The sequence below is a fragment of the Andrographis paniculata genome, unplaced genomic scaffold (assembly GCF_009805555.1).
Source record: "Andrographis paniculata isolate CXL003 unplaced genomic scaffold, ASM980555v1 Contig11END, whole genome shotgun sequence".
In the NCBI taxonomy this organism is placed as follows: Eukaryota; Viridiplantae; Streptophyta; class Magnoliopsida; order Lamiales; family Acanthaceae; genus Andrographis; species Andrographis paniculata.
The window spans coordinates 3196941-3269029 of record NW_026137391.1 but is presented as its reverse complement, the minus strand read 5'-3'; the positions used below and the strand labels follow the sequence as shown (position 1 = coordinate 3269029).

The following is a 72089-nucleotide window of genomic DNA, read 5'->3' as shown; positions in this document are numbered from 1 at the left end:
TGTAATTGTATTTTGTACTATAAATGCAAAATAAAATAAATTAATATATATATATATCGGAGATGTGTGTTTTTTTTTTTTTTATAAAAGAACATATCTTAACAACTTCCCACTTGTAGTTGTATTTGTACTATAAATGCAAAATAAAATAAATTAAAAGAAGTTTTTTATATTATCTATTTTTCAATTTGATGTTTTTTCAAAAAGTAATTTATTAAACATGATAGTATATTGTATGAAAATTGATATTTTAGAGAAGGAAAAAAAACATTAATCACTTAAAAAACAAAAAAGTTACTCATAATTTAACTTTAAAGTTTTTTTTTTTTTTCTTTTAAAACACATTCAATATATTTCTGTTTTCTATTAAAAATAGTATTGAATAGAATGTTTTTTTTTCTTACAAATATTATACTCCCTCCGTCCCTGTGCAAGGTTGCCGTTTACTTTTTTTGTACGTACATTTTTAAATATTAGTATTATAATAAATTGTAGCGAAAAAGACGAAAATACTCCTATTAGTATTGTATAATATAAAAGTAATGACATTTGTATAATATAGTGTAAATTGAAAGCGTAATTATTATATTAGATAGGTAGTACAATTACTAAATTAGAAAATGGTAACTTTATTTTGTAACGGACGAAAATAGAAAATAACAACCTTTCAATGGGACAGAAAAAGTATAAAATATATATTTTTTTAATTGAAAAATCACATTATTATTATTATTATTATTATTATTATTATTATTATTATTTGTTATAAAAACAATTCAAATTTGAATTAAATCAAAATATCCCAAAACAAAACAAAAGGGATGGGGTTGGGACATTATGTTTGAGAAAATGGTGTGTTGGAAATTCCAGCTACATCCCATATTCTTCCAACTTCCTCATAGATATATATATAATTTAATTCAATAGTATTTTTCTTGGATCATATCATATTTGAATATATGGATATCAAATAATTAATTAATTGGTGTTGGTGAATAAAAACATTGATATGACAACTATACAATTAAATAGGTAACTGTTCTTTTGTCTTCTCATCTCAAACCTAGGATTCCATTAGCCATTAGGCACTTTGATACACCACATTCTGGTGTGTTTGTCTGGGGTTTTGAATTTTGAGTTGGGATTTGAATAGTAAAAATTTTGAATTTGAATAGTTGTATGATGTGATACAAATAGGTGTTGATGTGATGTTTGAATGTAAAATTTATTTTTAGTATAATATAAAAAATGAAAAATAGGTGTTTGATTTGATATTTTTTGGGAAAAAAATAGAATGAATAGTAGATTTAAAATCCAATCCCCCAAACAAACACAATAATTATGGGTGTGTTTATTGTGACTGAGTTTGGAGATAAATGTTTTAATTTGAACGTGATTTGAAGTTTAAGAAGAATTTGAATTTTTGTGTTTTTTTAGGTTAGTAGGTTTGGTATGGATTTTAGGAATTTTTTTTTATATTTATTGATTTGATAAATAATAATTATATTTATATAAAAGTGTAATATATTATATATACTTCATGGAAACGTTGACATATTTCATTTTCGTCTGTCTCAAAATAAGGTTATTATTTTATAATTTAGTAATTGTAGTATTTACCTAACATAATAAATACTCTTCCAACTTACAATATATTACACAAATGTTATTATTTTTATATTACATAATACTAATAGGAGTATTTATGTCTTTTAACTACAACTAAATATAATACTAATATTAAAAAATCTACATGTAAAAAATAGACGACAACCATTAAATAGGATGGAGGAAGTATAATTTTTATAAATAAAATTAAATTTAATGAAATAAATAGTGGATTGTATTGTTTAAATAATTTTTAAATTAAAATAATAAAATTATGAAAAAAAATCTGAATTTTCTATTATCTACACAATTTACTAATTTACATAAAAATATATTTCTTCAAACTATTTTACAAAACAAACAAATAAACCATAATTTTATTTTTTGGAGAATTATATATGAATTAAATAAAAAATAAAAAATAAAACGAAAAATAACAAATAACAAATCAAATAGCCATTCACGCACGGGAAAAATCGGCAATGGAATAAAAAAAGAGTCGTAGATTATTGATTAAAAAAACTAAAAATTAAAATTAGAAAAAAAAATACTTTTTCTCACTCTACTATTCCGGGAAAATTGCAAAAAATATCTCACACGTATACCTCATTATCACTTTTGTCCTGTATTTATCTTGCTGACAAAATATATCTCACATGTTTGCAAAAGTCGCGATTTCTATTCTTTGACCGTGCGTGGCCGCGCGTGATTCCGCGTAAGGGCGCGTGATGTGAATTTCACGCGCGGAAAAAGGATATATATAGCGACTTTTTTAAACACGTTTGATATATTTTGCCACGGAGATAAATACAGGACAAAAGTGATAATATGATATAAATGTGAGATATTTTTTTGCAATTTACCCCTACTACCCCTAGGAGTCCAGGTAGGCGAGGTTTCGCACTCATTCACGCACATACAGTAGCACCACAATAAATTTTTTCAAAATTGTGCAAAAGAAAGATCTTCTATGGGTGTGTTTGTTTGGGGGTTTGGATTTTGGATTGGGATTTGAATAGTAAAAATTTTGAATTTGAATAGTTGTATGATGTGATATAAATAGGGTTTGATGTGATGTTTTGAATGTAAAATTGATTTTTAGTATAATATAAAAAATGAAAAATAGGTGTTTGATTTGATGTTTTTGGGGGGAAAAAATTGGATGAATAGTGGAAATCCTCCAAAATCCTTCAAACAAACACCTATATATATTTTTTAAGTCCGTTAGAATAACGTAATTATCATTACTATTATTTCTTTTGCGGTTTATGTATAATTTAGTTATAGTAAATAATTTTATCTGTTTACAAATTTATTATTTTCACTTTAACATATAATAATGAATTTACCACTGTTTTTTTTTATTTATTATATTATTTTTTTTATTAGTTTTTTTAATAAATCTTCTATAAGAACCTCATTTTATTTTATTATCTATTCTAATTTAATAGTAAAAAATTATTATTATTTAATCTTTGTACCCAAACAAATCTACAAAATTTTAGCAAGCAGATGAAATAATAATATATTTAAGCAGAGTAAGTTGCATTAATCTATCCTCATATTGGTAATGTATCCTGTGCATAAATAATTTACTTATGTGAGTTGTTCTAATCTATCTTGCAAGACAATAAGGGTTTTTTTTATTTTTTTTATTCGTTAAATTTATAAATATTTTATTTATAATAAATAATTTTATTTACTTATAATTTTATTATTTTAGTTTAATAAATAATAATCAATTTGTTTTTTTTTTCTTTTTGCTTACTATCAAAATAGGTTAAACCTGTCGGGTTGGCCAGCCTCACTCCACTTTTAAAGAATGTTGGATTTTAATTTTTAGACCCGTTAAAATGGGCATCAAATCATCTATTCCCAAAATTCTTTATTCCCTTTATTTGAACCGATGAGAATGTAACGTGTAAAAGAAAGAGACAATACAAATATCACTTAAGATTTTTGCATTTTATTTTTAATTTTTAGTTTTTAATTTTATTACTTATTAATTTTATTTATTTTGAAAATAAAAATAAAACTTATATGCAAAAATAGTTTGTATTAAACAATTTTTATATAATATTTAAATAGTATAATTTTAATATTTTAATATTCTTTGAAAAATAACAGTACTATAATTTTATAATTCATATAATATTTCAAGTGTTTATTTTACATATTTTTTTATTTTGAAAATAATAATTTATAGAAAATTATATAAATTTATAAAAAATATTTAAATTTAATTTTTATTTAAGTTATTTTTATTTTTATTGTGCTATTTTATATATATATATTTTAAAATTTATACTCCCTCCGTCCCATAACAAAGTATCCAATTTTTTCATTTTAGTCCGTCCCATAACAAAGTATTCATTTCTTTTTTTAGTAACTGTACTATCTGCCTAGCATTACAAATACCTTTACAACACAAATGTCATTACATTAATATCACACATACTAATAAGGTTATTCTAGTTATTTCCACTTTATTCATACTATATCACAATATAATACTAATATTTTTAAAATTACGTGCAAAAAGCAAATGGATATTTAATTTCGGGACGGACAGAGTATTATTCTTTCATAAAACATGGTATTATATTAAAAGATTATAAAATTTAGAATTAAATATTATATAAAATATTAAATTTATGTAATAGATATAATATTTCATGAAATTATATTTAAAATGTATCTCAGTGTGATATTTTTTTTAAAAAATATTATATTTTTATAGTAAATTAATATAATAAATATTTGAGAATTAAAATTAATTGAATGAAAATTAATTTTAAATATAAATTTTATTTATATATTAAAAATTATCTTTAATAAATAATAAAAATATAATGAAAAAAATTTAGGTATATTATAAAATATATAAACTTATATTGTTTCTCTTTTACCCCCTCTCTCTCTTATGTGTCACTTTCTTTGTTGGAATAGAGAGAATAAAGAAATTGAGGGGTCTAAAATGGACCAGCCCGCATGGGCTGCGGATTGGAAGCAGGTTAGCCCGCAGCGGGATAGGTTAGGCCAAATAATTATAATTATAATTATATTATATCTTTAATATTTCGAAAAAAATCTGCATATTTTGTCACTTTAGTTGGTTCAAAATTAACGTATTTATTTTATTTTTAGTAATTATATTTGCTACATAATTATAAAAATTTATTACAACTTAAATATTATTACAACAAAAATCGTCATTATTATTTAATACTAATATTCATAATTTTTAATAAAAAAGTAAACAAATATATACATATAGGATTGATAAAATATTATATTTTATGATAATTTTTAAAAATATTTTATATTAAATAAATCAAATAATTAATTCATTAAAAAATTCATATAATGATAAACTAATTAATCAATATATATTGTTATTATCTTTTACAATTATTTTGATGATGTCATTATTTTCTATATTTTAATTTTTTTTTCGTTTGTTTTATTTATTTTTCATGTCTTTTAATTTTTTTTTCTAAAATTTATTAAAAAATCTATAAGTATAATACCTATTTATTGTTTAAATATTTTTTATTAACAATTTTTTTATAAAAATAATGATCGATGGTATTTAAAATTATGAATTAATTTAGGTTACATATTTATTTAATATTTATTATTTAAACTCTAAAATATAATTATTTTTATATTAAATATATAAAAATTAATATTTTAAATATTTTTAAAAGCTCGTGGGTTGACCCGCTTGGCTCGCCACCCACTGGTGGGTTGGGTTGGACTACCTAAATTTTAACTCGCCCCGCCGCAGGTTGGCCTGCAAATAACCTGCTTATCTGCGGGTTATAGTAGGTTGTGGGTTCATCTGCCCTACCAACCCATTTTGACGGTTTTAATTATACTTCCTCCATCCCAATTAATTTGTCCACCTTAGTTGGGACAAGGTATTGTGTAATTAGTAAGTAATTAAGAAGTATATTAATAAAAATAGTTATAATATAATAAAAATAACTATAAGTTAAGATTTAAATTACTAAATAGTTTAATTAAAATAAAAAATTATAAATTATAAATTTTTAAAATATAATTAAAATGTATAATTATATTTTTTTAAAAAAAAGAGAAACACAAATTATGTGGGATAGAATGAAATAGAAAGTATGAACAAATTATGTCGGACATGGCGAATAGTTAAATAAGTATGTAAAAAATGTATTGTATAATATTTGTAAATTAATAGAGTTATATAATTGAAAAAAAAATATTGTATAAGCTAGATAATATGATTAAAAATAAATTATTGTAGCTAGTTCTCATTAACTAGAAAAAAAAAAAAAAAAAATTGATAATTGCATAAATTTATCTTAAAATTTTAATTCACAACATTTACAAGTCACGGATAGAGATGTCAACATAGCGGGTTTAGAATGGGTTCTGCAGGCTTCAGGACCTGCCCTATTTGAAAATATTAGGTCCCAGGACTCAGAGGGCTTGGGTTAACCTAGAAAATCCAATTTTTTTTTTTTAAAAAAATTATATATAAAATATAATTTCTTTTAATAATTTAATATTAAAATAAGTAAGTGTTAAAACACAAAAAAATAAAAAAATAAAAAAATGAATTAGTTCAAATAAATAAGAATAATCAAATGTTGATGATGATCCGCAGTGATGACAGTCGGGGGTAGGCGAAACAAAAGTTTAGTTAAAAAAACAAGAACAGTCAAATGTTGGCGGTGGTCTGCAGTGATGGCAGTCGGTGGCAAACAAGGGGACGACAGTAGTCCCAATTGTAAAGAAAATTAGGGAAGATACAAATGCGAAGATAAATTTTATTTAGAAATTTCGATTTTATTTTATATTTAAATTATTTTTAAATAAATATATAATATAATTTATATTATATAAATATATATTTATTAATTCTAATCAAAATTAAAATTTCGGGTTCGGGTGGAATAGACTTTTAGTAAAATTCGTAACCCGCCCTGAACCCGAAATCTGCAACCTGACCCGAAGCATATTTTTTTAGATCCGGACCCGCCCCATTAAGAACGAGTTTGCGGCGGGTCCGGGTCTAACTCGTCCCATTTGACATTCCTAGTCCCGGATAGCAATTTCATAATAAGTTTATATCACAACTTCTTGTTTCGGCTGTTCTGTGGGTAATATTTTTAGAAAAAATTATATGTAACTTTTCATGACTATTTAAAGTACCGGCTTATCTAACGAATATATCCAAGATATTTTTATTGTGTCTTTTGACTATTTCATCCCAAATATTGTCACAAAATTTAGTCACTAATTTAAGTTGCGGCACAAATAACAAAAATATTTACAATATTTTAAATTATTAAAGATATTGTGATAAGTATAATTTCTGTAACATTTTAAATTTACAACATACGTAACGAAAACAATCAAAACTTTTTATTACACTTCGTAGCTATTTAAAATAACATAATTGTTTTCAATATCTTTATTTTTTTACCTGTATTGTAATTTAGTATTGTTTGTAAATATTCATGACTATTTAAAAAAAAAAATTATGATATAAGTACCGATATATTATCAAAATCTTAATTCTAAATTTACATAATAAATAATTTTATTTTACTTTTAGGAAAAATAGCATAAAACCTCCTGTGGTTTGATGAATTTGCTGAAAATCTCCTGTGGTTTGAAAATTCCATAAAAACTGCTTGTGGTTTTTAAAATATTGCAAAAAATCCCCTTTTCGTTAGGACTTAACGGAAAGTACGTCTCACGCACTTAGACTGAGATTTTTATACAAAAATTAATATATAACTATATAAAATTATAAAAATACTCCTCTAGAGGCATCTCAAAATATATTAGTTAAGGAAAAGAACTATTTAGCCATTTTACCTACATTAAAATAACCTAATTAAATAATAATAATAATAATATGAATAATCTAATTTCCAATTCATCTTCTTCGATGGAACAGATTGAAAAACGCACCCCTCCTCTTCCACTGTCCGTAGCCGACGACCGCCACACATTACCGGTCACCAATCTTCTTCTTCTCCTTCTCCTTCTTCTTTTTCTTCTTCCTTTTTTTTTATTCAAACATATTATATATTATTGAGCAAAAATGGTTGGTTCAAACGGCAAATCATTTTTTGAACGAAATAAAAATCAAATTCAAAGACAATCGTATCAATTTCAGAACTTGACAACCTCAAATCCTTTCATATCACTGAGTCAGAGAATTTGTACTAATTTCACAGAAAAATCCAAGAAATCTTGATGGAATAAAAAATTTGGACGGAATTAATTAGTGAAATTGGGACAGGAGAAAGAGAGGCAGCCGAATGAACATTCAGTGGAGAAGGGCGGCGCTTGCGGTGGCGATGGTGGAGGAAGAAGCAGACGACGCCGGTGGGTGGTGTTTGGCGGTAGCTTTGTGCGTGGGGTGGATGGGCGTGGGTTGGCAGAAGAGAGAAAGGGCGAGAAGATGCGCCGGTGAAATAGGGGGTAAGGAAAGAGAAAGAAGAATAGGGTAGAGAGACAGAGACGTGGGTTTGGGTTTAGGAATTTAATTTGAAATTAAAGTTTAATTTTAAGATTTAATTTAGAGTTAAAACAGGGACATAATGGTCAATTTATGTAAAATTTAACACCGTCAGTACATATTAAAAAGAATGGATGAATGTACAATATTTTTAAAACCACAAGTAGGTTTTATGGAATTTTCAAACTACGGGAGGTTTTCAACAAATTAATCAAACCACAGAGAGAGTTTTATGCTTATTTTGCCTTATTTTTATCCTATTTAATTAATATATATTAATTCAATTTATTGCATATATTAATATAATTAAATATTTAACTATTTATAGTTACTATATCAATAATATATTTAAATGTATTGTTAACTTAAAATTTTTTGTATGATATATATATATATATATAATTGATTGAGTTTTAAAAATAAAAATTAAAATAATTGATGGACAATTGACGAAATTTAAGAAATCGTGTACAAAATTATAAAAATATTCTCTCCGTTCCGGATAAATTGTCTACGTTACTGTAGATACAAAAATTTAGGTAAAGTACAATTAGTAAGTAATTAAGAAGAATATTAGTAATAATAATTATGATGTAATAAAAATAATTATAGATTAAAATTAAAATAAATAAATTATATAATTAAGATTAAAAAATTATAAATTATGTGGACAATTTATGTGGGACGGGGAGAGTACATTTTAAATAAATTTAATAACTTTTTATATTCCCCGTCCCTAGTCAAAGGGGCTCTTTGAGGTTTTGTAGTAGATTAATAAATAATACTCCCTCCGTCCAAAAAATATAGTTTTATTGTGTTGGACACAAGATTTAAGAAATATTTATATTATATTGGTAGTTGGTAAAAAGTAAGGATAAATGACTTTTTTGCCCTTGTGGGTATATTTGTGTAAAAAGTAGTGGCAATTATGTAATAATAATGAAAAAGTAGGGATAGTTTTATGGTGATATGATTATTTATGGAAATGAAACTATTGTTTTGGGATGGACAAAAATGGTAAACAAGACTATTGTATTGGGACGGATGAAGTAGTATTTTATTAGTTAGTGGAAGTGTGTCATAGTTTTTGACTTTTGTGGCCTTTGACTTAATGTATAAAGTAATTATATGTGTAATGAAATATTTATAATTTAAGTAAAAATTAAGGGTAGTTTGGAGGGATACTTTGAAGTGGGACGGACGAAAATAGTAAAAAAAAACTATTTTGAATTAAGACGGAGGGAGTATTAAATAGATATGATCAATTTTTTGTTGAAAATTTATGGTGATATATTAAATAAATTTATAAGTAATAATATCTATAGTTAAAAATATAAAAACAAACAAAAATAAATACTTTAAAGTATATAGTGACGTGATATGTCTTTAGTAACTAAAAAAACCATTGGTTCCAATCCTAATCATAGTTTAAATTTAAATAATTATGTAGTGTTGTTGTTGTTGAAATTCGTCGATGACGGTTCAAAGATTTAGGCCAGTCGAAATTGACAAAAATTTGGCTTTCCCGGCCTACTAAAAATAGTATCCGGGCTAATTCTCATGATTAGATAAATCGATCTAAAAATTGCAGGAATTACATTAATAGACTATGAAGAAATAATTGCAGGAATATTAATGGAAGAAATCGAAATGACTTGACTAATTGATTGGATAAAATAAAATTGACATGAATTTAGTAACAAGAAAGGATAGGAATTAGGGATGAATAACAACATTAAGAAATAAATAAAATAATGAAAAAAAAATAGAATTTTTAAGTGAATGGTGCAGGACGTATGAGTTTATTATCCTTCTCCTATTTATATGTTTATGTTTCTTACTCTCGAAGTCTCTATCCGCCCACTTCTTCACTCAACCATTTTATTTATCCACTCTCTTTATTTTCTAAAGTTTCCACTATTTTAGGAACAACCCTCCCCTACTTTTCCCATTATTCCTTTTATTTGATTTGAATTTTTCTCATCCGAGGTGGGGTCTTCTAGGCCAGATGGGCTGCCTTGTCTATGGTGGACCTCCGGGCTGGATTTCTTTGTAGGTTGGATGAGCTTATCCTCCGGGTTGGGGCACCGCTTTTCATTGTACATAAAATTAGGGAGTAACAAATGCCCCCCGTAAAAATATTAGGGCAATAACTTTGAGGAATTTTGAAGCCCAGTATTTTTGTATGAGGTTTCGGCGGTACTTTGGCACTAGTTTCATATGGTCTCACCCAGCAGCTACAAGGGGCTGGTCCGGGTCATTTAAGATTTGTTTGGGGAGTGCAGTGGTTGTGATTAAAGCTCTCGATTTTCTTGGTAAAAATCCAACCGCCTCGACCTTGAAGTCACCTTCGTACTGTAGGGCTCGTTTCAAGTCTAGATCGTTGGCTATGATGTTGAGACAGACCTTTGAAATTCTATAATCTTTGAAAGCCGCACTCATAGGTGTATCCTTTGTATCTAGCGCTTTTGGATCCTCCGGAGGAAGTTGTTCATTCGGGAGAACTTTCTTGTCCGAAATCACTCGTTTTGGCCTCCACTCTTGTCGGATCTGGCGCGGACGTCGTAAACCACTCAGAGCTCACTTCCTTGTTGTCCCATCTCCTTTTGATTGGCTCGGAGTTCACTTCCTTGTTGTCCCATCTCCTTTTGATTGGAATTAGCTGTCCAGCACCGACGTTGTTTTATCTGTCTTTGCGCTATCGTCTTCTTCTTCCTCTGGTCACATGCCCAACGCTCATCCCTTGGGAGCTGCTCGTAATGCCGCTTCGGATTAAAGGTAACCCACACGGTCCACCCAAGCCACCGTCCATCTCTCTCTATTTTTTAAAAAATGGATTTCCACAAATGTGTCGCTACGGTTCCTCAAGTTTCTGTCGGCCCTTGCTATTGATGCACGAGATCTCATTGGGTGTACTCCAATGGTATTGATCGGCGCATGATATGGTTGGATGGTCATGGGGTTCCCATCAGATCCTTCAGCGACATCGAAATTGTTTTCCTTCGCATGCGGTGAATGATCTTTGCCACTGACGTCCTAGAGGAGTTGTTCCGTGTTGGCCGCCTTTGCGAAAAGTTGTAAAAAATCGTTATACTTATGAAGAGCCAATTTTTACGAAGTTGACACGTCATATTATTGACCGCTATGTCGACGACTTGATTTTTTCGGGTATCCGTACCTAACATCGACCTTTTGCCCTGTGAAATTCTTCCAAAAAACTTCCTATCGGCTCATCATGCTTTTTCCGTAGGTTAGTCAAGTTAGATACCGTCACTTCTGGAAGCAGGCTGTAAAATCGCTCGTAGAATGTCTTTTCTAAGCCTTCCCAAGTATGAAATGAATTAGGAGGGAAAGATGCATACCATGTGGAGGCCGGTCCGGTGAGCGATAATGGAAATAGTTGGAGCTTATACCACTCATTTTTCCTAAAGTCTCATCTGCATTGTGTCGTGAACCGATCGATATGCTTAATCGTTGAGCGCGAGTCCTCCCCAAAAAAAGTATGAACTCTGGGGTCTGAGCAATCCGGGGGAGAGGATGGTTTATGGTAATCTGATCCGAGAATGGCCGTTGATAGTACGGCCTTGCGGGTAGCCGGACGGGGTCGTCGTATACTCTTTGGATTACCTCTGCAATCGCTTGCAGATCAATAACCGGCTACGCTGGTGAGGGTATTTTTGTGTGTTCTCCGGGCTGCACGGGAGCTATTACTGGTCTGCCTGGATCTGGGGCTATTCTGTCTGGATATGACATAGTTGACCCTCTCGGAGCTGGCGAGTCTTTCCAGGTCCGTTCAGTCTCTGATGATGCTTCCAGAGATAGCGGAGGTGGCGGATCTACATTCCTTGCCACCCTCGGAGGTGGTGGCCTCTTTGAGGATGCCTTTCGGATAATTTCCGGACCTGGATGCGTTTCCAGAGGTGGTAGCGCTGTCCTCCAGGTAATGTTTGGAGCTGGAAGTGCTTCCGGAGGTGGTATGGCTGTCCTCCGGGTAATTTTCGGAACTGAAGTGTTTCCGGAGGTGGTGGGCTATCCTCCAGGTAGCGTATGGATTTGAAAGTGCTTTCGAAGCTGGCGGGGCTATCCTCCGGGTAGTATCTAGAGCTTGAAGTGCCCCTGGAGGTGGCGCGGCTGTCCTTTGGGCAGTGTCTGAAGCTGAAAGTATCACCGGATGCACCTCCCAGGTCGTCTGTGGCGCCGTTGGCTCTAAATGTGTTGTAGAGGTACCTCTCGAGTCATCCATGGAGCTGGTTGTGCTCTCGGAGGAGTCGGAGTTGCCCCCAAGTCATCTGTGGCGCCGCTGGAGCCGAAAACTTTCTGAATGGTACTGAAACCGCCTAAGAAAAATTCATCTCGTGGTATGCTCCTTGCCTCCCATGCGGAAGAGGCGCTGATGAAGTCGGTATATTTGATCCCCACGCCACTGCGATGGTGAATGGGCTAATCCGTAGGGTCCCGGAGGAGGTGGGGCTGCCCCCAAGGTATACTCAGAGGTGAAACGAATGTCCCCCAAGTGATCCCCAGAGTTAATGGGGTGACCAGAGATGTTGAAGCCGTGGTCGGTCATGCCCCCCCAAGGATCATTAGCTCCTCCACCAACATGAATGTTTCCTTGACTGTTCACCTCCGCGGGTGGTGTCGGCACACTTATGCCACCGAATAAAGAATTGTTGTGCCATTAAGACGCTGGTGGTGCATACCCATTGCCCCCTGGATGAGACAGTGGTTATGGAGGTCCGTACTTCTGCTGTGTGGTTGGTCCAGAGCTGGTGTACCTAAGCCCTAAGCCACTGCTATAGCCGACGGAGCTGAGCCCATAGACCCGGAGGAGCAGAAGCTACTCCCAGAGTAGGTTCGGAGGTGTGGCGAATGCCCCCCAAGTTATCCCCGGAGCCGGAGGAGTGTCCGGAGGTGATGAGACCATGTTCGGCCGTACCCCCCAAGGTCAGTAGTCCCCCCTCCGGCAGGGGCATTTCTTTGACCGTTCTCCTCCGCGGATGATGTGGGCGTGCTCATGCCACTGAACAAAGGATTGTTTTGCCATTGAGACGCCGGTGGTGCGTACCCATTGCTCCGCGGATGTCCTTAATGTGGCGGCGGCCTTACGGTGGCCTGCCCCGATGACCGCCAAGGTCCTTCAACTACTGTCTCATCCGGGGGGTTATTATTTTTGTTTCTTTTGCTCAGTATTGTTACGTTATCAACTGGAGCATCGTTGGGGGATGTCCAGACGTGCCCCTCTATGCTGCCTTTGCTGGAGGAGTATTTTCATCATCTCCGGGGATAGTCACTGGTGCTTTGCCCTAACGCAACTTCTTCTCTCTCGCCCACGTAATTTCATTTCGGATGGTGGGCTTTAAAATGTTGATAAAATACCGGAGAACGTCAATGCTGAGTCGTGTAGGGCAGATCGGATTTTCCCACGAATCTGATCTTGCAGAACTCTTGTATGGATCGTAATCATCTTGTCCACTCTTTCCGGAGCTGTAGAGAACTTTCCAGAGATGCGTGAGGCTGAATTTTCACCAACGATTTCTTGTTTCTTTGACATCGTAACTTTCTCCGGTGATGGTAATTTGCGACTCCTCAGTTGCATAGAAAGTACGAGACTCGTCGGAGTCCCACTGAGCGTGCTAATCTGTTGTCACTAAAATTCGATGATGACGGCCCAAAATATTTAGGCCAGTCGAAATCGACAAAAATTTGGGTTCCTCGGCCTACTCAAGAAAGTATCTGAGCTAAGTCTCGCGATTAGATAAATCGATCTAAAAATTGCAGGAATTAAATTACTGGACTATGAAGAAGAAATAATCATAGGAATATTAATGGAAGAAAATGTAATGACTTGACTAATTGATTGGATAAAAGGAAATGGACATGAATTTAATAACAACAAACGATAGGGATGAGTAACAACAACAAGAAATAAATAAAATAAAGAAAAAAACATAAAATGAAAGAATTTTCAAGTGAATGGTGCAGGACATATGAGTTGATTTTCCTCATATTTATATATTTATGTTTCTTACTCTTAAAGTCTCTAACTGCCCACTTCTCCACTCAACCATTTTATTTATCCACTCTCTCTACTTTTTCAAGTTTCCACCATTTTAAGAACAAACCTCCCTCATTTTTCCCGTTATTCATTTTATCCGATTTGAAATTTTCTCATTCGAGGTGGGGCCTTCTGGGCCATATGAGCTACCTTATCCATGGTGAACCTTCGGGCTGAATTTCTTTATAAGTTGGATAAGCTTATCCTCTGGATTAAGCCGCTGCTTTTCATCAGACGTGAAAATTAGAGAGTAACAAGTATGATACAAATACATATTGATTGTCATATTTTAAATATAAAATCAATTGAAGATATTTTTTGATAATTTTTTTTATTAAATAGTAAAATTTTGTTAAAATTATTGAATCAAACGTACCCTAGGCTCCTGTCATCATGACCTCAGGTCGCTTCTCCCTCTAGAGACGAAATTACATGATTATTAAGGGGCAATTGAACCTCCAACCTTAAAATATATTACCTCTGTGTGGCTTCAAGGGTCTTATTTACTTTTTTGTGTTGAAATTTAAATATTAATAATTATATCAAAATGTAGTACAAATTAAGAAAAAATTGTAAAAATAGTTCAATTAGTGTCTTATAATACTAATAAAAGGACATTTCTACAAAAATTTAAACAAATATAAGGATATTTTTAATGTTAAGTACAATGATGCAAAATGTAAATATGACCCTTAGAGGCGGACTGAGAGAGTATGTATATATTTTTTTAATTAGAAAAATATAATTATGTTTTTATTATTATTAATATTAATTTTCTTTTCTAATTTTTATTTTATATTGTAAAATATAATAAAATTATTGTAATTTTATTGATTTACATTTTTATTTTTATTAATTTTCTTTTAATAAACAATATTAAAATTTATATATAATTTTGTTGAATTTTTCTCTAAAATTTAGTATGTTCTTTTTGCCAAAAATAACATAAATATCTTTTTTCAAAAAATTAATATATTATACACATTAATTGTTCTTATGCTATCTATACAATTTTCTATACGAAGTAAAAATTTCTTCAAAACATCACAATACAAAAACACTTATTTTTTGCTAAAAAAACAAAAACATCATTGAATTAATAATAATGTACGATGTTTCGCCCTGCCTCCTTAAGTACTTGTCAAACCATATTCACTTTGATTCATAATATTCTCTTCATTCGCAAAATTATGCCATTATTATTATTTTTTTGGGTCGTTTGTTAAAATTGTGTTTAATTTATTTATAATAAATAATTTTATTTTATAAATTTATTATTCATACTTTAACAAATAATAACTAATTTATGATTATTTTTTATGCTTATCCCATTATTATTTTTTAATTCTTCTTCAATAAAGTTCTAATATTATCACAATTTATTTTTATCTACCTCATTTTTATATTTTAATTTTGATGCCTAATGATAAAATACGTAATTTTGTAGATGAATATAATTTTGTACTATGAAATCCAAGCAACTCTATTTGATCGAATAAATATGTACATCTTAGAAGTTAGAGCTAACAAATCAAATATTCCCGGACATTTCTTTCCAATTCACACACACAAAAATATTATTGGGTTTGTTCACTTTGTGATTTTATATGGATGTATTTTTAATATTGCGTATGAAATATTATGTTGCTAATATTTTAAGTATATATTACATTTGATGTGTGCTATATTAGATGAATATTTTAGGCAGTTTTTGGATTCGTAATTTTATATATATATATATATGCTTCTGATGGTGTTTGTTTGGTTATTTGTTAAGCTTTATGAAGTTGACAAAGTTTTGGGCATATTGTGGGCAAAATGAATCAAATTCAAAAACCTTTTAGGCGTGATCACGCCTAAGAGGACCGTAATGAAGGAAAAGGGGAAATTTATAAAAAGAACCCGAGTTAAATTGACAATTTAAAGATTATGGGTATTTAATTCTACGGGAATCTTGAGTTAGATACATTAAAAAGAGTGGTGTGCAATTAAAGAGAAGGGGAGAAATGCTCAACCACATTATCAATCACGTTCTATTGTTTCTTGAAGGAAGAATAGACGCAAGCGGGAAAAGTGCATAGACGCTAGAACGCAGTGCAGACGATCTTCGGGCATTCTTCTTTCATTCTCAATATGGTTCTTTTTTATCGATTGCCAAAGATTGAAAGCATGATGAATTTGTTTATTTGTTTTGTTTTTTGATTTCTATGGATTGTGAGTAATTTACTTTCTAACTTAGGTATGAAATGAAATTTCAGATACGAATTTGTGAGACGTTGATTTGGTTTTAGTTTGATGTTTATTGGTATTGAATATTTTTAATTTCTCTACTTTGCATGATTAAACATCTTAAATTGATATTTGTTGTCATGTATTAGTTTGAGATTTTATAGCTATATTGAAGATTGACACCCATATTTGTATAATCTTTCAATTGAAGTAGCAACCTAGAGGAAGAGTACTCTAGGGAGGAATTAAAACAAATTTTGAACAAATCCTCGTAGAAATTTTTTAAAATTGAATTGGATATTTCTAGTTCTCCATGCTGTCGAGTCATGTATACTACGGTCGTACCTAGAATTCTCACTCGATTGGAGAAACAACTAATAATCATACCTTAGTTATAAAAAAAAGTAAGAAAATGTTGGTTGTGAATGCGTGTAAATCAACTATAACCAATTTATCCAATAAACCAATAAACTTTATTATGGTTGATGAACAAATTTTCATATCCCGAACAGAAATTCATGCCTAGGTTAGAGTTTAGTCAATTTTGATATTTGGTTATCTTTTAGCTTAATATATTTTCCTTTTAGTTTGAATTATTTTCCTTCTAGCGTAGTAAATCAAATATAAAAATTCCCTTATTATATATATATATATTAGTATAATTATATTCAATCGAGTGTTCAAATCATTACTGTTTCCCTGCAGAGACGATCCTACTCACCAACATTACTGCATTTAAAATTTTCTATGACGTAGGAACTGATATTTTATTTTAGACAACATTTATTTTAAAATTAGTAATATTATTAATTATATGAAAATAATATTATAATTTACTATTATTAACTAATTAAACATCATTATTTTAAATATCGTATCACTATTGAAAAATGTCAATGGAGCCGAAACGGAGGGAATAGTATTTAATAATACATACTTTTTCAAAAAATTATAAAATAAGGTAATAAAAAATTACAACAAAAAATTAACTTAAATAGAAATTGAATTTCGACATAATTGTTTATGTAAAAATATTTACTATCAAGTTTTTTATAATACAGACATTCAAAATTAAAACAAAAATTATAAATAAAAAAGTAAAGTCCTTGAAATATTATATAGACTATTTTAATTTTTTTTTATATAATATTTTAAGAGTTTATTTGTATTTTAATTTTAAGTGATATATTTATTAAAAAATATTTTTACAAAAAAGTTAAATTAACGTAATAAAAATTGAAAAATATGAACAAACTGAAATTAATTTTCAATATAAATTTTTTTGAAGATAAAAAAATAATTAATAATAAAGATATGCTAAAAAATACCTAAATTATAAATCATATTTTTATTCACTTTTTTTTATATTAGCACATATGTCACAATTTTATTGGGGAAAATAGGGAGAATAACAAAAAAAAAAAAAAAATGAAAATAGAGAATTTGATTAAAAGAAGCAGCATGTGAAAGCATTTAGAAATGTTAGATTTGGAATTGCTTTACTTTTGAATATTTACGAGTACCCAAATAAATCTAATCTCAGGATTATTAACTTCTATGGTTTTGCATTTAATTTTATTATATAAATTATTAAAAAAAAATATTAGGTCAAATACTTTTTTTTTTATTTATTATATTACACTAAAATTTAATTTTATAATCAAAATATCACATTAATATATATATTTATATGACATCAAACAATTATTTCAATTAAACATTTTAGTATTCAAAACCAAAATTTTAGAAACACACCCTAGATTGTATAAATTAATCATTCAATTCACCATTCTACATTGGCTTTGTACATCCAATAACAAACTCCAACATTATTGTGAATGGTACTCCCTCCGTCCCACATAATTTTAATTAATCTAATTAATTATCTTAATTTTAATTTATAATTATTTATATTATAAAATAATTATTTTCACTAATACATTCTTAATTATCTACTAATTACACCCTCTTAAAATACCGTGTTTACAGTGTAGCAGACACGGTATATGAGACGGAGGAAGTAATATCAAAGAAGTATCAGTATACACAAATACACTCTATTAACTACACAAAATCACTTAGAAGCACTTACATTCGATACAACAAAATTAATCATAGAAGCAAGACAAGTGCTATCAATAAAATGATATAAAGAAGATTCATTATTGAGAAAGAAATTGAGTGAGTTAGGGAGGAGTTAACCTTTATATATTTTCGACTTTTGCTTTTTTATGAATTCCGAATATGGATATCTAATAGCAAAAATGAATGATGATAGTAAAGTTCATCAGAAATGGTTCGTAATAAAGTATCAAAGCTATTTTCTTCGTCTGATGCTGAATTAATCAAACAAGTACTAGAAATATAGCAAGAAACAATATTGATTAACAATGACAATATCATACCGCGGGAAGAACAACACCACCTCGGACAGAGGTCTCTGCATCCCCCAACACAAAAATAGCCTTCGATCAATCAAACTCCGATCATCCGCCACAATACTTTTACATAACATCACCAACCCACCCAACGCAGCTTCCTTAACTTAATAATCCATCTGTTATGCAAATATATGCTCATTTGATCGTGCACGAGTTTTAATAAAAATGAGTGATAATTGTTACTTTTGCTTTTTTATAGTAAAAAATAAGTACATAAGTGTAATAATTTTTTACTTACGAGAATATTTTTTTGATAACAACCCAAAAAAAGAAAATGAATATAGATTTGAATGACGAAGAGAGTATAATATGTGGATACCGATCTTTAGTTAATCCCAGCGCAACCTTAAGAAACAAACCATGGCCTCACACAATAATCACTCACATTTCTCAACAACCAATGAAGATTAGAGTGTGATTGTTTGGGAGTCTGGATTTTAAGTAGAAATTTGAATAGTGAAAAAATTGAATTGGAATAGTGGTATGAGGTGATATAAATAAGTATTGATGGGATATTTTGAATGTAAAATTGTTTTTTAATATAATATAGAAAATAAAAAATAAATGTTTAATTTAATATTTTTGAGGAAAAAAATTAGTATGACTAGTATAAATCCTTCCCGATCCTTCAAACAAACACATGAAAAGTAACTAACCGTGTCGGGGAGATTGAATATAATAAGCACAGAACTCATCACATCAGGGAGAAATCAAATCAAATCAAATTTCGTGTTCAAAATGTTTAACCTGGCTACTCAATTTAAAATTTATTAGTGTTACGATTTATGAAATAAACTCTATTTTTATTGAATCATAATTAGGGTACAATATTATATTTATACCAGAGATATATTAGGTAGGATATATATATAAATATATACAATATATATACAATATATATATCAACATCCCCCCTCAAACTCAAGGTGGAACGGTGGAACCCAACTTGAGTTTGCTAAAAAATGACTGAAAACGGCCGGGAAGGTGAGATTTGGTGAATCCGTCGGCCGTCTGATCAGCAGAGGAAATAGGAGACAAGGAGATGCTTCCATGAGCAACGTGATGACGTACAAGGTGACAGTCGATCTCAATGTGCTTTGTACACTCGTGGAAGACATCATTCGTCGAAATCTTTATGGCGCTCTGACTGTTGCAATGGATAATAGTGGCAGAGGGCTGAGGCACTCCGAGATCAGCCAGCAGCCAGCGAAGCCATAGAAGCTCGGCAGCGGTATCGGAAAGGGCTCTATATTCGGACTCTGCACTGGACCGGGAGACAACCGTCTGTTTCTTGCTGCGCCATGAAATAAGCGAGTCGCTAAGGAAGAAGCAAAACCCGGTGGTCGAGCGGCGATCAGAGGGATCTCCCGCCCAATCAGCGTCAGAATACCCGGTCAAAACTAAGGAGGAACTAGCGGAATAATGAAACCCATGAAGAAGGGTACCTTTGACGTACCGGAGAATCCGTAGGACAGCAGAATGATGAGTCGTCCGAGGAGCAGACATAAACTGACTGACGATATGGACGGCATAAGCAATATCCGGTCGAGTGACAGTAAGGTAGATCAAACTTCCCACCAGCTGACGATACAAAGTCGGATCATCAAGGGGAACGCCGTCCATCGGAGTAAGACGACAATCAGAATCAAGAGGTGTAGGAGCAGTCTTGGAGTCAGTGAGACCGGCACTAGATAGGAGGTCGGAGGCATACTTGGCTTGAGAGAGATAATATCCGTCGGAGGTGTCGGAGATCTCAAGTCCTAGGAAGTACCGAAGAGGCCCTAAACTCTTCATCTCGATGTGGCGGTGTAGATGAGCCTGCAACTCGGAGATACCTGATGCATCATCTCCCGTAATGATCATGTCATCCACATAAAACAATAAAACAGTAATTCCAGCTGACCCACGTCGAAGGAAGAGAGCCGAATCATGATCGCTAGAACTAAAGCCAAGCTGGAGTAAAGCAGAGCTAAATTTCGAAAACCAAGCTCGAGGTGCCTGTTTCAAACCATATAGGGCACGGAGAAGTTTGCATAACTTGGAAGAGGTAGGAAAACCAAGAGGAGGAGACATGTAGATGTCCTCGGATAAATCACCATGCAAGAACGCATTCTTGACATCGAGCTGATGCAGGGGCCACCGACGAGCGGCAGCGATGGCGATAAGACAGCGGACAGAGGTGAGACGAGCAACCGGGGCAAATGTCTCCTCATAGTCGATACCATACTGCTGGGTGTAGCATTTGGCTATCAAACGCGCCTTGTAGCGCTCGATGGATCCATCAGAGTGAGTTTTGATTCTGAATACCCACTTGCAGCCAATAGGTTTCTTGCCAGGGGGAAGATCAATCATATCCCACGTATGGGTTTTCTCCAAAGCCTGCAACTCCTCAGACATAGCCTGCCGCCACAACAGATCTGCATACGCCTCATGAAAGAACCTGGGCTCATGATGGGACAAGGTGGCAGAGAAGCAGTGATAATCAAGTAAGTGAGTAGGAAGGTGACTAACCCGAGTGGAACGACGAGGGTCAGGATCAGGGGCTGAGATCGAAGTCGTGTCAGGCTCTAGTGATGGTGATGTATCGGAGTCGAGAGTAGGAGTAGGCTCGGGGATCAGCGGCGGTTCAGCAGGCGCAACCGGGACAGGGTCAGGAGGGGGAGACGGAGACGGAGCCGTGTCACCGGAGGGGAATAGAGGTGGAGAGGACAAGGCAAAGAACGGAGACGAACGATCAAAGGGGACTCGGAAGTGGGACAAGGAAGAGAATTTGGTATCCTCCCAAAATGTGACATGACGAGAAATATGTAGCCTATTGGAAATGGGATCCCAACAACGATAACCCTTATGCTCTAACCTGTATCCCAGAAAGCAACACAGACGCGCGCGAGGTTCTAACTTAGTGCGCTCATGAGGAGGGAGGAGGACAAAACTGACACAACCGAAAGGGCGGAGAAGACTATAATCAGGGGTACGATTAAATAGTCTTTCAAAAGGACTGACATTACCCAGGACAGAGGAAGGGACACGATTTATAGTGTGGACAGCGGTGAGTGCGGCTTCCCCCCAAAAGCGATCCGGACAAGAGGCAGATAAGTGAAGGGTGCGGACTGTATCGAGGATATGTCGGTGTTTACGTTCGGCGCGACCATTTTGTGGAGAGGTGTATGGGCAGGAGCGTTGGACAGCAGTACCTTGATTAGATAAGAAACTAAGAAATGATGAATCAGTATACTCAAGAGCATTATCTGTGCGGAGAGTTTTTATGGTAGAGGAAAATTGGGTATGTATCATTTTAGCAAAGGTCATATAAATAGATGGAAGTTCAGAATGATGCCGCATAAAGTAAATCCATGTAAAACGAGAATAGTCATCAATAAAAATCACAAAATAACGAGAACCATTCATAGACACAGCGGGCGAAGGTCCCCAAATATCCGAGTGAACTAAGGAAAACGGTGTATCCGCAATGGAAGTACTATGAGGGAACGACAAGGCATGTTGTTTTCCCAACGAACAATCCACACAATGAAAAGACTCAAACTTAACAGAACCCAAACTACCCTGACTAATCAAAGACCTGACTTTATTGGAAGACGCATGACTGAGACGATGATGCCACTGAAGGCAGGATGGTGTAGAGGTGGTGGCAGCCGAGATAGAGGGACGAGGGACCTGGAGTGACGTAAGTTCAAATAAGCGGCCCGTCTTCCGGCCCTTCCCAAGAGTCCGTCCGGTTTGCGCGTCCTGAACCTGCACACCAGTAGAAGAAAATATCACTGTGAGACCTTGATCAACTAATTGACCAACGAAAATCAGATTTAAGGTTAATTGAGGGATACAGTATGTGTCGGGGAGGGATAAGGATGAGGTGGATGTATATCCGGTATGGGTGATGCGCATATGGGTACCATTGGCAGTAAGGATAGGAGGTAAGAATGGTGCGGTGGATGTGGAGGTCATAAGGCGTATATCAGAGGTCATATGATTACTGCAAGCAGAATCAAAATACCAAGGAGAGTTACCTGATGTGGTAGACATGGCGGTATTGGAAGATAGAACCTGTTTAAGAAGAGCTTCCAGGTCCTGAATCGTAGGAGGCGCAGGCGCAGGCGCAGGCGAGGCAGAGGCTGTGACAAAGGAGGTACGAGACTGAGGTCCACGAGAATGCCGAGGCTTGTAGTTACTACTGCCAGAGCGAGACGGCCTACTGGGGCAATACTGTATGGTATGACCTAAAACATGACAGTAGTGACACTCCACCTTTGGGCAATGACCGAAGTCATGATCAAAAGACTGACATCTTTTGCAACGATGAGAACGACTCTGAGTAGGAGTTCGGGTAGTGACCGCAAGAGTAGAATCAAGCTGAGGAGCCTTAACTAGGTGGAGACGAGTTTCCTCAAACAGAATCTCCTGAATAGCTGCATCCAAGGTAGAAAGTGGATGCCGATGTAACAAAGAGGCACGAACTGCCTCATACTCTGGACGCAAAGCCATCAAGACCTGAATGAGGCGAAGATGATCAGGACTGATCTCTGCTTGATCCAACCGATGCCAAAGGGGTTGCACTTGGGCAAGGAAGTTGTTGATAGATTGTCCTGGTTCCTGTTTTAGATCGTGGAGAGTGCTCCATAACTGATAATAGTGTGCCAAACCAGTAGCACGGAAGCGGACTGCCAAGAAATCCCACGCTGCCTTGGCAGTGTCAAATTGGGCAAGCTGAACATGGATCGCCAGAATGGAAGTATTGCGCAACCAAGTGAGAATTTGATGGTTCTTACTATCCCAATCCTCCAATTTTTCAATATAAGATTCAACAACTGTGGCGGTAGGCGTAACTTCTCCTATAGAAACCGGAGCAATGGGGGCAACTATATCTCCCGTAACAATTCGCCACAATTTCCGACCTATCAAAAAACTTTTCATCGATTGTGCCCACAAACTGTAATTATCTCCGGACAGAACAACATTGATCGGAATATGTACATCCATCTTTTCCGTAGAAACTCAAGAGAAAACAATATCTCAAACCTCAAGCCGAAAGCCGAAACGACAGAAACCGAATCAAACCCGAAACACAAAAAGTCAACCGGATACAAAAAACTGTTCAAACGGAAGAAGTGAAGATACCATCGCGGAGGAAATCAAATTTCGAACATGACGGTGCAAAGATCGCCGCCAACGGCCGCCGCACGGTCGGAAATATGCTATTTGGAATGCGTGGGTTGTTTCGATTTGGTCGGGAAAAAGCATGGCTCTGATACCATGTTACGATTTATGGAATAAACTCTATTTTCATTGAATCCCAATTAGGGTACAATATTATATTTATACCAGAGATATATTAGGTAGGATATATATATAAATATATACAATATATATATCAACAATTAGAAAAATAAATCATCGATCAAATAAACCTGTTATGATATAGAGATTTGACTTTGCAACACTACTTTTGAAGAAACCTTCAGTATCAAAATAAAAAGGACAATTAAGTTTTAACTCCACCAATATCCATTTATAAAAGATATGCCCAACGATTTCATGTAACTGGATGAAAATATCCCCAAACCAATGAAAATCCAATATGTATATGAAAGTATCTGATATTATAAAGTAAAGCTTAGATACCGAAATTGATGCGTACGTTTTCGGAACTGGATCTGCTACATGATTTGCCATTTTGTGACAGTGCTGGAAGACAAACGTGATAGCGTTGATGACGTAGACGAAGATGAAAGAGAAATAATATATACATAATACAAATTAAACTCACGAGACCTACAACAACAACAATGAATATGGAGAAGAAGAAAGGAAACATGAACAGCGACGACATCTCAATTGGCAGTACGGGGAAAGGAAGATCAAAAGGAAGAAAAGAAAGAGGAGAAAAGGGCGGGAAGAGGTTAGAATTGTGAGGGCAAATGTGTAAATTCACGTAGAGGTGAAAATGCTGCCATTTAAAATTCTAGCTTCCAAACGAGTTTTCAAAACTACTATATTTATATATTGTAGTAGTTTTCAACTCTATATACTCCATAAAATCCAATACATTTAATATCTCGAGGACCCTAGGATGACATAATGTAGAGATACTAGTCCAATATCTTTCCGGACAAAGAAGACTAAACTTATGATCAGTTAATTCACCATTCCAAATATGCTCAGAACGGTGTGTAGATTGAAGATGAAGTATACAATCGTTACTGGGGCCAGACAATCCCTCCCGATATGAAAACATCACAAAACACTGTCGACATTCCAAATTAAACATATATGTTAAAAATATATGTAGTTTTAATTTAGTACATATATAAATATAAATAATGCTTATATTGAAATCCATAGCCTATTATGTTAAAACAAATAAAGCCCTTGAACACATACATAAATTCCTACAACTTATATTAACTCAATCAAAACACTTTCAAACTATATTCAAACATAACACTTGAATCTTATTTTCTAGTTGTGTTGTTTAGTTTAAAGTCTATGATTCTCTTTTTTAAATGCTTCTGAACTACTGCAATAAACTTGAAATTTTCCTCCACTGTCATCTGTTTTGATCTTTCTTTCAAATCGAAATCTGTTTTCCCCTACTTGTATAATGCTCATTCAAAAGCAAGCAACTGCATGAGTTTTTCAACACATCCTATTCATACAAAAAACTAATGAAATCAAAGGCTTATGTATCCCTGTACCAACTTGTGCACTAACCTTTTGATATCTGTAGATGCCCAGTAGATGCCAATAGATATCCACTCTTGAGTATCTGTAAATCATCAAAAGATAATTACAAAAAACTAACTATAAATCATGAAGAAAAGAACTGCCATAAACTCAAGCAAATTTATTCACATAAAGATGGTATAAACATAAATATGAAAATAGAATATATAATATTACAAAAATTAGAAAAAATATATATACCATAAAAAAATTAAATATGATAAATAAAAATTCTAAAAATAATATGATTATACAATAAGAAATAGTAAAAAATAAAAAATAAATAAAAATAATAAGATAATACCTTATGAATCTGGATTGAAGCAACTTTCAAACTTTTTCAACAATCCGATAGGAAATCAGAGATATAAAAAGAGGTGCTGATTTTAAAGAAAAGAGAAGTGAGACTCGGACAAATTTATATGAAAACAAACAAAACACAGAAATTACAATATCCGCCAACCAATATTTTCCAAACCAACAATTAAAACAAAATAGAACGAAAGAGAACAAAATTTTGAAAATCAATTACCATGGATGAGCAGCACCAACGGCAATGGCAGAGTTTGGCAAAAGAAAATCACCGAAAACTCTACAGCGTCGCGCAAAAGAAAACGTTGAAGGAGAATGAGGTTTAGGGCTTAAATGATTTTTTTCTTATTTTTAATAAAAGTATTTGTAGTAGTTTTAAAAACTACTATATTTAATAATTTAGAACTTTTAATAATTTCTAAACTTAAAACTTTAAGAGTTTTGAAAACTACTACATTTTCAAAACTCCTTCGAAGACTAGAATTTTAGATCGTTGACTTAGGCCATTTTTTTAAAAAGCCCTGAAAATACTTATAGGTACTTTACCATCTTTATAAATACTCGTACGGCTGTTGTGATTTTGTTTGTATATTAATTGCATTTTAGCGTACAAAGCCCAATTCTACTTTTTAACCTTTCATTCTTATTGAGTCTATAATTTTTTTCTCCTGAGTTGAGCACTCGGATTTTATATAAAGTTAAATTTATTTATTTATTTATTATGATTCATTTACAGTTGGATTAAGTTGATTTTTTTTACTAGACAATACTAGGAATACATTGTTCTTCCTTTTAACTGTTTAGGTTGTCAGTCATAATTTTGGGTTGAAAGAAGCTATCCCCACGAGAACAACCTAATTTGTAATACTATCTCGTCCGGTTTTAAGGGTCTCATTTATTTTGTACATATTGATTTTTAAATACTCCCTCCGTCCCAAAAGAGACGTCTTATTGAGTGTTGGCACGATAATTAAGGAATAATAGTATTTAATTGAAAATAGTATAAAGTAAAATATAAAAGACTAAAATGCCCTTGCTTTTTGAAGTATTTTAAAAAATAGGTTAGAGTAATAATTAAGGGTAGTTTGGAAAAGTATGAATAATTTTGTTACAAAGTGAGACCACAGTTACTAAATAAGAAAACTAGACAATTGTTTTGAAACAGACGAAAATGGAAACACAAGACAACTCTTTTGGGACGGAGGGAGTATTAATTATTATATCAAAACATAATAGTACAAATTAAGAAAAAATTGCAAAAATACTTCTATTAGTGTATTATAATACCAATAGAATGATATTTGTACAGAAACTTATACAAATATAAAGATATTTTTAATGTTAAAACAATGACGCAAAAGGTATATGTGGCCGTTAGAGGGGGAGCGGATGGAATAAATTTTTTTTTGTTTTTTATTCATAATAATTTATGTATAGTTGATTCTAATGTTTTTTCTTCTTATTTCTGAACAATCGAAATGAACATAAGGCCCAATTTGAAGAACATGTTCAGTTATCCTACTCCTAATGAATTATATTCCTCCTATATCAATCACCTTCCGTCATATATATTTTTTAAATAAATAATTAATAAAACAATAATTTAAATACACATGACTGAGGGGAACTGAATCCTTTTACATCTAAAAAAAGAAAAAATTAATACAACATATTATTCCACAATGATTATTAAAATAATATATTATACTATTTATTATAATTAAAACATATTTTATATATTATTGCGCAATAATATGTATGCTTCATATAAACATTAATTCTATGATGATTATTATAATAATAGTTTTTCTTTTTTTATATTCACTACCATAAAATTAGCCTATAACAACGGTAAAAAAAATTACGATTTTAATAGAAATTAATGATTTTTTTCTAAAAGGTTACAAAAATATATATAAAACCAGTGGAATTTTACTAATGATATTTCTGTGACAATAAGTTATAGAATAATATAATGACAAATTCGTAAAAGAAATACAACAAAAATTTGTGAATATTTTATAATTATGACTTTATTGCACCATATTATATAATTGAATTCATAAATGTACTAACACAGTACGTAGTTTCCCACCATTAATTATCAATATTAAAATTTGAATTTAAAATTACAACATTATATACTAAATAACAAAATAGTTTTCTCACACAATAACATATAAAGTTTCCTTCATTCAAGTACGACTGCGTGGCCATGGCAATATTTAAGTGTCTCGTCATCAGCTTGTGGAAATCAAATATAGCGGCATCGATCGATATCGTCGACTATGCGTTATCAATCGTGGGGGTTTTGGCGTCGTCTACCAAGCAATCGACACTGAGACCGAGAAACAGTAGCGATGAAGCATGAATTGGGAGGGCTGTCAAAGAAATCTATCAGGGAAATTCACATTCTTGAGTTTCCTCGTGGTCATGCTTCTTTCGTCGAACTAAAGGGTCTCGCCAGAGACGGGAAGGATGGACTTTTTACGGTGATGGAGTTCGTAGAAAATAATCTTAGAACACACATGACTTTTATGGAAAGGTCGATATTTACTTGCGAAGTAAAAGATTTGATGCAGCAGTTGCCGGTAGGCATCAAGTTTCTTCATGACAATGGAATGATGCATCGGGACCTAAAGCCTTCGAACATTCTAGTTCCGAAAAAAAGCTTGCTGAAAATATGCGACTTTGGGCTTTCACAACTCTATGATTATAATAATGAAATGCACACATTGGGAGTCGGGGACTATGTACTCCTAGCACTAGAGATGCTTCTCGAACTGAAGAATTATACATGTGCAGTGGTCAATGGGATGCATAATGGCCGAGGTGTTTTTCAATCGAGTCATATTCAAAGGTGCATCTAAGGCTAAACAACTGAAACAAATCTTCAATATTCTCGAGACAGAAACTTTCAATGTACCAGATATTGACGTCAAATTTGACCAACCACGCAAAAGTATTCTCAAGTTAAAGATTGCTGCTGGGAGGCTTATTTTGGGGCCCAATTCTGACGAAGCTTGGATTTGATCTTTTATACAACTTTTTGAGTTACAATCTGACGGATAGAATAACAGCAGGAGATGCGCTGAATTATGAATAGTTTGTATATAGAGGAACTCAATTGGCCGGCGTTCGTCCATGGTGAGCATTGATATACTTCACCTCTAGCTAGCTGCAGATTGGGTAAATGTATATGCAGCTTTTTTGAGTTTGCTGTGTACGTAATGATTTTTCGATGATACATTATATTAATTAATATATGGTGTTGCATTGCATACTTCTGTTTTGTATATGGATGGATATATTCAATATTGTATGTTCAGTTTTGTAATTAGTTAAATAAAAAATACTACTATTATTAGTTTGTTAGTTTGGAACTTGCAGCATCGAATCTTTAACTGTGGAAGTTAGTTAGTTAGAAATGAAGGGCAAATTAATGAATAGATGATAGGCCAACTATATATACATGTCATCCAACAGAAAGGGACGAAGCAAAGGCCGAAAAAATAAAAAGAAAAAGAAAAAGAAAAAAAAAAACATAAAAAATTTAATGTAAAAGATAAAATTTTTATATCTAATAATGTGAATTCTCCTTCTCCCCCGTTCATGTGTATTACTTGATTTTACTCTTATTCTATTATTTTAAACTTACCATGTTGTAATAATTGAGATAAGAAAATAAAACTAATAAGATCTAACCTTATTCCTCAACATTGTCGGATTTAGATCTGCAAATTAACGAAGGGTATTGTGTTCTTCAAGCCTATAGCGCAACCCATCTTGACAAAAACCGCTAGGGTTTCTGTCGTTACTACCACGATGAGATATGAAAGTAATGGATGTTGCATCTAGACCTGGGATCACAATCCTATTTATATCCATTATTATTAATTGGTCTCATCACCCAATTAATAAGTTACCGGGTTTCTGCACATTGGAGGTCCGCACTTACTAAATACATTTAAGCCCAATAAATTAATAAATCATTTAATATAGGCTTAATTCAACTGATAGCCCAAATAGTTACATTTAACCCACAATTGGATTTTTAATCCAACAATCTCCCACTTGGGTAAATATACACTGAATAACCTTATGAGCTCATGAAATTTTGCTATCAGATTCTTTAATGTATATTACCAATCTTATCTATAAGTCACATTAGTGCGTATCAAAGCGGTGGTCACTGCATTTATCGCAATGAGACCGATCAATGGTCACAACACCAATATAACTTAAGATTCGATCAAGAGACAACATGGAAATATCATGTAATGTGATCTTAACATGCCTATTTCCAACTGATCCATCTTAACTTTAATTCAAAACAACTGAATATTGAATTAAAACTAAATACTGTACACTGAATATTGAACATTGAATAATGAATTGTGCAGTATAAACCAAAGTAACCTTAATAGTATTTGAACATTATTAATCAGCTCCCACTAAAATAAAATATCATATATGGTTCCACTCTCATACGAACAACATGTGCAGCAGTTCGATACTCGAAGTGCAGCCCCCGTCAGGCACTCAAAGAAACAAATAATCAAAGAATAAAAGATCTTCAGCAGCAGATGACCGAGTTGACATCCATCGTTCAACAGCTGGTTGTAGGGAAGACGCAACAGGTTCATGCTTTTGGACTTTTCTCGAGCTCTGATCATGCTATCTACACTTGTCCTACACTGCAGTATGAAAGAGGTTTGATGTAGGTCACGCAGCAGGTTACATAGTGCCGCATCAAAACTATAATTCATACTCGAGCACATACAATTCTGGTTGGCATGATCACCCTAATCTTAGCTACAGAAACAAAAAAACCCCTATGGCAACACCACAAGGATTTTGAGCACTTATATCTCCCTCCGCAATATAGACTGACACCGACACCGCCGCCGCCCAATCATGGTATGTCATTAGAGGATATAGTGAAAAACATGACATCTAACACTCATAAAATTTCGGTAAGATATCCGAAACGTTCAGCCAAAAACCGAGAGCAGCATTCAAAACTTGAAAAATCAAATCTTTCCGTTGGCGAATGAATTTTGTGAGATGAAGACAAAGGAGAAAGGAAAGTGGCCAGCGCAACCCAAGACTAATCCAAAAAATATAAGTGCCATGAAGTTGAGAAGTGGGAAAACTATAAAAGATCTAGATCCTACCATTCTAATGGAGAAAAATCAAGAAGAGATTAGGAAGGAAATATAAAATGAGGCGTCGATGTAGACAAAGAAAGTAAAAACAAATGAATTTGATTTTCATGATTTGAAATTCCTTAGTTTTGCACAGTTTGGAGAAGCTGAAGATGCAAGAGAAAGAAAAAGCAAATCATATTGCAGTGTTTTTTGAGATGTTTCGAAGAAATTAGTGTTGGGATAGTTTTTTAGATTGTTCCACTATTTATGCTGACTTGAGTCTTATATACTAGCATTATGTTCTTTAGGTATTTCTTTTCAAAAGTTTTGTGCCTATAATTATCATTTTCCTATCTTAGCCCTTAGCCCTGTTACAACCGTTAATAAAGACCTTTGGATTATTTGTATCATGTTTCATTTTAACTGGGGAGATGTGATCTAAAAACAAACATATAAAATTACTGTTTTTCATGCAATTTGAGGAATAAGCTATTATTTCTTTTTGAGAGACAAGTGCATACAATTATATATTCCTTAGATTTGGTGAGGAAGGTCTTGCTTGGCATACTCCTATTTTGGTAAAGTGGATTTTGTTGAAGATGTCTATGAAAGAATAGGATCCATGAGTTACGTAACTTTCTGATACATACTTCAGGAAAAACATTCCTTAAGTATGAGAGGATTTGATAGGCTATATTTTGCGTACACTTTTTATATGTATATATTGATACATTGATATATTTCTATTGATTTTTGTGCTATTTTAGGTTATATTCAAAGCGAGCATGCAATTGAAGGTAAAATAGAAAAATAGAACAAAATGTGCCCCTTACCCATGCTCGTGACTAAGAGCGGAAGGACTGCCCGGAATTTTGGTTGGACGCACTCACTAACATTCCATCCAAGATTTCTCTTAAAGATGATAACAAGATTAAACTTTAACGTCAGTGACAACAAGGAAATGAACTGGAATGAGAAGTCCATGGAGCCTCTAGATCCAAAAGGTTACAATCAACTAGAGTTCATGAAAAATTTTCTTGTCAAAGTCATTTAGAATGATCTCTGGGTAAGACTCTAGACATATTTTCATGATTTTGGTTTGGAAAACTCTGTAAGTTTGGAAGATTTTATGCACACAAATGAATATGAAATGTTCGTAAATAAGGAATTTTCTAGGAAGACAATGTTAACTAACGCAAAGCATTTCAACTTTCTTGGATCAGCCTTCTATAGATGTGGCTTATACTTTATTTACACCATCCAAAATAGATGGAGACTATAAAATAGATGGATCAGCCTTGCCATAAACAATGCCCTTGCAGCTATAAATTTTGCCCATTGTAAGGTTTTGAGACTATGAATCAATGTCCATACGGGGTATGGGATCCTTGGAATCCACGGAGGCAACATCCAGCTACTCCACCAACTTATCCATGGACTTCTTGGAGGTCATATTCATCGGCACCTTCAGTCTTTCCTTGGGTAGGGGGAAATACTATAATCACCAACACATCAACTCAAGAAGTGACTTTCAAATTCACACAACATATGGTGGACTTTGAGTCCATAAATGCACTTTTCCAAAGTGTTCCATCTTTACAAACTTTGCTACAGAAGGCTGATGGATCAAAGAAACTCCTATATACCCATAAGGATGACTATCCCCATTCATTGAATAGTTTTGACCTTCAATAAATCCACCCCTCCAAGCATCAAGAGGAGTACTTGAAGGCATTGACCATCCATTTCCGAAAGTAGGACACCATTTTGTATATAATTATTTTTTTTGGGTATATAATTACTTTATTTGTCATAATTAAGAAGTGTGGAGTATAAAGAGAACACAATAAAAAATAGGAAAAGAATTATGCAGAAAAGTAGATTTTCTCAATCTTATATTATATACACAGTAGCATAGTTGGAACATTAAATAACGAATTCAAGGTTTTGGTCCATGAGTCTTACTCAAGGCCCACAATAGTTGGCTTTATTCAAGGGCTCGACCCACAAAAGCCCAAACCTTGATCGTTAGGGTTTCATTCACAACCATTGTTGCTAATATAAATACCGCCCTTGCTACTTTGGACTTTACGCCGCTCAACCCTCTCTTCCTCTTCCCTCTGATTTTGTGCCATTCTCTCGATGTTTTTATTCATTGAGCAATGGTTGTGACTTATATGTTGTTCTACAACTGCAATATGTCTTCTCCGTGTTATTGAATGTTGTGAGGAGTTCTTATCATTAGATTTGAAGAAGCAAACTTTGTGTTTGCATTGGAAAACTTTGTGTTTAAGGTGAGATTGTGTTTGCAAACTTTTAGATAAGCAAAATTCAATTGCTTATTTGTTTATTTATGTAATCTTACTATTGAAATACTTAATAATTGCGATAACTAAAACATGTTTTAATGATGAACAATATTAGATACCTCATAGTTCTAGATCAATAATGAAGAAATATATATACTTTGGGCATGTTTATTAAATAATTGAATAATTTTCTTCGATGAAGTTTATTAAATACCCTTTATGTGAAGATTTTCATTTATTTGTAAACATAATGGTATTTTTTTTATGTTTTAGACACTGTTTCCACCTAAAAAAATCGATAATTAATATTTTTTCTTAATTAATATGTTCTAGAACAAACACTAGAGCACATGCCAAGTAATGGTTGTTTGAATTTTATGGGTGGCCTATTATTGATTTTGAGTATTTTTTTCTTACAATTGAAAATATGAGAAAACAAGAATATCATATATGGTAATTTGATTCGATCCAAAAAGGTATGTGTCCAAATAATTATTATCAACAAGAATATATCACTATTAATAATGTAAATCATCTATTAATTGATCACATACCCATAACATTCAGTTTACACATTTCTTGGCATATATTTCCAAAGACACCCTACACTAGGGTCTTTCTCTAACATAAAATTCTCATGAGTACAAACTATTATTTGTTTCGGTAGTATACTACATGCGTCTATCAATTTAAAACTAAAGAGATTCATAGTATACATAACATCTTTGCAGGAATATTCAAACATGAATGATGTGATTTCTCAATAATGTCATGACCTAAGGAGAAGAAAAGAGCAATATATTCAGGTATGTGATGGCTATCTCTCATACTTCACTGTCTATGTTTATATGTTGCACTGTCTATATGTTCTTCATGCATAACCTTCTACTTTTATTTTGGTTGCTTCATATTGTTGTTTTGGATTGAATCAAATCTACTGTGTTCCTATATTTTTGTTGGTTAGTATTTTTTTTTTTTTTTTATCTTCGTGTTGCTTGGTTTAATGATAAGAAAGAATGTAAAGGAAAATCCATCCAATCTATCTCTTTTATTCATTTATTTGTTTAAACAACCAAGTATAGACTTGTTTTTTTTAATGGATTTTATCCACTTGTCTACTAATCTTGTTTGTTCACTTGTAAATTCAACCAAGAATCAATTCCAAGACATGGAAAGCTTCAAATCTATATCAATCCAGAATCATCCTAATACATGACACCATAGTCAAAATGTAAAAGTAAATTGACAAGTCATAAATAAAATGCCTGAAAAAATAGCACCGACAGTACTATAAAATTGCAAAAACAAAATGATATGTCATAAATAAAACTCCCTCCCACCCCGAGTAAACAACAACTCAATGGAAAACAACCATTTTCTCCCCCGTAAACAAATTTCAACATCAATCAAAAACTTTCCAAATCTTTCAATATCTAGAAAAATTAACCCAAAATTCACTTATATGAAGAAACTACCCAACAAAACAATCAAGAAGAAAGAACCCCAAAATACATTCACACCTAACGAGAAAAGATGGAATATCCAATATAAGTTGGGTTGCCGGTTTATAATCTAATCCTACTCAACCTAACCCAACTTGAGTTAACTCACTATGTTTGGACCAACTTGGATTGACCAAAAGCAAATCCAACACATTGTATATCCAATTACTCGACACATAATCTCCATAGAGCTTCACTTTATTTTTTCCAGTGTCTATCCATTATTATGCTTCAAATACGACTATTATCAGCTTTCTTCAGCCTCTCTACTGCTAATGGCCCTCATAAAAGACCCTTGACTGGCCAGAGACCTATTTCCCAGCTTTTTATTGTTAGAATATTGCCCTTTCTAGTTTTTTCATATGTTACATTAATTGTGTAATGAGTCGAGACTCGAGGTCAACACCAAAAAGAAAAAAACAATGAATTCATTCCGAATCCATTTTGTAGTGTTATTTTGTGTCTTTTCTAGATAGGTTTGTTTGGGCATGTAAAGTCAAACCTTTGAGAAAATTATGAAGAAAAAAAAAATGATTTTAAGGCCCATGGTGGTCTAATTAAATCCCCATAGAAAGCTAGTAAAACACTCTGACATGGATTAAGATCATCTCCATGAATTAAACTTGAAAATGAAATATCTAATATATTCGGGAAACTTACAAATGACGAATTAAAAGAAAAATAAGATAAATCAAATTCTAAAAGAAATCACTAATCTTGAGCAAGCACTTTCGAGAATCTACGGACTGTCTGAGGCTGCCAATGCGTCTTCCGTCTCTCACACAATTGCATCCGAAGCTCAAACTCTAAGGAATCTCTCTAAAGTTAGCTGGGGTAAACCCTCTCTAATTGTTCTCATATCTAGGTTGTGTGTCCAACAAGAAACTACAAGGCTATATATATTAAATGACAAATTGATCTAAGCCACACATCTTAAGTGGCAAGCTAACCTAAGCCACACATCTTGATTAAAATCAAAGGATCACAACTCCCAAACAAACAAGTAACTTCGACCGGGTCCGGGTTGCAATCGGTCCGTCTAAGGTCGGGTTAGAGTGATCCAAAGCCGTTCATCCTCTCCCCCTTCGGCTACCTTGTCCTCAAGGCTAGTGGCATCTTCAACATGGTTAAATAGTGTCAAATAGGCAACATTTTAAGTCACGTTCACACTAAGTCTTTCGGAAGTGCAATGCGGTATGCGTTATCGTTTATGCGCTCCAACACAAAAAATGGACCAGCTCCATGAGGAGAAAGTTTCCCACGCTGCAACTCTAGAAAGCATTCTCTATGCAAATGTACCCATACCCAATCGCCGGGTCTAAATATCACGCGTTTTCTTCGCGATTGGCATAGTGTCCGTATGTCGCGGCCGCCTTATCAATGTTCTCCCATACTTTGGCATGTAATTCCTTGATTGCTGTAGCTCGGTCCCTGCCACTAAAATTCAAATGCTCGGTACTAGGTAGTGGCAATATATCGGTAGGGGTTAGAGGGTTAAAACCATAAACAACCTCAAACGGGGACAATTTAGTAGTAGTACTAACATGCCTATTATAAAAAAATTCAACATATGGTAGACATCCATCCTATGTTCGACCACTATCATGTACCATGGCACGTAAAAGATTACCTAAAGTACGATTGACCGCCTCCATTTGGCCATCCGTTTGAGGATGACACGTGGTAGAGAAAAGCAAGTACATCCCGATTTCATGCCAAAGACTTCTCAAGAAATACTATACAAACTTTACATCCTGGTCCGATACAACAGTTTTTGAAACCACATGCAATTTCACAACCTCTCGAAAGAAACGTTTCGCCACATGATTAACATCCACCATTTTTGCACAAGGTTTAAAGTGAGCCATCTTTGAAAACCTATCAACCAAAACAAAAATTAAATCTTTAGCACGTGGTGTCCGAGGTAAACCAAGGACAAAATCCATAGAAATATCTAATCAATGGGCCTTCCGGAGTGGGAGGAGAAGTATACATACCATGGGGCTTCAAAGTACTCTTCGCCACTCTACATGCAAGACACATATCAACAAAAGAATCAACATGTTTAAGCATATAAGGCCAATAAAAGTGAACGCTAAGAAAATAAAACGTAGCATGTCTACCAAAATGTCCAAACATATGATTACCATGACTCTCCTCAATCAAAACATCTATAACGCTACATCTAGGAATGCACAATTTATCACCATGAAACAAATAGCCATCATACTTAATAGTAATGATCAAAACTATGCTTCTCACACCTCCTAAATATATTACCAAAATCCATATCATGCTCATCCAACTCACGAATATGGACAAATCCAACCAAATGTGTACGAGTATGATTAAGTAAAACATACCTCTGAGAGAGTGCATCAACAACTACATTCGCCTTCCCTTGTTTATACTTAATTACATATGAAAATTGTTCAATAAAGCTTACCCACTGAACATAACACTGATTGAGTTGTTGCTACCCACGCAAAGGCTTGAGGGTCTCATGATCCGTGTGAATTACGAACTCCTTTGGAAGCAAGTAATGTTTCCAAACTCTCAGGGCTTGCACAACCGCATATAATTGTATGTTGAGTAGTTCAGGGCTGCTCCATGGAACTTCTCACTATATTAAGCAATCGGTCGCCCTTCTTGTAACAGTAATACCAACTCCACTAGCATCACATTGGACTTCAAAAGCTCGTTCAAAATCAGGTAGTGCCAAAACCGGAGCATGTGTCAAACTATCCCGAAGCTTCTCAAAGGCGGCTTCGTGACTTGACTCCCACTTAAATGGAACATTCTTCTTCAAAAGGGAGGTCAATGGGGTTACTATCACTCTAAAGTGTGGTAAAAATTGATTCTAAGGAACCTCCGAACTTCGGCCACACTTGCACATTTTTTTCATTCCCGAATTGTAGCAACCTTAGCTTCATAAACCTTAAGACCATCTGAACCTACACCAAAGCCAAGGAAAATAATTTTCTTAGTAAAAAATATGCATTTCTTTAACGTACCATACAATTTAGCATTTCTTAAAGCATGAAAAACTTGGCTAACATGTTGAAGATAGTCCTCCAAACAAGTACTACAAACAAGTATGTCATGAAAGTATACAATCACAAACTTTCCAATAAATTCTCTCTAACACATGGTTCATCGATCGCATAAAATTGTTGGGCACGTTTGTCAACCTGAATGGCATGACTAGCCACTCATACAACCCAAACTTGGTTTTAAAAGCTATTTTCCACTCATCTCCAGGTTGCATACGAATCTGATGGTATCCACTCGTTAAGTCAATTTTTGTAAACAACCGTGCTCCATGCAACTCGTCAGGCATATCATCCAATCCCTCGATTGGATGTTGGTATTTCACATTAATTACATTGACAGACTTGCAATCAACACACATACGCCCTGAGTTATCCTTTTTAGGGACAAGTAAAATAGGTACAACACAAGGAGATAAAGATTCTCGAACCCATCCCTTATCAAGAAGCTCTTGGACTTGTCTATGAGTTTCTTCACTTTCATTTGGATTACACATATAAGCTGGCCTATTTGGAATTAATGCACCTGGTGCAAAATCAACAAGATGTTCAATGCCTCGCAATGGTGGTAATTTATGTGGTATATCATCCAGAAAAATATCCTCAAACTCCTTAAGTAAGTCTATAAAATGAGAATACAAGTGAGAAAAAAAATTATCATCAATGACAATAACAAATACTTTTTTAAGTAAGAGAATATGGAAGTAACTTCCCTCATATTGGTTATTGATTTGGCGAACTTCTTTGTTGAACTCTTTGAGACTAAGCAGCAGCTTGCCATCGTCTCCCTCGGAAGGTTTCGCCAAAATGGTAACAGCAACTCCTTTTGATTTTAGCACATCTCGCATAGTCCTATGTAAATGTTCAGCATCACGACGGCAGTCTCGAGTGGAATGGCGGAAATGCTCAGCTTCTTGCGACCTTTAACGAATGATATTTGATTCTTATATCTGTCGGGAAAAACTCATCTATCAAATTACCATGGTCATCTCAAAAGAAGATGGCATGCAGTCATGGGGCACACATCACAAAGGACATCGTCGGTGAAACCACAAATCGAAAAGGTAACAATCGCTCATCTATCAACATGGAGAAATCCTTCATCACTCATCTAATGTAGCTTATATGGTTTCGGGTGTGGGGTGGTATTCAAACTCAGCTTCTCGACCACATAAAAACTAATAACATTAGTGCAACTACCCGAATCCACTATCATGGATATAGTATGTCCCGCTACCTTGTAATGACAGTGGAATATATTTTCTCGCTGTTCTGCATCCTTATCTTCGTGTGGTAAAGAGGTCAAGGTATGCATGACTACTAAACTTAACGGATCCTAATCACACAGTTCTTCAATTTCATCATCACTTCCAGCCTCTGCTTCAGCCTCTACTACCTCATCGCCCTCACCATCATTGACATATTCCCATTCGCCATTCTCTAAAATCATAACGGTTCGTTTATTGGGGCATTGACCTGCATATTGCCCTTGTTTATGACACTTATAGCATATTACAATCTTTTTTTTTCTCTGTCCAAACTCCTTTCCTTTGAACTTCGCAACCTCATCCTTCTTATCAACTACTTTAGATTTGTCTTTATCCATATTTTTTATCAAAAGGCTTAGTGAAAACAATCTCTTAGATTTGGTAGAAGATAAGGAACTACATAACTGGTTAGGAACTTCTTTTGAGATGACAATCCAGTTGAGGTTGGTCTCTTGAGCTACTCCTCGCATTTGATAGCCAAATCCACAGCTTCCCGAAGAGAATGAAAATGGTGCAGCTCAACTGTATCAGCTATCTCACGCCTCAAACCCTTCATAAACCGAGCTTTTTTCAATGACTCACTCTCATCAATATCTAGTCGCATCATCAAAATCTCCAATTCCTTAAAATATCCCTCCACCGATTTCGAACCTTGCACCAAGGACTGCAACTTGATATCATATCTCATTCATAACTTTCTAGCACAAAATGCCTCCTCATAATTTCCTTCAACCAGGGCCAAGTATCAATCAGATTTCATTCATGCAATTCTCTATAATATCTCTCATTCTCCCACCAAGTCAATGCATAATCCCTGAATTAAAAAATCGCCATTCGGAATTTCTTGTCATCTGAGTAATTATGGCAGTCAAATGCCATATTGCACTTCATCGTCCAATCCAAAAAATTCCTCTACCTCTCTTAATCATCAACCACTTTGCCAGTTTGGTCTCGTTCATAAGAGTGCTCTGAGTTACGGCTATTGTGTACGTATGACCGTATTGAAGGACTCACATCACGATGACGAGAAGCCTCAGTTGCATCATATCTACCCCGAATATCAACTACTCCAGAAGAAGTCTCAGTTCGTGCCGTCTCCAATGATGTCAACCTATGATTGAGGTCCTCCATTTTCTTATTCACGATGTACTTCACATGATCCCAAGTTGTCCTTTGTTGTATGGATAAAGTTTTTTTTCCATTTTTGCCTCCAATTGTTGCATACTTGATCCCAACAGCTCCTTCAATTGTTCGAAAGTGGTCATCCTACAAACAAAGACAATGAGAAGCAACTCTCAACCGTATCAGCTATCGAAAGTTAAGTGCTCTCACTCTCTCTCACAATTCTCATAAAGGAAAATTAGAAGCAACCACGATCAAAACAAAAGAAGTATTTTTCAATTACCTCAAATAGTACGTAGGAATTCCTTCAAATGCAATACGCAAGGAGAAGTAATGTCGAACAAAAACAAGACGCATCAACTAGGAAACAAACTAGAGCATTCGACGCCAAACTATAATCGTAGAATATAAAGAAAGTTTAACACAAGTTTTTATTCCACAATTAAGCAACAAGCTAGAATCGAAATCCCTAGCACATCATTTGATCATGACAATGTCTCCTAACTCAAAAAGAACCCCCACAGAAGAATAGAACTACTACCTCAGAACTGGTTTAGTGACTGACAACTATGATTATCCAAATGATTGACAATGCACTGTAACAAAAAGAGAAAGTGTGATGCTCAAATTTTTTGTTTTCTTTTGTTTTTTTTTTATATGCTCTAGAATTTTACTTAATGTTTAGAGCGCGCCTTTTTCAAATTCATATCACCATCTTTGCTCTTTCACTGCACTTTTGCCACACTCTTGAAAAATAGAACATTGTGCATTATAACCAAATTCAAACGCTATTTCAGAGAGCTATTCAAATCCAAAATCACGATTCCAAAAATTATAGTTAACTTCAAGGAGTTATCTAATAGCAAAAAAATGAATCACTCCAAAATTCCAACCAATTACAAGCAGTAAATCGAACAAGTAGACTGTTCAAAATAGAAAACAGAAAGTTCGGACCCAAAATCTTCGGGATAACCTATCTCTGTGTTCCAAGCGCTTTTTGACAATTTTTAGATCGCAGTTTTCTTGAGGAACAAATTCAACACAAAACTCATGTTTGGCAACTAACAATGGATTGGAAGTAGCTATCATGTCTAGAGAGGAAATTTTTGCAACAACAAAATGACTATTTCCAGAAACTATGAACTATCTCTGAATAGCATGAATTAAACCTATATTTAACACAAATTTGATCAAACATGACATAGAGTCATATGATGAAAACATGTTGTGAACAAAATAGCCTCGAAATCTTATGATCAATCAATAACCGCTCTGATACCAATTTTTGACATGGATTACGATCATCTTCATTAATCAAACTTGAAAAGAAAATATTTAATATATTCGGGAAACTTACATATGAAGAATCGAAAGAAAAATAGGATAAATTGAACTCCAAAAGCAATCACTCCTCTCGAGCAAACACTTTCAAGAATCCACGGACTGTCCGAGGTTGCCGATGTGTCTTCCGTCTTTCACGTAATTGCATCCGAAGCTCAAACAATCGATTTGCCCTCTCGGCAGATGGAATCTCTCCAACTCTAAGGAATCTCTCCAAAGGTAGCTAGGGTAAACCATCTCTAATTGTTCTCATATCTAGGTTTTGTGTCCAACAAGAAAATACAAGGCTATATATACTAAATAACAAATTAATCTAAGCCACACATCTTAAGTAGCAAACTTACCTAAGCCACACATCTTGATTAAAATCAAGGGATCACAACTCCCAAGCAAACAAGTAACTTTGACTGGGTCCGGGTTGCAATCGGTCCATCTAAGGTCGGGTTCGGGTGATCCGAAGCTGTGTCACACTCAATACAAGAAGTATGTGTTTTGTTTTTTGTATGTAGACTATGTAAGACAGTCTTGTAGATGGAAAATTGTATTCATTTTAGAGGGAGAAAGTTCCATTTTCTCTCTAATCTTTTTTTCCCATACTCCTTGTGTTCAAAAAGATTTTGAGCATTCATGAAGACTGAAGCTCATCTGAAGAAGGAGAATTTGTTTTTTCAATCGGAGAAGAGGATCAACACATGAACACAATTGATCTCGATTTGATAGTGTTTCAAATGTGGTTTGATCACTACTTTCTTGTGAATGTATATCCCAAGATGGCGGTAGGAGAGGATAGATGGTGATCGAAATTTGTTGAGTCGTACAGTTGATTGTATATATGGCGATAGGTTTATTGAATGTTTTTTAGATTGGAATCCCCGAGATATAAGTTGTTATACTGGCTTATCAAATATTGTGTGTTTTTATTTTTTATTTGTAATTGGCCAACCCTAGGCAAGTATCGCTTACACAGACAAATATTTTAACCATTGATCAATTGTATATTTCCCAAAATGCAAACCCTTATGACTTTCTTTGTTCTCATTAGATTTAGAGAAGTTGGCCTCTTACATGCTTATTCTTTTTTCAACAAATATCAAGTTGTTTTGCAACAAGATAATCATCATTTTGAAATAAAAGTTCCCTTTTTTTTCTAAAGTCCCATATGTAGTTCATTTGTTTGTTCCATTGCTTGAACACACTTCCGAACAAACACTTTATTCCTATTCTACTCACACATTCATTTTTTAAGTCACACATACTTCTTTGGATAGTTGCAATTTATTTTAACAAATATTTTGGAAGTCATAATTGTTTAAACTTCAACAACTTCTTCCATCCAAACTGACAAATTGCTTTGTTACTTTATTTCCAAATGTTTTGTCACTTCAATGTCTTTTGTCCTTGAAGCATTGCCTAATCTTGTAGTCCCTTTTTTGGCAATAGATAGAGGAGATTTCATGATGATTCTTCAATATATGTACTTTCCCTCTTATTATCATGCAACATCTTTGAATCACTTTTCCTTCTAGTTTGGTTTTATGACATACCATAATCCTTGGAATTGTTGTATCTTCCTTATGTTAGATATCTAAATTAGTTCTCTCTTTATATGATTTTTCAATAGATAGAACTTCATCAAGTGTGGCTTTTTCTTTGTTGAGTTATTCGAAATCAAAATGTAATTCATCTTTTGAATCTTCATCGAGGCTCTTTAGTTCATCATATTATTTTTTCTAATCCCACGTATTTATCTTCTCTTCAGTTTTTCCCTTTTTTAAATTATCATGTCATGATGGCTTTCAATATATTTTCCATAATTTTGGTTCTTTAACTTTTATAGCTCAAAACTAAATTCATCTTTGCAATTTTAAAGATATGTTCTCAACTTCTCTATCTCTATTAGTGCTTTATTCAATTCTTTCACAAGTCTTTTCTTCTTGGAATTAAGATCCTTGTAACTACCACGGACCTCATTATACACCACAGTGACTTCTTTTTATGGCCATCTCATCTTGTTCTTTGATTTCATCTTAAGATTCGTAGATTTCTTCATTTCTTCTAGAAATTCTAAAATGTTGGAATGTGTTTGTTGCTTCTTTAATGTATCTTTAATGTATGGGCGTATTCAGATTCTGCATGTCCTTTTCTTCCACATTTATAACAACTTCTTTTCTTTCTTTTATTTCCATCAATCAGACTTGCTTGTCTTGTATTCCCAATATATTTTTAAGAAAACCACTCTAGTACCACTTTATAGAATTTTAGATTGGCATCCGGTAGATGTTAAGTGTGCGTTCTCATGACTAAAAAATAGGAAAAAATAAGAATACCCAATATGATAAACAACTTTGATCAAAATTAATCTATATTTAGGGCACTTTCATCAACAATAATAAATCATTGTCAATACTGTAAATTATACATTAAATTAATTACACACTCCAATCAATTAGTCTACCCCTCTTTAGCATCAGGCAACCAACACCAAAGATCTCAGCCCAAACACCCAACTTTTACATGAGTGTAAGAGGCTATATAATATTTGTTTGTGTTTATGATATATTACATGTGTTAATCTAACCATCAACGATAATTCATAATGTACATAAGTTCTTTGCATGAACATTAAAACCCGGATCGTTTGATGAAGTTGTCACCAAGGAAATTTTGAATTAGAGTCAATGGAAGAATGCAACTGTAGTAAAGACGAGAGCAATATACTTCAGGTATGTGATGGCTATCCCTCGTACTACACTTTGTTTGCTTCTCTACTGCATATATGTTCTCCATATATCAACATATGCTTCTAGTTTGGTTATTTATATTGTTTCCTTCAGTTAGATAAAAATATATATTCTATTTAGATTTGATCATGATCTTCTCCTAGATAAGTTTTTCTTTTTCTCTATCTTTTTGTTGGCTAATTTTTTTCTATAAAATCGGATATAAATAAAATTCCATCTAATCTATGTCTTCTTTGTTAACTTGTTTGTTTGACCAAACAAGTATAGACTTGTTTCATGAACAATTGTTTTGGCTTAGCTTGTGTTTCACTTGTAGATCTAAACATAATATGCAAAACTCTACTAATGCTAACAATGGCAATATGAGAAGAGATCGCAATAATTCACTAAAAGCAGTAATAATCTTCAGCTCCAATTTCAGAAATTTTTTTTTACCAATTATTACATTTTCCTCGTAAACTTTTATGGTTGTAACTTTTTTTACATGTTATTTAACTTTATTATTACTTTATTAACACTCTTTCACATTCATTTAGGTTAATATTTGTTAAGTTCATTGCTAAAGACTCAAATCTAATATACGGATTTTGTTTTCCCATCAGGTTCGATGTTTGGTCTATTGGGTATAAATATGGTTTTTTAGTTAGGAAATCAGACCGTTAGACATGGTAAATTTGAAAAAAAAAAAAAAGGAACGAGCTATTAAATAATCTTACAATTGAACAAGATCAATTACAAACTTTTCAAAAATACCAAACTCGTATCAACATAATCAATGAGGAATGTAAGACTTAATAGGAGAAGTAAAGAAAGAAGGTGAATAAACGTAAAATCTACGATATAGGGGAACAAATTTATTTGAGATATATATGTTTCAGAATTCCTCTTTTTCTTTTGTATAAACCAGTCTCTAACAAATTAAACAATAGTTAGGTTTTATGACCTTATTTCCATTTTAGATGGAAAGCTAAATAATTAGATATAGGATTATTTTCATAGAATTCTACTAAAATGATCCAAATGATAAGGTGTGCCACAAATTAAAAAAAAAAAAAAAGTGTATTTATGAATAACAACAGGAATAATAACAACAATTCACCATATTTTGTGAAGACAATTTTTAATTTTGAGCTTCAAGAATACACATTGTCGTTCTTCTGTTGCAGATGAACTACTGCTATGTTCTTTTGTGATCATCCTTCGCATAGTTTTAGGCCACAATTGATATTAACAAGTGATTTCTACATTGCAAAAATTCTCTTCATTGTTTATTTATTTATTTTTATATTGTCATCTTTTATAGGAATGAAAGAATATTAATCACATGCAATCAGAATACTACGATATTTTAAATTTGTTTTGCCTCAGAAGATCATCATTAACTTAAACATTGAAACTTCTTTGTGATTAAATACTGAATTTTTCTATTTTAATAAATGAAATTTGATTTCCTCCCTTTCTTGGGAGTCATATTAAATCAAATCTAAAATTATGTTTGAATTATTTCTTTAGGGTGTTAGCAACTGCTTTCAAGATTCCACAAACTGAACTTAATTTTTTTCTCATCCGTAAACGAAAAAAAGAAAAAGAACAACTCTTCAAAACCGACCGAATGTGTCCACCGAATCTTATATTTGTTTGGAGTCTAATGATTATGAAAGAATTGTATATTTTTGTTGAATTTTGGTGATCAAGAGAATATTTACATTAGTTATGCATTAGTTTCAAATGTATCAAATATATATCAAATATGTAATATCTTTTTCTCATATTCTAACATAAATTACAAATATTGTGCCTGGAAGACCAAATTCAACTGATTTTGATATCTTGAGAAAAATATTATCCCCAAGTTGAAATAAACATAAGTGTATATATATCTATAGACGAAGAAGATGGATATTGCTAATACATATAGAGTGGACTGAGACAGCTGCCGAATTAACAAAGAGCTTTCCCGCAAACCAACAAACTACGTGTTCTTCATTCATGAAGCGATCGATGTTGGCCATGTTGTAGGTTTCTGGTGTTGTCAGCGGCATCAATCGGCATATAAAATTTCAATATAGTTGCATTTATAGAGATCGGGAGACACTGGATTTGGTCGACATAGTCAGATAACTATTTTTCCAATTGTTGTGTTCTCTTTCTTGTAAATATGAAGGGTGCTTTGAAAGTCGAAGGGATAAATGTTTAGCCCCTTATCTAGTATTCCTTGTCACTTTGGCCCGGTGCGCATGGAAACAATCTAATAAATTTTAGATCTACAATGACTGTTATTCACCTATATATTGATCGAAATATAACTATACATAGATTCACTCCATCTAAACAATAGTGAGCAATCATCACTACTATAAATTCCCCGGATTAGTATGATATTATCGCCACGATTCTACCCTTATATTTCCTCTGTACATATGCATAATTAAGCTACTTATGTTTTCCGATCTATTGTTATCTCAATTTCTTGAATTCAACTAATGGATGAGATAATGGCTGTTGGCTTTAATCAGCTTGGTTTTCCGGAGTGGTCGAATTGGAGCAAAAAACCTCGCACATCACGACAACAAATACTCCAAACGGAATCTCAGAAGCTTCCGACAGTTGCAGAATCTCCAGCAGTTGATCCAATGGTGCAGAATGGTCCTTCCTACCGGTGCAATCAGTGTGCTGCTGTTTTTACTTCACCGCAAGCCCTTGGCGGCCACAAAGCCTCCCACCGGCGCAAACAACCGTCCATGGCTGGAGACAAGATCCCTGCAGCTCCATCTGGAAAAAGGGTTCACAAGTGCTCCATCTGCAATGCAAGCTTCGCAACGGGCCAAGCCCTCGGTGGTCACCAAACTTTACACCGCCGTCATATTTCTCCAATCTCCAGCAAGAGAAATGTCGTGCACAGGTGCTCCATTTGCAATGAAGAATTCACGACAGGACAAGCCCTTGGTGGTCACATGCGGAGGCACTATGAAGGCGATCTCAGCCGCGGTTCTAGAAGGCAACAGACAGATGACCATATTGGATCAGTCTCTTCTTCGAAGCCCTGCCTTAATATTGAATTAAACAAGTCTCCAACAAGGTCGGACAACGAATATTATGATGAGAACTAGACGTTGTTGTAATGCTGCTGTTAGTTATGGTATAAAATGACTGAAACTCTTCAGAGATTTGGTGTACATTATGATGCATGGTTTTTAAGAACTAAATCGTTTTATTATATCTATTACCATATTATATTTCACCATTTATAATTATTTGTGGTTAGGATTTTTGAGCTTCAAAAGCGGATTGAAAAACAATTGAAACATAAAAAAATTTACTTGATAAACTTAAAATGGAAAAACCATGGGCGGGATGGAATTCACTAAATGAATCGATTCATTACATTGGTACAATTTCTTCGAATGAATGAAGAAAATTGCAGCATCAAATAAATTCCAAAACATCCACACCAACATAAACCAAAACGTGCACGAAAATGTCACCACCATGCACCCCAAACACACCGAAATGGCACACAGAACTGCAAATCGATTCATGAACCAAATGGAGAATAAAAAACACAAAAAAGTCCATTTATGACATCCCTGTCAAAAGTATAGTTAAGATTCCCATAAATTATGAGATAATATCATAATGAATGCAACCACAGTTAGTTAAAGATTGTAGGCTATAAATCTAATATGGGGCCATAAATGGTCCTTGATCACGCCCAGGCTTGTAGATGTGAAGCAACTACAAAAATGATTTCAGAATAAAAGGGTCTGCTTAGTCATGCTCATGATTGAAACCATAGTTTGATTCTTGAAAATTTTACCATGTCTTACCAAAAAGAGAATTTGAGTCATATTTCCTAGCAATCTCTATCTTGCATTTGAGTCATATTTCCTAGCAATCTCTATCTTGCTACAAATTGGATGAAATAGACTTATTTATTGCCAAGTACCTTCTTGAAACTTAACAACTTCCAAAATTAACCAAGTCCAAACAATGTTGGGACATGGTAACAATAGGATTTCTTGTCTAACATAGCCAAAGCAGCATCACTCAAGGTTGCATTCTTCTTTTCATCAAATTATTCCTTCAATCTGTTCCGAATAAGAATCGCCCACATCTGAATCTTCCACATATCAAAAGAAATATTGCTTTCAAACTTCTCGATATCAAATTTTGCAACCGGAATGTTTGTTGTAGAATGCTCTAATACCATTTGTTAGAATTATTGCACCTAAAAATTATGTTGAAAATACGGAAGCAGATTGAAAAATAATTGGAGAATAAAAGTATTGCAAATAAGGAAAGAACAAAAAGTTAACATGGGAAGCCTATAATGGGAAAACTACGGGTGATGAGAAAACCACTAGAAGAATCAAACGGGGAAGGTTACGGTACTGATTTGGAAAAATCAATACCGTGTCAGCACCCATAAAATACAAACACAGTACCCGTCTTTAATAAAGACAACATGTGTTATTTGTAATAAAGACATGCGTTGTTTGTTTATAATTATACGTGTATTGTACAAGTGTATATCATATGCTGAAATAAACGGTTGCATGTGTTGGATGAGACTATATCATATGTTGTTAGTTCATGTATTGTGTTTGTATTATATTAATATAAATGATGTGTTGTCACTAACATTACCGTGTAATGTTTGTTAGCTATTTATGTGTTGTTAGTTCATATGTTGTATTTGTATTATATTAATATAAATTATGTGTTGTCCCTAATATTACCATGTGATATTTGCTAATTATATTTGTACTGTTCAGCACAGTGCTGAATTTGAGATTCAACATTGTAGCCGCTGCCCATTACAACCGTAAAATTTCTCCGAATGGATAATGAAAATTTCAACCTCAAACAAATTACCAAACTTCCACACAAACATGCACCAAAATGTGCACTCCAAATGTGAACTCAAAAAGACACTAATATAGCACACAAAAGTGCACATCAACTCATGAACAAAATGAAGAGTAAATATCCCAAAAAAAAGTCTCCGTTTTATATCTATATCCAAAAGAGAACTATGAATACGGAGATAATAATGCACTGCACAATTAACAAGAAGGTTCTAAGCTATAAATATGATATTGGTCCACAAATGCTCCTTGATCATGCCGAGGATTGTCTATGTGATCCCAAACCATAATTGCATCCTTAGCTAGTCACACATGTGATTAACACTTCTTATATCTTCTAGATTTGAAACAACCAAAAAATTGATTCCAGAATGAAAGTGTTCGATTAGTCTCAAAACTACAAAAAAAAATGCACTTTGCGAGGAAATTTGCAATAGATCCCGAATCCCTTGGAAATTTTGTAGTTGTCATTTTCTCAACCTCTGGCATATAATTTCTCTCTTTGTTACAATTAAGAAGTGTGGAGTATGATGAGCATGCAATAACAAATAGTAGAAAAATTATATGGAAAAATAAAATAGATTTTCTCAATCTTATATTATATACTAAACTAGCATAGTTGAAGCATTTAAATAAGGAATTTAAAGTTTTGGCCCATGAGTTTTACTTGAGGCCCACCGGAGTTGGCTTGGTTCAACGGTTTGACCCCCGTAAGCCCAGTTTTTCGCCTAATCTAATATGATCCGTAGATCTTTAGGGTTTCGTTCACAACCATTGGTTGCTAGTATAAATAATGCCCTTACAATTTTTGCCCTTCATGCCGCTCGATCTTTTCTTCCTCTTCCTTCCAACTTTATGCAATTCATTATGTGTTTATTATTCATTGAGCATTGGTTGTGACTTATATGTTGCTCTATGACTCCGATAAGCCTTCTTTGTCTTATTGAATGTTGTGAGGAGTTTTTAGCGTTAGATTTGAAGAAGCACACTTTGTGTTGCATCAAAGAAAATTTTGTTTACGGTGAGATTGTGTTTGCAAACTTTGAGAGAAGCAAAAGTCGTGCACGTATTTATTAATTTTTTTAATCTCAAAATTGAAAATACTTAATAATTGTAATAAAATAACAAATTTTTTAACTATGCACGGCATTAGATACCTTATAATCAACATTGGAAAAATTAATATATACTACTTTGGGCATGTTTATAAATAATTGAATAATATTTTTTGATGAAGTATATTAAACACCCTTTATGTGAAGCTTTTCATTGTAAACCTAATGGTGTATTTATTTCGTTTTCGACACTGTTTCCACCTAAAAAATTCGACAATTAACATTTCGCTTAATGTAAATAGGTTATTCTATAAGATTATAATTTCTATTTTTCCTTTCATGTTGCCTTCTATTCAATTGTTCAAGGCCTACATATTCTAGAACAAACACTAGAGAACATACCAATTAATGGTTGTTTGAATTTTATGACAAGCCTTTATTGATTTTGAGTGTTGTGATCTTAAAATTGAAAATATGAGAAAACAAGAACATCAATTTGGTAATCAAGTTTGATCCAAATGAATCTATGTCTGAAGAATTGTTATCAACCAGAATAAATCCCTATTAATAATGTAAATGATATATTAATAGATCACATATCCAAACAAACCATTCTACACATTTTTAGCATTTATCCTGAAAGTGAACTGACACTAGAGGTCTTGCCCTAACACATAACTCCCATGAATAAAATATTGTTATCTATGTGGGTAATTTATTACATGCGTCGATCAATTAACAACTCAAGAGATCCATAACATAAATAATATATTTTCAGGAACATTCAAACATGAATGATGTGATTTGTTATTGCTGTCATCACAAGTGTTCCATTTGCAATGAAAAAGTTCGCGACAGGACAAGCCCCTTGGTGGTCACATGCACAGGCACTATGAAGGCAATCTCAGCTACGCTTCTAAAACGCAACATATAGATGCTCTTGCGTCAGTCTTTTCTTCGAAGCCCCATTTTAATATTGAATTAAACAAGTCTCCAAAAAGGTCGAAAGCGAAGACGGCCAGGGGAATTAGAAGTTGTTGTGATGCTCCTGTTAGTTTTGGGATTTAATGTGGAGTGATATTGTTTAGAGATTGGTGTGTAATATGATGCATGGTTTTAAGAATTAAATCGTGTTATTCTAGTGCAATATTGTATTTCACCTTTTGTTATTATTCTTATTACTACTTATTAGATTTGAATTTTTTTCTTAATTAACGATTTGATTAACATGGAAAGATATTATATACCTTATATTTGCACATCAATTATCGGGAAAATGGTGTTGGAATTTGGTAAGATAAGAGAGAAAGAACAATAAGCAATGGAATGAATGCTCAATCAATTAACCGAGATGACCGATAAAGATTACAGATTAAAATGAAAATAACTACTTGATAAACTTATTTAAAAGATAAACTAAACGTGAGACTTGCACGTCTCACAACTAACCCCACAAATAACTCCACTAATATAAGACTAAGTCAACTACAATCCGTTCCATAAATTATTCCCATAGTCGTGCGTTTTTTCTATGAATCACATCTCAACTTCAATACTCCCCCTTGATTCATAGTTGGTAATGCTTAACAAAGATCGAAATTCTTCAAACTAAGCTAAGGGTAATGCTTTTGTGAACATATCTGCAAGATTCTTCCTTGATTTACAGAGTACAAGTTGCACTTCTTCATTTGCCACCAACTCTCAAATGACATGATGTTTGAGTTCAATATGCTTTGTCCTTCCATGCATGACTGGATTCTTTGTCATTGCCACAGCAGACTGGTTGTCACAATACATTGAGGTAGGATTTTTCTGCTCTTGCTTTAAATCACATAGTAACCTCCGGAGCCAAACCACTTGGCATGCAGCTGTAGCAGCTGCAATGTACTCTGCCTCAGCCGACGACAGTGCCACTGCCGTTTGCTTCTTTGAAGACCAAGAACTTATATTCGGTCCCAACTTAAGACAATAACCAGATGTGCTTTTTCTGTCCACAAGAGAGCCTCCCCAATCTCTATCAGTGTACCAACTTAAAACAAATTCGTTTGGCAGCACCATAGTGATGTTTAGTTGGATAGTGCATGAATCGAGAAATCAGACCTACAGAAAAAGATAAGTCAGAACGAGTATGAGTTAAATATATTAAACGACCAACAAGACTTCTGAACTTTTTTCCATCTGCCAAATCAGTTCCATCATCTGCTTGAAGCTTTTCACTTGTGTTCATAGGCGTGGCTACACTTTTACTATGTTCCAAGTGAAAGCTTTTCACCAGCTCTGAGGCATATCTTTCTTGAGAGATAAAAATACCTTCCTCAGATTGTTTAACCTCTAATCCAAGAAAGTATTGTAGCTCCTAAGTTCGTCATTTCAAAGTTCTGTTGCATTGCATCTTTGAACTCTTGAATTAACTTTGATGATGACCCCAAATAAATTATATCATCGACATACACACTCACCAACATCAAATCATCACCATCAACCTTAACATACATAGTAGGCTCATTTGGACTGCGATGAAATTTACTCCAGTGAAAAAAATTATCCAACTTACTGTACCAAGCCCTCGGAGCTTATTTCAGACCATATAGAGCTTTCTGCAATCTGTACACTTTTCTTTTCCTCTCATTCAATTACAAACTATTCTGGTTGTTCGACATAGACCTCTTCTTTCAAATCTCCATTTAGAAATGTAGATTTAACATCAAATTGAAACACTTTCCATTTTTTATGTACAAAAAATGCCAATAATACTCTAATAGTTTCAAACCTGGCCACTGGCGAGAAAGTTTTATTGAAATCGACTCCTTGCTCTTGAGTGAATCCACACCCAACAAGCCTCGCCTTATGGTTTTCGATACTGCCATTGGGTAGAAACTTATTTTTGAAGATCCATTTAAGGCTTATAACATTTTTAGCCTTCGGAAAATTTGTGAGCATCCAAGTATTGTTCTTTCAATTGTTTTAATTTCTTCTTCCATGGCCATTCTTCAAATTTCACTATGTAGTGCAGTTTTGGTTGACGTAGGATCACCAAAAAAAAGTGCCATGGAGTCTGCGTATAAGTCAGCCAATGATCTGTATCTTTTCTCAGGTGTGGAACCTTCTGATAATGAGTGTGGACTACTTGATGAGCCTTGATGTGGAGTTGAAGGAGCACTATTTGATGAACCTTGCTGCTGAACAAATGATTTATTACTAGATGTACCTTGATGAGGAGTTGATGGACTATCCAAAACTCTCATTGTTTGTTGTCCATCTTCTAGTTCGGCAATGATTGTTTGATCATTGTTTTGTTGAATATTATTCCAGCACCTTCCTTCATCAAATCTGACATTTTTGCTCACAATTATTTTTTGATTTTGCACATCAAACAATCTATATGCCTTGTTGTTAATGGAATATCCAACAAATATGCATTTATTTGTCTTTTCATCAAACTTATGTCTGTCGGTGTTTATAAGAACATAACAGATACATCCAAATATGCGCAGATGATTAACAGAAGGCTTAGATTCATACCATGCTTTATACGGAGTTCTATTCGAGACAGCCTTGGTAGGTAACAAATTCAAGAGATATACAGCCGTAGCCACGGCTTCAGCCCATAAATCATTCGATAAACCTTTCGCCTTCAACATTGAGCGCCCCATCTCAACTATAGTTCTATTTTTTCTTTCAGCCACACCAGGAGTGTAAGGAACAGTGGGAGTTCACGATGAATTCCCTATTCTCGGCAAAATTTATTGAACTCGTTACAGATAAATTCACCACCTCGATCAGTCCTTAAAAGCTATAGTTTTTCTCCCGATTGTTTTGCCACCAATGCCTTGAAACATTTGAAATGGCTAAACGCTTATGATTTGTTTTTCAGGAAATAAACCCAATTCATTCTTGAAAAATCATCAATGAATAGAAGAAAGTACTTACTTTCAGCATGCGATTCGGTTTTCATCAGACCACATACATCTGCATGAATAAGCTCCAATTTTCTAGTAGCTCTTTTGGCTTGTCCTTCTGGAAATGACTTCCTTGACTACTTTCCCAACGCACAACCTTCACACACATAATGTAGCTTTTGAGTGGATGGATACCCATGCACCATTTCTTTACTAGCTAGCAACTGTAATCCGAAAAAATTCAAGTGGCCAAATCTTTGGTGCCAAATTGATGATTCTTCAAAAAATTTTATGTTGGAACAACTTTTATCTAAACATGACAACTCTATAGGAAACATCTTATTTTCAGTCATCTTCACTGTAATGAATGGATCATTTGTACCTTTATTTATTTTGCACTCTCCTTTTTCAAATATCATTGTGTAGCCATCATCAACAAGTTGACCTACACTGATAAGGTTATGTGCTAATCCAGGTGCATATCTTACATTTCTTATTATGTTCTTCCTTCCATTGACTAGGGTGCTTACATCATCATTTCCTTCTACTTGAATCTGTTTTACATCCCCTAGTCAAACTTGTGACTTTTGAGTCCTATCAAGTGTCTGAAAATGATATTTTTCACCAATGAAATGGTTTGAGCAAGCACTGTCGAGATACCACACATCCTTTCCTGAACTAGAATTATTTCCATATGTCATAAAAAGAAATTCCTCATGATCCGATTCTTCTTCTGCAAACTTGGCTTGACTTTGTTTGGTCCAACAATTCTCTTCTATGTGACCCAGTTTTTTACAATAATCACACTGAATCATGTATCCACGTCCTCTTCCTCTACCTCGGCCATGAAATCCTCCTCGTCGACCACTTCCACGATTCTAAGTGGATCTCCCATACTCCCCTTGAACTTGAAAGGCCTGGTCTTCATCTTGCACAAATGTCCAATTGATTCAAACCTCATGAGCTTAAAGAGAACCCATTAACTCGTCAAACGAAAGAGTTGAGAGATCTTTTGATTCCTCAATGGCTACAGCCATATGATCAAACTTTGATGGAAGACTTCTTAGGACTTTGGCCACTACAATATTTTGTCGCTAATATTATCACCATAACATGCATTTGACTTACAATACTGGAGATTCTCGCCATATAAACTTGCACATGTTCTTGTTCTTTCATAACAACAGTTTCAAATTCCCTTTTGAGTGTCTGCAACTTGACAGCAATAACCTTTGTAGATCCTTGAAACTAGATTTTCAGAAGATTCCATGTTTGTTGGGATGTTGTAGCGCCACTAATTCTTGATAAAATTGAGTTATCTACTGCCTGTTGAATAAAAAATAAGGCCTTGTCATCCTTTTTAACATCATCTCTATATCGAGCATCATTTGAAGTTCCTTCGGGAAAACCATTTTCTACATAATCCCACGATTCTTGAGATCTAAACAACTTCTTCATTATGAGACTCCAAAATTCATATGCGTCTCCTTTGAAGATAGGAATTTGGGGTTGACTTACATTAACAGCGGAAGCATTTGAAGAACTCGTCGTACTGCTGAAGTCAAAATTAATCGTTCCTATGCTCTGATACCACAATGTTGGAATTTGGTAAGATAAGAGAGAAAGAACAATAAGCAGTGGAATGAATGCTCAATCGATTAACCGAGATGACCGATAAAGATTACAGATTAAAAATGAAAAAAACTACTTGATAAACTTATTTAAAAGATAAACTAAATGTGAGACTTGCACGTCTCACAACTAACCCCATAAATAACTCCACTAATATAAGACTAAGTCAACTACAATCCATTCCATAAATTATTCCCACAGTCATGCGCCTTTTCTATGAGTCACAAATCAACTTCAATAAATGGGAGAGAATTGTCAGCCTGAAAGTTATTCCAGCCCAAACAAGCAAATATATGTATGTCGGGCTTGTTATACTGCTGACTCTGACTGATGAGGCTAATCAACACCATATTCAGCATCTTGGTATGCTATAAGATGTATCGACTATTATCATGTACTATCATTTCATACCCTGCATTTCAAATATACTAACATAATCAGTACTTTTTCTATCTGTTTTTTTTTATGTATTATACATTTATATTTGATGCGTGGTCGGTAGGATGCTAAATGATGTCATTCAACAATATCAATATATAGATATAAATTTATACATATATATCATGCGTATTGGTGTAGTGAGAGTCAGCCTATTTGGGATTTGAATATCCATTCAACAATATCAATATAAATTTATAAATTTATACATATATATCATGCGTATTGGCGTAGTGAGAGTCGGCCTATTTGGGATTTGAATATCCCAACCAATATCGTATCCTTATCGCCCAAGTTATTTCAGTCCAAGCATATACGTGTATAAAGAAGTGTATATGTATATATACCATGTGTCTTGGGGTATTGATGACTAAGTTATTTATGGTGTGAGTATCCCAACCAGAAATGGGATCCTCAATCTCCAAATTATTCTGGCGAGATTTCCGGGGCAAAAGATCCAAAGCCCCGACATATGTAGTATACTTTGGGCTTGCTTGCAAAGGATTCAATAATCGTATTTGATGAAATAAAGGAAAGACACCATGTATGTGTACATTTTCTTTTATTTGAAAAACTAACGGTGTATATTTATACTATTTTCAACAAAGTTTTCTACTTTAAAAAAATTACACTTTTTAAAATCTTCATATTAAATCACAGTAACATATCATGTAATTATTGTTAGAAAATATGCATTTGAAATCCCCTCAAACCAAAGAGGCCAATTCCTCCAAGTTAATGTATAGTAGAATTATGAACCACAAATGAAAAAATAACTTTTATTGCATGGTAAACTTACGGCGATAATAACATAGTGTCTACATAATGATGAGCCGATGAGTTTGATGACCAAATTCGAAATTATAAAAATATAAATTTAGGGATACCAATCCAATAGTATTCACTACATACCTATCTTCACATATGACATGATTTAATGTACCAACAAACACGCATAATTAAGTAGCCCCTCCAACAACCTCTTATACATAGTAGGATACAACAATTTGTCTATTACCCATCCGTAATAACAATAATAGATTATGTAAAGCGCTCTAGGCATGGACCACCTGAGCTTACGCCCACAGTCCAAAATTTTGGGATCTGAAAGTATGTATGTATATATACACTAAATATATATTGTAGTTTAAAAATTAAATGCTTAAATTAAATTTCATATATATTGTAAGAAAATAAAATTTTGACAAAATAAATATTTGATATTTAATAAAATATGCACATATGTTAATATTTATACAATAAATATCAACCATTAATGCAAACATCTGTTAAAATGAAGGATATCGTATAAATATTATGTGCATATATAGAGCCATAATAAATTTGACAGCAAAATAAATTAATTTCGTGATCATGCTAGGTTTGTGTTTTATGGTTTGTATTTAGCTTTTCAGAAAATAGGGATTTTGACAGGTTAAGAAAATCTTGACTATTGGCATATGGCAAATTATCAGATATAAAATTTGTGAAAATGGTGTTGTTCTAGACCCTAAAATGCTATATCATAATTGATTTTATACTATTTAACTAGTGAGTTTCCAGGTCGAATACAGGGATTTTAAGTCATGAAATTCAACAAAGAAATATTTACTGAGTCTGGCTAATTTGAAAAAGTAGTAGAGGTTGGCTTGCTGGCGAGCGAGCCGAAAGCTGTAAATCGCAGAATTTTAAATAAAGCAATAAAGGTAAGTGGATAGCGGTGATGAGCGAAGCGGCTGTTTGCGAGCAGCGAGTGCTATAAATGCGTTGGCAAGCGAGAGGTAGGGATGACAAGAGAGTGATATACATATACATGTGATGTTAGGCAAGCAGCGTATGAAAATGATAACGAGCAAATGAGAGATATTAAAAACATCGATAAGACTGTTCAGATGTGTTTGTGTGATCTGTGTGTTTTGAAATGGCTAGATTTTCATAAATGAAATGAGCGGATGATGAGAGTGAAATAACAAAACATATATGTATAGTGCAAAATGACAGAAGTAATGTATGTGATCCTATTTGTTCATTTAAATCAGATTATTGACTCGCTAGTACTTGACCTTAAGGAATTTACAACAATACTTTAATGACACCCAAATTCAGAACATTATAAACAAGAAAAGGTATTGTCCCTAGATACTTCTGAGACCCAATAGACAAACGTCTATGTCCGATTAATTATTCCGAAATTTGTTTCATTAGTGGTTTTACCATTCTGATACCTTTTTTTAATCAAAATTGAATTTTAAACAGTAATTAAGCAGGTCAAAAAGGCTCTCGCGTACTTAACTACATTAAAGTCCTAAAATCTGTTAATGAATACGGCGCAAAATTAGGCTTGATAATTAATTCTTCTAAAGAACTTTCCACAACAAATCAAAATTCCATATTAAAACAATCAAATACAAATTGAATTTGGGGATGCGATTGCAGATGAAGAAATCATGATATTCATTTATAACTATAAAAACTAGAAATCTACATTACAAAAGCGGTAACAAAACAGTAATGAAAGTTGTAAATCTGCCTAGAAAGAAACTAAAAACTGGCAGTCAGGGGAGGAGATAATCTTCACTCCCCCGACCTCATCTAATTAAGAGAACTCCCTTACATGATTGGAGCTTTCGGAAAACGAACAGAGTAAAAGCAAGAAGTATATCACAGTAGATATGATATATATATATAAATGAAATCTGGCCTTATTTATAGATTTTCTGAAACGGCAGTTGATGACAGTTGAACGGTTACAGAGCAGCAGTTGAAATGTTGTTACAACCGCTAGACAGTTAGGCAGTTAGTTGGTTGATCGGTTGGAATCGCCATAATTCCTAGCTTACTCGTTTGATGGGACTACATTGGCTGGACACAGATCTTTCTCGCTCCTCTTGCTAAAATTGGCTTGACTGGAGGGCATTGGGACAACTCAAGCGGTGCTATCATCGCTGGCCGGTAATAGATGGTTGACCGCTGAAAGATTCACACTTAGCTATTTCTGAAAACTTATGGATACCGCTCGTCAACAGTGGATGTCTGGCTAGCTGGCCCGGGCGCAAACAGAAAAGTGTATCACTCGCCTAGCTGGCTGCGCCCTCGCCCATCTCTATATATTTAAGCATTTGTTAGCCAAATATCGCTTAAAAAGGCTAAAAACATCAATAATCTTCACAAACGGGCTTTAAATCATATCAAATGTAACAAATCAATAACATATGCTATAATTCAGATATTGTGATAGTTCTAACATAAAAATTTAGGAAACATATCATTTTATCAATCAATAAATATGTTATTATTTGGAGTTGTCAATGACCAATGGAGTTTCCAATTATTCGTCTCATTATAGCATTTTCAGGATGCCTGAGGCGATCATACTAAATCAAAAATTCATTTGATTGCATAGACTTCAGATCTACTGCGTATTTAAATTTCGAGTATTAGTATTCTCTGTCTTTTTTTTCGCATTTTTATACATTTTTTATGTAACTTTATAAAATATTATTACATCAGTTAGGTAAATCATGTCATGTGAAAGGAATAGAAATTTCTATAATTATATAGTAAAATTTTAAATTTGTTCACCTTATGATTTTAGATGTAAGAATTTTTATATTAAGTCTAACGAATTATACTGTCAATTTAAAAAGATAATATTTTGTATTTAATCATTGATTTTTTTTTTAAATAAATAAAATATATTATATATTGTTGTGTTAATATATGTGTATACTGTATTTTTTTAATAATATTTATAAAAAAATCGTTCTACCTAAAAATCCTTTACTTTCATTTTATGACTTTTATTATTACTTTATATTATGATTAATTTGATATATATTTTCATATATTTTTACAAAGAATATACTCGGTTATTATCTTTTGAGAATATTTTTTAAGTAAATGATATAAATAGAATTTATTTTTTTATTATTAATATTTTATTATTGTTAATAAAGGATTTTTTTTCATTTAATATTTCTTATTGGAAAGATCTCTGTAAATATTATTTAAAAATTACAATATACTTAACACAATATAATTGTGGACCAAAAAATTGTGTTATTTCTAATAAATACAAATTTTGTATAAATTATATTTGATTTATATTTAAAGCGGGTCTTATTCTCTAAATGGATCCTTTGATTTTTCTTTCGGGTCGATTTATTTTCCAACATAGTTTCCAATGGCTTCTTTGATCCGAAGAAATTTGGTTTTCGGTTTGACTTTGCCGAACTTTGGAGGGCTTTGGTCTCCGTACGGGCAATTTGATCGTTGGCTTTGGATTTGATGTCCTCTTTGGACGATCCGAGGCTTTGATATTTGATTTGGCTTTGCCGCCTTTTGAAGAGCTTTGGTCTCTGTATTGGTGATTTGATCATCAACTTCGGATTTGATGTCTTTGATCTTTGGTTTTCCTTTTCTGCCTTTTGGAGAGTTTTGGTCTCCGTGTGGGCGATTTGATCGTCGGTTCTGGATTTGATGTCTTCTTTAGACGGTCTGTGGCTTTGATCTTTGGTTTGTCTTTGCCGCTTTTGGAAGACTTTGGTCTCCATGTGGGCGATTTGATCATCGACTTTGGATTTGATGTCTTCTTTGAACGATCCAAGGCTTTGATCTTTGCTTTGGCTTTGCCGCTTTTGGAGAACTTTGGTCTCCGTGTGGGCAATTTGATCAACGGCTTTGGATTTGATGTCCTCTTTGGACGATCTGAGGCTTTGATCTTTGCTTTGGCTTTGCCGCTTTTGGAGTACTTTGGTCTCCGTGTGGGCGATTTGATCATCACCTCTGGATTTGATGTCTTCTTTAGACGATCTGAGGCTTTGATCTTTGGTTTGTCTTTGCCACTTTTGGAGAACTTTGGTCTCCGTGTGGGCGACTTGATCGCCGGATTTGGATTTGATGTCTGTTTTGGATGATCCGCGGGTTTGATCTTTGATTTGTTTTTTCCGCCTTTTGGAGAGCTTCAGTCTCTGTATGGGCGATTTGAACATCGGCTTTGGATTTGATGTCTTCTTTGGACGATCCACGGCTTTGATCTTTGGCTTGCCTTTTCCGCCTTTTGGAGAGCTTCGGTCTCTGTGTGGACAATTTGATCGTCGGCTTTGGATTTGATGTCTTCTTTGGACGATCCGTAGCTTTGATCTTTGGTTTTCCTTTTTCGCCTTTTGGAGACCTTGGTCTCCATGTGGGCGATTTGATCGTCGGCTTTGGATTTAATATCTTCTTTATACGATCCACAGCTTTGATCTTTATTTCGCTTTTTCCGCCTTTTGGAGTGCTTCGGTCTCCGTGCGGGCGATTTGATCCTCAACTTTGGATTTGATGTCTTCTTTGGATAATCTGCAGCTTTGATCTTTGAGGAGGTGGATTTGGTGATCAATAATACTTTTGGCGGCATGTCCCTTTGACTTTTGGATCGAAGAGGGCCGAGCTGATGCTTTGGTGAAGAACGCGATGAACACCTTAAAGCTTTGGGATGAACTTTGGATGCTCTTCCTTGGCTTTGATGGATTCTTCAATGGCTTTTGGAGCTTTGATCCTTGAAGAGGTGGATTTGGTGCTCCATAACACTTATGGCGGTGCGTCCCTTTGACTTTTGGATCGAAGAAGGCCTGGTTGTTGCTTTGGTGAAGAACGCGATGAACACTTTGAAGTTTGGGATGAACTTTGGATGCTCTTCCTTGGCTTTGATGGATTTTTCAACGGCTTTTGGAGCTTTGATCCTTGAAGAAGTCGATTTGGTGCTCCATAACACTTTTGGTGGCATGTCCCTTTGACTTTTGGATCGAAGAGGCCCTAGTTGATGTTTTAGTGAAGAACGCGATGAACATCTTGAAGCTTTGGAATAAACTTTGGATACTCTTCATTGGCTTTGATGGATTCTTCAACGGCTTTTGGAGCTTTGATTTTTGAAGAGGTGGATTTGGTGCTCCATAACACTTTTAGCGGTGTGTTCCTTTGACTTTTAGGATCGAAAAATGCCTAGTTGATTACTTTGTTGAAGAAGGCGATGAGCATTTTGAAGCTTTGAAAAGAACTTTTTAGGCCTTCCCTTGGCTTTGACGAATTCCTCAACGGCTTTGGGAGTTTTGACCCTTCCTCCGGCTTGGACATACGACGAAGAACATTAACTCCATCGATTCATCAACCAATATTGGATCATTTGTCCAAATTAGTGACTTTCGACAAGGAACGCTTCGAATGATAGAAGAACATGAAGAACAATACAAAGAGAGTCTAGAGACTTACCTATTTGCTTGAATCCTCGATACAACTTCGGTGTCTCAAATGAATTGGCCATGACTCCTATTTATAGAGGAGGGGTGACATCGGCTTTCTTTTTTAATGATGCCACGTGGCGTGTCTTGATTGGCCAACATGAAGATTTTATAATTTTTCATTTTCCATCTGATGTTGTTTTCTATTCTTGACGGATTTGATTGTGCACCTGCCTTTCTCGTCAAGATCTTTATATCATTATCTTTTTCGGAAGATATTAATTTAAATACTTCATTCATTGACAAGATTAATTTATTCTGCTGCCAAATTAATTATGGCTCTATTTATGCATGTAATATTTGTACGATATCTTCCATTTTAAGCAGATTTTTGCATTAATGGTTGATATTTATTATACAAAAATTAACATATGTGCATAATTAAATGTATTTATTTTATTGAAATTTTATTTTCTTCCAAAATACATGATATTTAATTTTATTTAGATATTTAATTTTTAATGCCTATAATAATATATATTATCCACTTAAAAAAGACTTAATCATTAAAAAAAAAATCTTATTTTATATTAAAATTACAATTTTTTCATACATAAAAGATAGATTCATCCAAAAATATAAATAATAAACCCAAAATGTTTTTTTAAAAAAATTTATAAATAAAGGAAGACAGAAAAGACAATAATTTTTAGAAGAAGATGAAAATACTAAAAATTATTTAATATTTTTAAAATAAAAATATTTTATATATGATTTATTTTTATTTAGTATAAATTAAAAATTTAAATCGTTATTGTTGACATTTTTCAATTGCAAATTTAAGTAGTTATAACTATGGATGATGATTTATTTTACTCTTATTTTTTTAATCTTGTAATAGAATTTTGTTTTATATATTGTTTTATTAATTATTTGTATTTGTATTTTATATTATTTTATCAACTTATTATTATATTTAAAATTGAATTTATTCAAGACATTTATTTATTTATTTATATAGATTATGAAATTTGACTTAATAATTGAGAATTGATAGAGAAGTTGTACATAGTTTAGAAAATCTTCATTTACATATATATTTCTTTACGGATACGTATTAATAAATAAATAATTTTCTTTTGGTTTTATGACTTTTATTTGTACTTTCTATAATGACTAATTTGCTTTTAAATCTATAATATCAAAAAATAATAATATTTTATTAGTTAGTAGAAATGTGAAAATTTTTTGATATTTTTATCTTTTGATTTTTTGTATAAAGTAATTGTACGGCAAAAAAAACATTGATATAGCTATAAAATAACTATATATCGAAACTGTTACATAATTTTGCCACAAAAAATATAATAAAAAAATAAAAATATGTTTATTTATAACTATTTTCTTAGCAAAATTTTTTATGAATTTTTTCCATCAATAATATTGAAGCAAATTAGCTACAGGTTATTTTCTATGGCAAATTTTTGTTACATTTATTCAACAATATATAAGCAAATAAAAAACTAAAATATTCATATTAAATATAGTGACAAAATATTGTACTCCCATCATTAAAAGGTTGTCATTTTCCATTTTCGTCCGTCCCAAAATAAGGTTACCATTTCCTAATTTAGTAATTGTGTACACCTACCTAACATAATAAATATCATTCCAACTTACATTATATTACACAATTGTTATTATTTATATATTACACAATACTAATAGGAGTATTTTTTTTCTTTTTCACTACAACTTATTATAATACTAATATTAAAAAAGTTACGTTTGAAAAGTAAACAGCAAACTTGCACCAGGATGAATTATCTTAACTAACTATTCAAAATCATAATAATTTTTACTATAAATATACATAGAATTTATCTATACTTCTTAAATCTTATTTTAAAATAAATTAATATTTCTACAATTTATTAAAATATAATACTTATGGATAAATTATTTGTAAAATTTATCTATTTCTTATTATAACTTATTTTAAAATAAATTAATATTCTTACAATTTATTAAAGGATAATACTAATGGATAAATTATTCGTAAAATTAAAAAAATATAATTGAAATAGTCAAATATCTATCTATATCTATTATACTATCATACTAATTAATATACTTTATATACTAAATTAAAAATGTATAATATATTAAGTTATAGTAATATTTATATAATATACTTACATTATTAAGAATAAATTTTAAATTGTCAAAAATTTATCTATTTTTAATTTATCTTTTTTTCTCTCTATTTTTAATTTATCTTATTTTCTAGTTTCAGTGCTCTTTTTTTTTTTTTTTTTCTTTTATCAATTTTCATTATCTTCTTCTCTATTCTCTACGCTCCTTTCTTTTTTTGTTTATATCAATTTTCTTATCTCCTGTGTAAACTGCACTATTTTATTTTTTCTTTTCCATAAAGGTTTGTTTCTATTCTTCTTTAGTTGTTTAAAAAATATAAATCATTATTCATTCATTTTCGTTGTTGCATGTTCGCAGCTATATATAAATAACAAGTATGCATGATATTCATGAATTTAAAGGTAAAATTTAAATATTTATATTCTTTTTATGGTATAATTTTGATGTTGCTAGTGTTATTACTAATCTAAGATCCAATAGGCTATATTCTCTCGAAATCAAATCAACATCGAAGAAAACTTAAAGAAAACTTCGATTTATTACGGAAGCAACAGTTCGGACTCAGTTAACCCTAATATCAAACCAACCGACACCGAACACACATCCAAGACCCAATCACAAATAACACGCCATGGAAATGCAACAAACACGCTAAATCGAAACCCAATCTAAGGAAACATTGCCGAAATTAAAGCCTAAATACATCGCAGACAAGTTACACCGCAAACCAACAATAAGGCATAAATCAACAAACCAAAACCGTAGAAACCCCAAGGGGGAAGGCGCGCATCGAAGGAGAAGAAGATCTTTCCAAATCGCCGGATAGATTCACCAGAGAAAGCACGAAGAGATCGATCGAAACGCGTCGGTGCTATGGCTTGAGAGAATCGCGAGGATCTGTTCTGTATCTCGTATATTCTGGAATCAAGTAAGTAAAATCCATTGAACCAGCCATATATATACATATATATATATATAGCAGACCCGGTTCAGACCAGATCAGACCGGTTTAGTTCAGACCTGGACCGGTTCATCGATCCAACAGATCCAGCAAGTCTCACACAGATGTTCGGGTCGGGCAGCGGGTTACCGGATCCGGGCTTCAATTTGGGTGGGTCGGTTGTGTGCATTCTAGACCTCAATAATCACCGGCCAAAATATATGACAAATCTCCACCTTATTTTGGACGTGGAAGATTGTTTTCTCGGGTGTCATCACGGTCCGAACTTTCATTGCTTCCTTATATTTTAGTTCATTTTAAAAACAGATCATTTTAGCCTATTGTTGAATTACTCTCCTGCACAAAGAAAATTGAAATCAAGTTAGGTTTAAAATAATATGAAAAAACCTACTATGATACATAATAAAACCTACAGCTACACACAAGTAGCACCCGCTAATCAAATGTATCAAAGCATACAATTTTCACACAAGATACAAACATATCAACTTTCCAAAGCATTGTATCTTCACCAATAGGATTATATTCAAATTCAACAATTAACAAAACTACTAAACATTGTAATTGTGTCTTACAACAAGAACATGCATCACACAATATACAAACACGAAAATAGCAAGCTTTCTAGTGCACATATCATTTACAATCAATGATAACAAATCATCATCAAAGCAATCATAAGTTTTAGGAACTACATTCAAATTTTCCTTCTTAAGTAATGAGTTCATATCTTCTTTTAAAGCTTCAGAACATTGACACTTATACCAAGAATTACTTGTCTCCCTAACAATCGTAGGTTCATTCACATATAAGCCATCAAACATAGAACAAACTAAAGAAGATAACTTCAAATTACCAAACATAGAGAACAATATAGGACTCTTCCTAAACTCATCTCTAACAAATAGGTAATTTCCAATCTTAATTTTCTCATTTAAATCAGTTCCAACATTGCTTTCAATTACAGAAACTAAATTTTCAAAATTTTCCTTAACATGCAACACCAATTTGAAAATCATCAACAAAGATTTCAGTTTCACTGTTTTTATCTAACTCCACCACATTTTGAACACAATCGTCAAAATCAGCAATAACAACATTTTCGTTTAAAGAATCAAAGTGTTGCTCAACAACAGTTTTCACACACACACACAACAAAATCATAAATTATATCAGCATTAACTAAAATGTCATAATGCACACAATCTGATTCACAACAAGTATTATCTACATGTATATCACAAAACTGCACATATTTGTAATCACCAACAACATTTTGTCTTTCAAAAGACTTGCAACGAAAATCAGTGTTATTCATAATCAAATTCAACATCAATTTGCACAATATCAGCAGATTTAACACACATTTCAGATTCAAGATCAATATTAAGAGGTTTATCATCACAAGAATCACTTTCAGCAACATATTGCACATTCTCCACATATTCAAAATCAGTATCAGCATTATTTAAATCATCAAAATGCACATTTTCTGATTCACAATCAATATCAACTGTATTTACATCACAAGACTGCATTTTTTCAAAATCAGAATTAAATTCATGAATTACAGCAGGCTTAGCACAAAATACAGAAACATTTTTGTCCTCAAAATCAACTTTTCTGTTTTTAAAAACAGTTTGTGTTTCGGCAGCAGAACAAACACAAGAATCAATTTCAGAATCCATATTAACAATTTCAGAATTATCAAATTGTACACTTTCAGATTCACTACTAATCTGCTGTTTGACAGAACAAAAATCAAAATTAAAGTGTTCATTTTCTCCCTATTCAATCACAACTTTATCATGCTCCACCTTATTTTGAGTATTATAACAATCAGTGTTTGTTTCACTAAAATCAGAAACAGTAGATTCAGATTTTTCAACTTCCAAACATGGCATTTCACATTCATTGAATGTCACATTATTACTAAAAATAGTTTTAAATCCGAGTCTAGAACAAAGCCACAATCTATACCCCGTAACACCATAACCTAAGAAAACACAATTTTCAGTTTTCAAATCAAAACCATCAGTGCAAACATGTATTAAAGCAGAACACCCAAATACACGAACATTAGAAATGTCGAATCTTCTACCCAACCATTTACTTTCGGGACATACACCTTTAAGGGGGATAGAGGGTGATCTATTTATCAAATACGCTGTTGTAACTAGAGCTTCACCCCAAAACATTTCGGGTAAGCCGGATGAAGTCAAAAGACTTCTAATCCTTTCCAAAAGACTTCTAACCCTTATAGAAATATGAATGCTTTGTTGTAGCGTGTGTAATAATATGTTTCTAAATTAAATAAAAAGTAATAGTATTTTGGTGTTAATGTATGATTACTTTCTTAAAAAAATGAAAATTGTACTTTTGAATGGACGAACAAAAATAGTAAAAATGATACTTTGAATTAGGACGGAGGGAGTTTATATATACTAGTGAGAGGTCGTGCCCAAGTGATAAATTAATTATTTTGTTGATTTTTTTCACAAAATATCGTATTAATATATGTATTTAAAAAAAATATTTATACAATTATTAAATTGTTAAAATTAATTATGTTATTTAAAATAATGAATATATAAAATTTAAATACAAAAATAGTATAAATACATTTTAAAAATATGTGTGGCAGGTGACCTGAGGCGTCGGGGTTTATACATATTAGTGAGGAGTCGTGCCCAAGTGATAAACTAATTATTGTTATTTAAAATAATGAATGTATAAAATTTAAATACAAAAATAGTATAAATACATTTTAAAAATATGTGTGGCAAGTGACCTGAAGCGTTGGGTTTTGAACCCAACCCCTACACCACCAGGTGATTCTTTAACTTAAATTATAGATTTTTGCATAACATATCTTGTGTTATAATAAAATATTATAAATATATTATGTTTGTATAATTATGTCTATGTTGATTTGACTCAATCTGTTTGTTGTTATTACTTTCTCTATCTCGCAACAAGAGCACCGTTTGCGTTTTGCACGTAAATTTTTAATATTAGCATTATATTAATTTGTAGTAAAAAAAGAAAAAGATACCCTTATTAGTATGATATAATATAAAAGTAATGACATTTGTGATATATCAACTATGAGGGTATTTATTATGTTAGGTAGACAGTATAGTTACTAAATTAGGAAATAATATCCTTATTTTGGGACCGATAAAAATAAAAAATAGTATCATTCTTATAGGAATGAGGGAGTATTATGTTACCAATTATACAAAATTTAAGTAATATTTAAATTAATTGATATTAAAAATAATATTCAATACATATAAGTGTTTGAAAATAGTTTTTCAAACAACTTTTAAGTTTTTTAATATATTTTTTATTACAATATATATTAATTATTTTCTTCTAAAAATTTTATAAACCGAAAAAAAAAAACAACTAACTATTCTAGAAATAAAATATAAAATAATATTAATTGTCATTTTATATATAAACGACTAATATCAAATAATTATTTTACCAAATATTTTAGCACAACTAACTAATATATTCGATTAGTTAAACCGGCTAATAAACCTGCTATCAACTAACAATTAATTGTCAAACACTCCTAATTTTTTTTTATCTTTTTAATTAAATTTGATATAAAATTATTAATCCTCATAATATGTCAAAATCAAAATACAAAATTAAAATCCTAACTTATACCAAATTATTTTAGTTTCTCTCAATGAAAACTAACTTACACCAAAACCCCCACAGGGTAACTTATTCCCCAAACTAACACACGGTCAACACCCTAACAAACTAATTAATTAGTTGGGCTTAGGATATGGATTTAAGAGTTTGGGTTTGGGCTTGAGTTTGGGTCAATCCGTTTGGATTAAAGGATTTGGGCCAAGTTTGGTGGACCAGACTAAGAAATGGGCTAACTATTGTATTCATTGAGGGACTTGTTAGATTGGACCTTAAACGGTCAAAATTCCCAATATACTCCACTTATTTTGATTGTGATTAACCAAATTCTAAATACATATATACTAAATATAGACTTACCTTCACAAATAGGTTTCATCATCGTCTTTTGTCCCTCATTGTATCCACGAACAAACGTTATGCAAATTAAACATATCATATGAAAGACACACAAGTCCTAACATGCACCTAGATTGGTCACACAACAATCTAGTACGTAGTACACACACAAATATTACAAAAACAAGCCCACAAGCAAGTTTAAGCAGATTCAATACAATGGATATATAGATTTCAAGTGAGCACACAAGCTACTACACAATCCAGCAACACACATGCATATTCGAAAAAAGGAAAATAATTATATGCCGAATACAAAACTTAGAATTACAAAACATGAGCTCCACCTTATTTGACGTCAACTAGAGAATATTCAGCTCTACAACTCTAGCACACACTTCTACGGGCTAAGAACAAAGTTCTACGACCAAACCACCTGGATCGATCGACCTCTAAAATCTTCGGAACTCAACTACTCAAACATCCTAACTTGGAAGAACGCTAAGTAACCTAAGAGAAAACCTAGAGGTACATTAAACAACTAGGAAGAATTCTAACCCTACAAAAACAGTAAGCAACTAAGAGGAACGCAAAGCACTTAAAACTTAGTTCAGCCGAACACTATCACAAAAAAATACCCATAAACAAAATTACAAAGCATCTATAAAGGAACACCAGAAAAGAATACACACAGATATTCTCACACATAGCCAACAATTACACATATAGCAGTCATATAGAAAACAACTATTTCATGACACAAGTTTTATTTACACAAAGCAGTTAGTCAACAGAAAATCAATATACAATTTAAGCAATACACATTATCACCAAAGATTCATACCAATTTATATCAGGTAGAATACTCAAGGATTACACCACAAAGATAATCCACAAAGATCTCAATCAAGGAACACTTACAACTCGTCCCGTAAAGGATGGTCTGGTGGTGTGGGGGTTGGACTTATGACCATGAGGTCATGGGTTCAAACCCCCGACACCTCAGGTCACCTGCCACACATGGTTCGCCAAATATGACTTGTATGTCAGGCCTAGTTTGCAAAAAAAACGACAATTCACTATATCTATTAAAAACTAATAATAATAAAATCACAAGGCTAACAAAATAGCCCAAGAACTACCGAACTCGATCTTCTTTTAATTTTGAAATAAGTTTTCAGACTCTAATACCACTATTGTGAATTTATATCCCAGATCGACGAGTTTATTTTAGTGTACCTCGTATACAAATAGAATTTAACTACGAGGGAGCAATAATTGAATAAATCCAAAATAATATTAAACCGAAATCGAAATGAAATTAACAAAATTAAACATAGGCTAAAATATTTCTGGAAAATCAAAATCCAAACAAACACAATATTAAATTTACTTCATATTCATGTGAATAGAGGAGAAAATTTCTCCTCTGTTTGGGGAAAATTGCAAAAAACATCCTTCACGAATGCCCAATTATCTTTTTTTTATTAATTTATCTTGCTGGTAAAATATATCTTACACGTTTACAAAAATTGTTACTCTGTCTTTTGGTCGCGCGATATGTTCACACAACGGCTGTTCCACGCGCGGCCACGTACGACGAGATGACAGATATGACGATTTTTGCAAATATGTAAGATATATAATGTCAACGAGATAAATAAAAGACAAAAGTGACAATTGGGCATACGTGGAAGAAATTTTTTATAATTTTACCTCTGTTTGCATATCACAATCGACGATCTAGCTAGCCGACGACGACTTCTGCCGAAATGATTTTCATCGACAACCAACGGCTCCTTAGGAAACATCGTCCAACAGCTCCGAGAGCAAGCAGTGGAGGGCATCTTTTCTGATCTACTCCGACAAAGCCTCGAACAACTGCGGCGACTCCAAGTAATGAAGGCTTCACCCGACGAAAAATGATATTGTCTCCGATCATCATCTCCAGCACATCAAGCAATAGCACACAACGGATCTTTCCGGAGACTCCACGCATCGGGGCAGCAGCTCCCTCGATCAACACGCCAAACACGAACAGATCCATCAAGGGGCAGATCTACGTTCTACCCCGTGGTGGCACATGCCACTAGTCATTTTATTCTGATAAAGGAAATTTTATATGATTTACTAAATGTACTACCAGTAAAACATTACATTGCCCCTGTTAAAAAATTAAAATGCCTTGTTACCCAAAATTTTTAAATAGATTATTTAAAATTTAAAATATTACAAATATTAAAATAATTCAAATTCAATTGAATTAAACTGATTAATTATAAAAAAAAATAAATATAAAATAAATATTATTATAATATTATATTTTATATTATCAATAATTTTTTTTATTAATATCAATATTATTATAAAAATATGAAAACATATAATTAATTTAATTATTTATATTATTTATATAAAAATTGAGTCTAAATCAAACAACTCAAATTCATTCACATTCACAATTGTTCTG

At 33.1% G+C, this 72089-nt stretch overlaps 3 protein-coding genes across 4 annotated transcripts; 2 read left to right on the top strand and 1 right to left on the bottom strand.

Moving 5' to 3' along the window:
• Nucleotides 1–28260: 28260 nt before the first annotated feature.
• Nucleotides 28261–30624, top strand: LOC127248356 (cyclin-dependent kinase G-1-like). Its single transcript, XM_051270651.1, has 2 exons — nt 28261–28732; nt 30407–30624. The coding sequence occupies exons 1-2, from the start codon at nt 28261–28263 to the stop codon at nt 30622–30624; spliced, it is 690 nt and encodes a 229-aa protein (XP_051126608.1).
• A 2532-nt stretch (nt 30625–33156) lies between these two features.
• LOC127247632 (zinc finger protein ZAT11-like) lies at nt 33157–47619 on the top strand. Of its 2 annotated transcripts, none has more exons than XM_051269580.1 (4): nt 33157–33344; nt 34091–34165; nt 44290–44365; nt 46900–47619. In XM_051269580.1, the coding sequence occupies exons 3-4, from the start codon at nt 44321–44323 to the stop codon at nt 47491–47493; spliced, it is 639 nt and encodes a 212-aa protein (XP_051125537.1). In that variant the 5' UTR covers nt 33157–33344; nt 34091–34165; nt 44290–44320; the 3' UTR covers nt 47494–47619. The 2 variants fall into 2 exon arrangements, with proteins under 2 accessions (XP_051125537.1, XP_051125547.1); XM_051269590.1 differs by having other exon boundaries at nt 44250–44365.
• LOC127248348 (uncharacterized) lies at nt 36187–39517 on the bottom strand. The gene is made up of 9 exons (XM_051270643.1): nt 39258–39517; nt 38621–38832; nt 38053–38533; nt 37876–37946; nt 37784–37815; nt 37518–37664; nt 36859–36887; nt 36608–36739; nt 36187–36409 (listed from the first exon to the last, which is right to left on the bottom strand). Exons 1-9 carry the CDS (start codon nt 39515–39517, stop codon nt 36187–36189), a joined length of 1587 nt encoding a protein of 528 aa, XP_051126600.1.
• Nucleotides 47620–72089: the final 24470 nt, after the last annotated feature.

Coding starts and splice junctions, on each gene's coding strand:
- LOC127248356 (XM_051270651.1), top strand. CDS start 28,261: ATGAAGCATGAATTGGGAGGGCTGTCAAAGAAATCTATCAGGGAAATT. Junction 28,733..30,406: donor TGGGATGCATAATGGCCGAG/GTGTTTTTCAAT, acceptor CAACATGTGCAG/CAGTTCGATACTCGAAGTGC.
- LOC127248348 (XM_051270643.1), bottom strand. CDS start 39,517: ATGGATAAAGACAAATCTAAAGTAGTTGATAAGAAGGATGAGGTTGCG. Junction 37,947..38,052: donor TGGCTAGTCATGCCATTCAG/GTTGACAAACGT, acceptor ACTTGTTTGTAG/TACTTGTTTGGAGGACTATC. Junction 37,816..37,875: donor AAGAAATGCTAAATTGTATG/GTACGTTAAAGA, acceptor GCTTTGGTGTAG/GTTCAGATGGTCTTAAGGTT.
- LOC127247632 (XM_051269580.1), top strand. CDS start 44,321: ATGGAAGAATGCAACTGTAGTAAAGACGAGAGCAATATACTTCAG. Junction 44,366..46,899: donor ACGAGAGCAATATACTTCAG/GTATGTGATGGC, acceptor GGCTTTAATCAG/CTTGGTTTTCCGGAGTGGTC.